A 71,576-nucleotide genomic window follows, 5' to 3' on the forward strand; every position below is an offset into this window, starting at 1 on the left:
AGGTGTGGCTCCATGGAGGATGAAATGCACATGCTATTCCTATGCCCTTTTTCGAAAGCAGCTTGGTTCTCTCATCCTTGGTATCTTAGAACTGAATGTCTTGCTACCGAGCATCACAATGTGGCAGATATGATACAAGCTTTACTTTGTTCTGACCATCCTCAAATTAATATTACAAGCTTATACACCTTTCTTTGGTGCTTATGGAAAGCAAGAAACGATTGTCTCTTTAATAGAAAGGGCATAAAACCTTCACATGTTTTTGCTATGTCTAATGCTATCATGCAGGGATACAAACTTGAGGACACAGTCAAGTCTAAAGAGCAATCTACTACACGTACAACAGCATTGCAGCATGCCTCGCCTCTTCAACTTTCAGTTCAAACCACTTCTATCAATGCAGGTGAAGTTGTGTTTTGCGATGCAGCTTGGAATCCAGATCCTAGCTCTCAGCAGGCTCATGCAGGCATCGGCATATTCATTCAGATGGGCAACGACAATCAACATTGCAGGCATCTTCATGTTGCGGCTCTGTCTCCTCCTGCGTCTTCACCTCTTCAAGCTGAAGCCTTCGGTCTTCTTCTTGCAACTAAGTTAGCTGAATTGCTTCGGCTTCAAGAACCCCAATTCTATACTGATTGTTTAGTATTGGCATCAGCAGCAGCTACTGAAGACATTACCAAGGCGCCGGGGCATTGGTCTATTAGGCCACTTCTAGCAGAAATTCAGAGAAGCAACTCCTTCCAGGCTAGCAGAACGCTACATATTCACAGGAGTTCTAATATTAAAGCACATCATCAAGCAAGATTGGCGCTGAAAATTCAGTCTAGGAGTCTTCTCATCAGATGTTTATGCTCATCATCAAGTCTCTGTCCAGCTAAGGACATCTCTATATTCAACGTGGCTCCGTTCACGTTGCTGTCTGTAAAATGTGCTTAAAGTAATAAAATTTCTGTTGTTCAAAAAAAAAAGAAAAAAAAAAAAAAAAGGAGGCGGCCGGCAGCTGGCCAGGCTTGTTTCATTCGTACGAATAATCGAGCCATGCACGTTCCAGTGGACCTATTCGTGGGTCGATCGAACACGCGATCCAGTATTTTCCGTTATCTCTTGGTCCACAGCTTGTTTTCATGTAGTACTGAAAATATGTGCACAACGGGAATATATACAGAGAGCTAGACTGGAGTTGCTGGGAAATTAAAGGCCTCATGTGGGTGAGCTTGACGCTGCATGTGGCGAGATGAGATCGCGCGCATCGCCGGCCACTTGTGATTCGCTCTTTGTAAGGACGGTGTCGGAATGATGACGAGGCTCTGACCCATCAAGTGTACACCTACTATCTATGTCCGTCGTCTTTATTAATTTGTACGTGAGCTCTTTGTATTCCTTTCTGAAAATTTTGGGAGCCGAACATGTCCATCTTAGCTAGAGTTGCAAGTGGATCAATATTTGGGCACCATCTACACGTTCTTTAGTGTAAAAAAATTAAAGTAAGTTGATTGTATCATCAACAAAATTAGAATATTCGATGTTCCCGTCGATAGCGAGGCGCCTGTGGTGACTTCGTCAATTTCAAGATCCAATCCGCCGGCTCGGTCTTCCGGAGGTGCTCATAGGGGTAGGATGTGCGTGTGTGCGTTCATATGGGTGAGTGTATGCGCGTGTATATGAGCGTCTGCGTTTGTACTGTGTTTCTCAAAAAAAATAGTTTAATTTGTTGAGCTAAAAGAGGGTAGAGGGTATCTAACGGTGACCTAGTGACATCTATACCCCAGCCCCTCCGCGCGACCTTTTTCTGAAGTTGCCACGCTAAATCTCATGTGGATCCGAGCAACTTATGTTTTTTACAATCATTTTGTGAATTTGCATCTACCGTTGGTTACTTATTCTTTTGCTTTACCTACCCTATCAATTAGAGGAGGTCTGAAGTTAGAAGAGAGCAGATGAAGCCTCTCGCTGTCTCAAAACAATACAGAGGAATAGTAGGACAAGTGTTGAGCCGAATCTTTTATAAGCCGTGGGCAACCCATATATGATTGCTTAACCCTGCATCAATAATGTGGGCAATTGCGGTCGCCCCCGGTGAGGGCTATGTTGCTGCCCCATATACGCACATGCAATCATTAAAGAAAATGATATCGCCGAACCTCAAAACTAGGGGGAGTGGGAGTGCAACCCTGGTGTCCTCATCTTGTTTGGCAACGGCTGCACCGCTAGTAGCATCAATCAGTACCTCATGTCATCATCTGGTATCTCCTCGTGCATCCTCGTGGACCTTGTTATAAAAGCGACAAGCAAATAACGAAGAACGATAAAGGTAAACGCAATGGAGACACAAGATTTAACGTGGAAAACCCCTTCCAACACAGAAGGGGAAAAACCACGGGTGCCAGCCAGCAAAATTTCGTTATATCGGGGAGTGTTTACAAACGCCGTGAGTTATCTTATAATCTGATAAACCCTAGTCGGCGGCTTACAAGATGTATATATAGGCGGTACCAACGATCTGTACCGTACCGCGGGGGGCTGCCGCACCCCCCTTCGCAGGCGTCCCTGCAGGGCACGACGTATGGGCTAACTTCAGACTCCGCTACGCTTCGTCCCAAGCCTACCGGCGACGGGCCTCGCTCCGCTTCTTAGAAGTTAGCCTCCCTTTCGTAAATGAATTTGGATCACAATATAACAGACCTATTGCCTATGTATGCTCATCAACTATGTTGCCGCCAATGTAGAATGAAATATGGCAACGGCGACAAGACTAGGTTGGAGAGAAGCATGGTGGCAAAACAGTCGGTCCGTCTGGGCGCGAAGAGGAATGGGTCGCTGACGAAGAGGGATGGGATGGAATCACATCAGAGCTATTTGATCCGGTCTTCCCGTCGCTCAGGAGTTAGGGTGCCATAGAGTTGTGTCATTGTGTGCTCGTGATCTGAGATGTTCGGAGCACACGAGCCAAAGGACATCGATGTAGAGCAGGGGATTGCGGGTTGCTGTCACCGGTGGAGTTGGAAGAGACCATTACTGCCGCGGAGTCTAGCTGATGCTGCATATGGCGACGTTGTAGCCTAATAGCCTATGATATATGTCGATGACAATCTAGCGACCGACGCCTAGCGGCTTGGTGTACAAAGCCGTGAAATTTAGCAGCGACCATGGCGGAGCTAGCGGGGCGGAGTGTTAGACTGTATTATACATAGCTTCTGTATATGTTGTATATTGTATTGTACACCTTTGTGTACCCCTATATATATATATGAGATAGCCACACCCCATTGGGTGTTGAGCAGTTCCCCTCAATTACGTTTTACATGGTATCAATCTAGGTTACGATGTCGTCTTCCGCTGCCCTAGCCGCCGCCGCCTCTGTGCAGCCGCCACCGGCTCCTGTCCCACCTGCCGCCGCCGCCTCTGTGCAGCCGCCGCCGGCGTCTGTCCCGCCTGCCGCCGCTCCTATGTTGCCGCCGGCGCCTTTGTCCTTCCGCCGGTGCTCGCCGCCTCTGAACGGCGGCACGCTTCGATGTTGCGGCGTCTCCGTTCGCCCCGCTCTCCACTCTAACCGCGGGTGCGATGTTCTCGGGCCAGATCGCCCCTGTGCCGGGCTTCGTCTTGCCGCCGATCGTGTCCACGGTGCCTGCGCCTACGTCGCTCGCTCCTCCGACCACGGCGGTTCCCTCGCTGCCTCCGGCTCCACTGCCTACACCGACCGCCCCTCCTCCATCGACGGTCGCTGCTGCCGCTCCGCCCGGGTTCTACTTCAACCCTACCCCGGAGCACTTCAACGCCCTGGCGCTCTACCAGGGGCTTCTGCAGGCCGGCTCCTCGTCGATGCCGTCGTCCTCGTTCGCGCCATCGGTCTCCCAGGGTGGGCTCGCCTCTGATCCCTATGGGTATGGTGGTGCATATGGTGGAGCGTCCCATCTAGGGCTTCTCCAGGCTCCCGCCGCTACGCCTGCTGCTGCTCCGCCTGGCCCGCCATATGGTGCGGCTCCGCCGCCTGGCGTGCCCTCACCTGCTGCCTATGCCATGGCCGGCGCACCTGCGGGCGGCGTGGCGCCCTTCTACATCGCCCACCTTATCCCGGTGAAGCTATCGCCGGATAACTACCTGGCATGGCGTGCCCAGGTGCTCCCTCTGCTTCGGAGCCGTCACCTCGAGGGCTTCATCGATGGCTCCCTACTGTGCCCTCCGTCGTATCATCCGGCCTATCATCAGTGGGTGGCGCAGGATCAAGCCATCCTTTCTGGGATTCAATCTTCCTTGACTGATAGTGTCTCTGGACTGGTGCTCTTTGCCACTACGTCGCGTGAGGCGTGGGCTGCTCTTGACACTAGCTACTCCACGCAGTCCATTGCTCGGTCCATGGCCATCCGCACTCAGCTTGGTGAACTGAAGAAGAATGACCTTACAGTTACCCTCTACTTCAACAAGATCTCCGCGTTGGCTGACACTTTGGCATCTATTGGCCAGCCCCTGCGTCCCGAGGAATTCATATCCTATGTGGTTAATGGCCTTGACGATGACTATGAATCTCTTGTTGAAAATATTACAGGTCGGACCATCCCTATTCAGCCACGGGAACTCTATGCACGCATGCTGGCCACGGAGCAGCGCATAGCGAGTCGCCGCTCGAGCCCCTCCTATGCTGCTGCCAACGCGGCGACTCGTGGAGGCAAGCCCTCCAAGCAGCCGTACCTGCCCAAGTCGGCAAACCCGCCTGGTGACACTGCCGCGCCGACTCCTGGCTCCCGCCCCGTCATCACCAGCCAGAACGGCCGGCCCCGTGCTTGCTGCGCCACCTGTGGCGCGTTTGCCGCATGTCAGCTATGTGGCATTGATGGCCACGTCGCCTCCAAGTGTCATCGACGATTCAAGGCGGAATTCCTTGGCCTTGGCAACAATGGCAAAGGGAATGATAAGCAGGCTGCTCTTGCTACACATGGACATACTCAGTCCTACTCGGTTGATGCTCCATGGTACATGGATACTGGAGCTACCAACCATCTGACGAGCGAGATGGCGAAGCTCAATACCCATGAGCCCTATCAGGGGCATGATCACGTTCGCACCGCCAACGGCGCAGGTATGCACATATCACATGTTGGTCAGGCCTCTCTCCTTACTTCTAAATCCAAACACTTGCGTCTTCTCAACGTCCTTCATGTTCCTTCTGTCACCCGTAGTCTGTTGTCTGTTCCACAACTTACTCGTGATAATGATGTTTTTGTTGAGTTTCACCGGTTTCATTTTTTTGTTAAGGACAGGGCCACGAGGGACGTTCTTCTTAGAGGTCGCTGCCGCCATGGTCTCTATGAGCTTGCTTCGCCAGTCTCCCAGGTGTTCAGCGGTGTTCGTGTTTCTCCATCACATTGGCACGCTCGCCTGGGTCATCCCGCCACTCCTGTTGTTCGTCATGTCCTTGACACGCGTACAGCACGCGACCGTTGGGAACCCCAAGTGGAAGGTGTGATGCGTATAGCAGTAAGTTTCCCTCAGTTAGAAACCAAGGTTTATCGAACCAGTAGGAGTCAAGAAGCACGTTGAAGGTTGATGGCGGCGAGATGTAGTGCGGCGCAACACCAGGGATTCCGGCGCCAACGTGGAACCTGCACAACACAAACCAAGTACTTTGCCCCAACGAAACAGTGAGGTTGTCAATCTCACCGGCTTGCTGTAACAAAGGATTAGATGTATAGTGTGGATGATGATTGTTTGCAGAAAACAGTAGAACAATTGCAGTAGATTGTATTTCAGATGTAAAGAATGGACCGGGGTCCACAGTTCACTAGAGGTGTCTCTCCCATAAGATAAATAGCATGTTGGGTGAACAAATTACAGTTGGGCAATTGACAAATAGAGAGGGCATGACCATGCACATACATGATATGATGAGTATTGTGAGATTTAATTGGGCATTACGACAAAGTACATAGACCGCTATCCAGCATGCATCTATGCCTAAAAAGTCCACCTTCAGGTTATCATTTGAACCCCTTCCAGTATTAAGTTGCAAACAACAGACAATTGCATTAAGTATGGTGTGTAATGTAATCAATAACTACATCCTCGGACATAGCATCAATGTTTTATCCCTAGTGGCAACATCACATCCGTAATCTTAGAGGTTTCTCTCACTCCCCCAGATTCACGGAGACATGAACCCACTATCGAGCATAAATACTCCCTCTTGGAGTTACTAGCATCAATTTGGCCAGAGCCTCTACTAATAACGGAGAGCATGCAAGATCATAAACAACACATAGGTATAAATTGATAATCAACATAACATAGTATTCTCTATCCATCGGATCCCAACAAACATAACATATAGCATTACAGATAGATGATCTTGATCATGTTAGGCAGCTCACAAGATCCGACAATGAAGCATAATGAGGAGAAGACAACCATCTAGCTACTGCTATGGACCCATAGTCCAGGGGTGAACTACTCACTCATCACTCCGGAGGCGACCATGGCGGTGTAGAGTCCTCCGGGAGATGATTCCCCTCTCCGGCAGGGTGTCGGAGGCGATCTCCTGAATCCCCCGAGATGGGATTGGCGGCGGCGTCTCTGGAAGGTTTTCCGTATCGTGGCTCTCGATATTGGGGGTTTCGCGATGAAGGCTATTTGTAGGCGGAAGGGCAGGTCAGGGGGCGTCACGAGGGGCCCAGGAGACAGGGTGGCGCGGCCAAGACCTGGGCCGCGCCGCCCTATCATCTGGCCGCCTCGTGGCCCCACTTCGTTGACTCTTCGGTCTTCTGGAAGCTTCGTGTGAAAATAGGCCCCTGGGCGTTGATTTCGTCCAATTCCGAGAATATTTCCTTACTAGGATTTCTGAAACCAAAAACAGCAGAAAACAGCAACTGGCTCTTCGGCATCTCGTTAATAGGTTAGTTCCATAAAATGCATAAATATGACATAAAGTATGCATAAAACATGTAGATATCATCAATAATGTGGCATGGAACATAAGAAATTATCGATACGTCGGAGACGTATCAGCATCCCCAAGCTTAGTTTCTGCTCGTCCCGAGCAGGTAAACGATAACAAAGATAATTTCTGGAGTGACATGCCATCATAAGCTTGATCATACTATTGTAAGCATATGTAATGAATGCAGCGATCAAAACAATGTAAATGACATGAGTAAACAACTGAATCATATAGCAATGACTTTTCATGAATAGTACTTCAAGACAAGCATCAATAAGTCTTGCATAAGAGTTAACTCATAAAGCAATAATTCAAAGTAAAGGTATTGAAGCAACACAAAGGAAGATGAAGTTTCAGCGGTTGCTTTCAACTTATAACATGTATATCTCATGGATAGTTGTCAATGTAAAGTAATATAACAAGTGCAATATGCAAGTATGTAGACAACATAGACAACAGATAATGGACTCCTCTTTTATGCATAAGCATGTAGCAACAATTAATTTTCTCATATGAGATTGAGGATATTTTTCCAAAACTGAAACTTCCACCATGGATCATGGCTTTAGTTAGCGGCCCAATGTTTTTCTCTAACATTATGCAATGCTCTAACCATTCTAGCGGTAAATCTCCCTTACTTCAGACAAGACGAACATGCATAGCAACTCACATGATATTCAACAAAGAGTAGTTGATGGCGTCCCCAGGAACATGGTTATCGCACAACAAGCAACTTAATAAGAGATAAAGTGCATAATTACATATTCAATACCACAATAGTTTTTAGGCTATTTGTCCCATGAGCTATATATTGTAAAGGTAGAGGATAGAAATTTTAAAGGTAGCACTCAAGCAATTTACTTTGGAATGGTGGAGAAATACCATGTAGTAGGTAGGTATGGTGGACACAAATGGCATAGTGGTTGGCTCAAGGATTTTGGATGCATGAGAAGTATTCCCTCTCGATACAAGGTTTTAGGCTAGCAAGGCTATTTGAAACAAACACAAGGATGAAGCGGTGCAGCAAAACTCACATAAAAGACATATTGTAAACATTATAAGACTCTACACCGTCTTCCTTGTTGTTCAAACTCAATACTAGAAATTATCTAGACTTTAGAGAGACCAAATATGCAAACCAAATTTTAGCAAGCTCTATGTATTTCTTCATTAATAGGTGCAAAGTACATGATGCAAGAGCTTAAACATGAGCACAACAATTGCCAAGTATCACATTATCCAAGACATTATAGCAAATTACTACATGTATCATTTTCCAATTCCAACCATATAACAATTTAACGAAGAAGAAACTTTCGCCATGAATACTATGAGTAAAGCCTAAGGACATACTTGTCCATATGCAACAGAGGAGCGTGTCTCTCTCCCACACAATGAATGCTAGGATCCATTTTATTCAAACAAAACAAAAACAAAAACAAACCGACGCTCCAAGCAAAGCACATAAGATGTGACGGAATAAAAATATAGTTTCAGGGGAGAAACCTGATAATGTTGTCGATGAAGAAGGGGATGCCTTGGGCATCCCCAAGCTTAGGCGCTTGAGTCTTCTTGATATATGCAGGGGTGAACCACCGGGGCATCCCCAAGCTTAGAGCTTTCACTCTCCTTGATCATGTTGTATCATCTCCCTCTCCTGATCCTTGAAAACTTCCTCCACACCAAACTCAAAACAACTCATTAGAGGGTTAGTGCACAATCAAAATATTCATGTTCAGAGGTGACATAATCATTCTTAACACTTCTGGGCATTGCACAAAGCTACTGAAAGTCAATGGAATCGAAAAATCCATCGAACATATCAAAACAGGCAATGCGAAATAAAAGGCAGAATCTGTCAAAATAGAACAGTTCGTAAAGACGAATTTTATTGAGGCACCAGACTTGCTCAAATGAAAATGCTCAAATTGAATGAAAGTTGCGTACATATCTGAGGATCACTCACGTAAATTGGCATAATTTTCTGAGTTACCTACAGAGAATTTTGCCCAGATTCGTGACAGCAAAGAAATCTGTTTCTGCGCAGTAATCCAAATCTAGTATGAACCTTACTATCAACAACTTTACTTGGCACAACAATGCACAAAACTAAGATAAGGAGAGGTTGCTACAGTAGTAAACAACTTCCAAGACACAAAATAAAAATAAAGGTACTGTAGTAAAAACATGGGTTGTCTCCCATAAGCGCTTTTCTTTAACGCCTTTCAGCTAGGCGCAGAAAGTGTGTATCAAATATTATCGAGAGACGAAGTGTCAACATCATAATTTGTTCTAATAATAGAATCAAAAGGTAACTTCATTCTCTTTCTAGGGAAGTGTTCCATACCTTTCTTGAGAGGAAATTGATATTTAATATTACCTTCCTTCATATCAATGATAGCACCAACAATAAGAAAAGGTCTTCCCAATATGATGGGACAAGATGCATTGCATTCAATATCCAAGACAACAAAATCAACGGGGACAAGGTTATTGTTAACGGTAATGCGAACATTATCAACTTTCCCCAAAGGTTTCTTTGTAGAATGATCAGCAAGATTTACATCCAAATAACAATTTTTCAATGGTGGCAAGTCAAGCATATTATAAATTTTCTTAGGCATAACAGGAATACTTGCACCAAGATCACATAAAGCATTACAATCAAAGTCATTGACCTTCATCTTAATAATGGGCCCCAACCATCCTCTAGCTTCCTAGGAATAGAAGCTTCGCGTTCTAGTTTCTCTTCTCTAGCTTTTATGAGAGCATTTGTAATATGTTTTGTGAAAGTCAAGTTTATAGCACTAGCATTAGGAATCTTAGCAAGTTTTTGTAAGAACTTTATAACTTCAGAGATGTGGCAATCATCAAAATTCAAACCATTATAATCTAAAGCAATGGGATCATCATCCCCAATGTTGGAAAAAAATTCAGTAGTTTTATCACAGGCAGTTTCAGCAGTTTTAGCAGTTTCGGGCAGTTTCTCGCGCTTTGAATTTGAAGTGGAAACATTGCTAACACCAATTCTTTTATTATTAATAGTAGGAGGTGCAGCAACTTGTGGAGCATTAGCATTGCTAGTAGTGGTAATAGTCCAAACTTTAGCTATATTATCTTCTTTTTCATTTTCTTCTCTTTCCCACCTAGCACGCAATTCGGCCATCAATCTTATATTCTCATTAATTCTAACTTGGATGGCATTTGCTGTAGTAACAATTTTATTATCAATATCCTCAGGTTTAGCAGCCATTTTATTAATTAAAGAAGATTGTGACGCAGACATGTATGAGATTCGGTTTTCAGCATTTGCAAGTTTAGTTTGCAACCCAGAGATCTCCATATTCAAATTTTCAAGTTGATTTCCTATATTCTTCAACAAGGTAGATTGTTCATTCATAGTTTTAGTAAACAATTTATTTTGCTCATATTGGGATTGCATAAAGCTCTTAGTGGATCTTTCAATTTCTAACATCTTTTCTTCATTAGGTGAAACATATCTACCGTAAGAGTTACCATTAGCAGGATATGGCATAGAGTTACTGTAATTGTTATTCTTAATGAAATTCACATCAACATATTCTTTTTGAGCAGCCAACGAAGCTAACGGAACATTATTAGGATCAACATTAGTCCTACCATTCACAAGCATAGACATAATAGCATCAATCTTATCACTCAAGGAAGAGGTTTCTTTGACAGAATTTACCTTCTTACCTTGTGGAGCTCTTTCCGTGTGCCATTCAGAGTAATTAATCATCATATTATCAAGAAGCTTTGTTGCCTCGCCAAGAGTGATGGACATAAAGGTACCTCCAGCAGCTGAATCCAATAGGTTCCGCGAAGAAAAATTCAGTCCTGCATAAAAGGTTTGGATGATCATCCAAGTAGTCAGTCCATGGGTTGAGCAATTTTTAACCAAAGATTTCATTCTTTCCCATGCTTGTGCAACATGCTCATTATCCAATTGTTTAAAATTCATTATGCTACTCCTCAAAGATATAATTTTAGCAGGGGGATAATATCTACCAATAAAAGCATCCTTGCATTTAGTCCATGAATCTATACTATTCTTAGGCAGAGATAGCAACCAATCTTTAGCTCTTCCTCTTAATGAGAAAGGGAACAATTTTAATTTTATAATGTCACCATCTACATCTTTATACTTTTGCATTTCACAAAGTTCAATAAAGTTATTGAGATGGGCAGCAGCATCATCAGAACTAACACCAGAAAATTGCTCTCACATAACAAGATTCAGTAAAGCAGGTTTAATTTCAAAGAATTCTGATGTAGTAGCAGGTGGAGCAATAGGTGTGCATAAGAAATCATTATTATTTGTGGTTGTGAAGTCACACAACTTAGTATTTTCAGGAGTACCCATTTTAGAAACAGTAAATAAAGCAAACTAGATAAAGTAAATGCAAGTAACTAATTTTTTGGATTTTTAATATAGTAAACAAGATAGCAAATAAAGTAAAACTAGCAACTATTTTTTTTGTGTTTTGTTTTAGTGCAACAAACAAAGTAGTAAATAAAATAAAGCAAGACAAAAACAAAGTAAAGAGATTGGGATGTGGAGACTCCCCTTGCAGCGTGTCTTGATCTCCCCGGCAACGGCGCCAGAAATTTACTTGCTGGCGTGTAGTTGACGTGGGAGTTAGAAATCTTTGTGGTGTAACTTTTCTTCAGATCCCCGGCAACGGCGCCAGAAATTTAGCTTGACACGCGTACATCACGCGACCATTGGGAACCCCAAGTGGAAGGTGTGATGCGTATAGCATTAAGTTTCCCTCAGTTAGAAACCAAGGTTTATCGAACCAGTAGGAGTCAAGAAGCACGTTGAAGATTGATGGCGGCGAGATGTAGTGCGGCGCAACACCAGGGATTCCGGCGCCAACGTGGAACCTGCACAACACAAACCAAGTACTTTACCCCAACGAAACAGTGAGGTTGTCAATCTCACCGGCTTGCTGTAACAAAGGATTAGATGTATAGTGTGGATGATGATTGTTTGCAGAAAACAGTAGAACAATTGCAGTAGATTGTATTTCAGATGTAAAGAATGGACCGGGGTCCACAGTTCACTAGAGGTGTCTCTCCCATAAGATAAATAGCATGTTGGGTGAACAAATTACAGTTGGGCAATTGACAAATAGAGAGGGCATGACCATGCACATACATGATATGATGAGTATTGTGAGATTTAATTGGGCATTACGACAAAGTACATAGACCGCTATCCAGCATGCATCTATGCCTAAAAAGTCCACCTTCAGGTTATCATCCGAACCCCTTCCAGTATTAAGTTGCAAACAACAGACAATTACATTAAGTATGGTGCGTAATGTAATCAATAACTACATCCTCGGACATAGCATCAATGTTTTATCCCTAGTGGCAACATCACATCCATAATCTTAGAGGTTTCTCTCACTCCCCCAGATTCACGGAGACATGAACCCACTATCGAGCATAAATACTCCCTCTTGGAGTTACTAGCATCAACTTGGCCAGAGCCTCTACTAATAACGGAGAGCATGCAAGATCATAAACAACACATAGGTATAAATTGATAATCAACATAACATAGTATTCTCTATCCATCGGATCCCAACAAAGACAGCATATAGCATTACAGATAGATGATCTTGATCATGTTAGGCAGCTCATAAGATCCGACAATGAAGCATAATGAGGAGAAGACAACCATCTAGCTACTGCTATGGACCCATAGTCCAGGGGTGAACTACTCACTCATCACTCCGGAGGCGACCATGGCGGTGTAGAGTCCTCCGGGAGATGATTCCCCTCTCCGGCAGGGTGTCGGAGGCGATCTCCTGAATCCCCCGAGATGGGATTGGCGGCGGCGGCGTCTCTGGAAGGTTTTCCGTATCGTGGCTCTCGGTACTGGGGGTTTCGCGACGAAGGCTATTTGTAGGCGGAAGGGCAGGTGTGGGGCGTCACGAGGGGCCCAGAGACAGGTGGCGCGGCCAAGACCTGGGCCGCGCCGCCCTATCATCTGGCCGCCTCGTGGCCCCACTTCGTTGACTCTTCGGTCTTCTGGAAGCTTCGTGTGAAAATAGGCCCCTGGGCGTTGATTTCGTCCAATTCCGAGAATATTTCCTTACTAGGATTTCTGAAACCAAAAACAGCAGAAAACAGCAACTGGCTCTTCGGCATCTCGTTAATAGGTTAGTTCCAGAAAATGCATAAATATGACATAAAGTATGCATAAACATGTAGATATCATCAATAATGTGGCATGGAACATAAGAAATTATCGATACGTCGGAGACGTATCGGTCCTCCACCGCCATGAGCTTCCAGTTGGGTCTAGTAATAAAGTAGAAACAGTGTGTGATGCCTGTCAGCAGGGCAAGAGTCATCAGCTTCCTTTTTCAGAGTCCACTCGTGTAGTCAAAACTCCACTTGAGCTTATTTTTTCAGATGTATGGGGCCCTGCCCAAACCTCTGTTAGTGGACATTCATACTATGTCAGTTTTATTGATGCTTATAGTCGCTTTACCTGGCTTTATCTTATTAAACGCAAATCTGATGTGTTTGATGTGTTTATTCGTTTTCAAGCTCATGTTGAACGCCTTCTCAAGCACAAAATTGTGCATGTCCAATCCGACTGGGGTGGTGAGTATCATCACCTCAATGAGTTTTTTCAGAAGCTTGGGATCACTCACCGTGTCTCCTGTCCTCATACACATCAGCAGAATGGTACCGCTGAACATAAGCATCACCACATAGTTGAGACTGGCCTCACACTTTTAGCTCATGCATCTCTACCGTTTCGGTTTTGGAGTGATGCTTTTTCCACAGCCTGTTTTCTCATAAACCGGCTTCCTACACATCTACTACACATGAAATCTCCTCTTGAACTCCTGCTGAATGAGCTCCCGGACTACACCTTCTTCAAGGTGTTTGGTTGTGCTTGTTGGCCTCACCTGCGTCCGTATAATAGTCGTAAGTTGGAGTTTCGGTCTAAGAAGTGCGTCTTTCTTGGGTATAGTTCTCTCCATAAAGGGTACAAATGCCTTCACGTCCCATCTAACCGTGTCTACTTCTCTAGGGATGTCGTGTTCGATGAGAATGTGTTTCTGTTTTCTGCACTTCCCACCACCGATTCCTCCTCCCCACCACTGTCACAGTCCTCTCCGCCTTTACCTGACCAATTTGTTGATATTGCATATGCCCCGAGCTTGTTGTCTGATCATGGTGCAGGTACTGGTCGAGGCGCCCGTGTGCAACTGCTGGACGCCCCTGCTCCTCCGTCCGCTGACCCCTCGTCGCCGGACGTCGATCATGGCCCCTGCATGGGCCATGCAACCCCAGTTGCTTCTCCCGAGGCTGCCCCGCCGTCCTCGCCACGGCCTCTGTTGGTCGGCCCACTGGGCGACCCCCCATCGTCGCCCCGCGCGTCGGCGTCCTCGCCACCGCCCGCCTCGCCTCAGCCTACCTCGCCCTCGCCCTGCGCATTGTCGACGCCGCCATCGCCATCCTCGCCTGCGACGTCTGGACCCGTGGCGCCTGCTATGATGCCCTGTGCGTCTCCTGCCTCCTCTCCATCAGCTACATCTGGGTCATCCACCATCACGTCGGCTGCCCCTGTGGTGTCTACCTCACCACCTGCTGCTCCGCCATTGCTGGGTCCTCACACTCGAAGCAAAAGCGGCATTGTTCGGCCGCGACAGCGCACTGATGCCACTGTGGCATGGATAGCTGCATGTGTGGCTCAGTCTACTCTTGACCCTACTGCTGAACCTCGTCATTTTCAAGCTGCTCTGGGTATTCCTCACTGGCGTGCTGTTATGGAGTTGGAGATACAGGCACTGCATAAAAAATGACACTTGGCAGCTTGTTCCGTCTCGTTCTGGTGTTAATGTTATTGACTCGAAGTGGGTGTTTAAAGTCAAGAAGCATGCTGATGGCACTATTGAGCGATACAAGGCGCGTCTTGTTGCCAAAGGGTTTAAGCAACGGTATGGTCTAGATTATGAGGATACGTTCAGTCCGGTGGTCAAACCAGCGATGATTCGCATTCTGCTCTCCCTTGCTGTCACCCGTGGTTGGTCCTTGCGCCAACTTGATGTTCAGAACGCCTTTCTTCATGGTGTTCTTGAGGAAGAGGTATACATGAGGCAACCTCCTGGTTTTGTTGATCCTGCTCGTCCTAATCACTTGTGTCGACTTGTCAAGGCGATCTATGGGTTGAAGCAGGCTCCTCGTGTTTGGCATGCACGTCTCGCAGCTGTTCTTCGGGCTCTTGGTTTTGTTCCCTCTACTGCTGATACGTCACTCTTCTTGCTTCAGCGGCCTGAAGTGACCATGTATCTCTTGGTCTATGTCGGTGACATTATTCTTGTCAGTTCTTCAGTTACTGCTGCTGATCGCCTGGTGACTGCTATGAGCTCCGATTTTGCTGTCAAGGATCTTGGGAGATTACACTATTTTCTTGGCCTGGAGGTTCACTTTTCTGCTGATGGACTAATTCTTACTCAGCAGAAATACTCCCAGGATCTGTTGCGTCGTGCTGGTATGCTTCAGTGCAATCCCGTTGCTACACCCATGTCTGCCACTGATCGCCTGTCTGCGTTTGATGGTGATCCCCTCTCGGCTGAGGATGCTACTGCCTATCGGAGTCTGGTTGGTGGTCTTCAGTACTTGACTATCACTCGCCCTGATATCTCATATGCCGTTAATCGGGTGTGCCAGTTTCTCCATGCTCCCACTGTTTCTCATTGGTCTGCTGTGAAACGCATTCTTCGGTATGTGCGTCACACTTCTGCCTATGGCATGGCTGTGCGTCCTACAGCGTTCTGTGTTCTCTCCGCGTTCTCTGATGCTGACTGGGCTGGTAGTCCTGATGATAGGCGATCCACGGGGGGATATGCAGTGTTTCTTGGTTCTAATCTGATCGCCTGGCGTGCTCGTAAACAAGCTACAGTATCTCGCAGTAAAACTGAAGCTGAGTATAAGGCGGTTGCAGATGCCACGGCAGAGATTATATGGCTACAGTCACTGTTGAGGGAGTTGCGGATTTCTCAGCGCATATCTCCTGTCCTTTGGTGTGACAATATTGGAGCGACATACTTGTCATCTAATCCAGTGTTTCATGCCCGAACAAAACACATTGAAGTTGACTATCATTTTGTGAGGGAACGTGTTGCTCGGAAGCTACTTTGTATCAAGTTTATCTCCTCGAAGGATCAACTTGCTGACATCTTCACAAAGCCACTACCTCAGCCCTTGTTTGATGGTTGTAGGCGCAATCTTAACTTGCTTAGTATCTCTGGCCATAGTTAAGATTGAGGGAGGGTGTTAGACTGTAGGGATTTCTATTTTCGTGCCCTCGGGTCCTTAGTTGTGCTCAGTTTTCCCCAGCTCCTTAGTTTTTCCTCAGTTTTACCCAAGCGTTTGTCTGAAACCATCACACGTGATGTAACGCCCGGTTGCCCGACGGTTGACCGTTATCTTCTGACTAGTGGGGCCACGTAGAGCCTGCAAAGACACGTTAGACCATCCATCTTTGTTTGACCGTAAGCATCGCTGTATCCCTGACCAAAACGCGAACGAGTGGGGCTTCGCTATATCAAATGACAAGTGGGGCCATGGCGCTGATACAAGGGGCAATACACGGGTAGGATTAGATTTTTAAACGGAGCTCTACAGCGATGGCACGGAGGAGGTGGCCTGCGGAGTGCCGAGATGAGATCGACGTCCACAAAGAACTGCATGAGGCGAGACCAGACGCATTAGATAGATATGAACTAGACGCGTTTAACCATGCAAAGAAGAGAAGAAATGGTCAACGACATCGACGACTACCTCAAAACTTTGACTGACCGTGTCCGACACGAACGCGAGCAATGTAGAGAAAACTAGTGTCTCTCCTTTCTGGCGTGTATAGATGGGTGCTAGAAGAGTGTGGTGGCGAAGGGAAAGACCTCGCGGTGGTCTGTGGCGTCCAACATAGCGGGGCGGCGTGGCCGTGCCCACATCGGCGTGGATGCATGTTCGGCATTGGCATCAGCATGTACGTTCGGCATTGGCCTCGGTGGTATCTCTGGTGTGTCAGTGATCGAATGAGGGGACGGGATTGAGGGTGCATATCCCGACGGTGACCTAGCAGTGGCGTCGAGCATAGCCGTTCTGACCATGCCGATATCGGCATCGGCAAAGTTTGGAGGCTGTGGTGCTCGAATCAAGGAGGGATTTGTTTCTTGTACGCCAAAAGTGATTTGAAACAAGTTTCGTGTTGAAGGTTAGGTAACGAAAGTTTGTAAGTAAGCCCAAAATTAGACTAGCGCCATGGTGAGGTTCTTTTTGATAGAGCTATACGGTTGGGCAAACTTTTTTGACACTTTTTAGATAGGGTTCCTTGTTGTTACACGTATGGCATCATGTATGGCAAATTTGGGATCATTTGGAGATGTTCGAAAAAATCACTTTGCTTAAACGCATGCCGTTTCGTCTCATGAAACCAGCTTTTCTAAAAAGGAGATATATTCTACCTCCTCTAAATGACCTCAAATTTCATACAGCTGATCTTATATACATAGATAGATAGATTGTTTCGTTTTATATTTTTTGAACTTTTTATTTCCCTTTATAATATCCAATTGATTTTCAGGTCAAAACCTCGAAAAACAAGATCATGTATGGCATCATTTTCGCCATAAATTTCAAATTTTGTGAAACTTTCCCTTTTAGATATTCCTTGTTGTTATAGATATGGCATAATGTATGCCAAATTTGGTTAGGTCTCACCTTGAAACCAGCTTTTGTAACAAGTTAGGTTTTTTCGACCTTCTCAAAAGGGATTTTTTCTACCTTCTCTAAATGACCTCAAAAATCATACAGCACGATCTTCTATACAAAGATAGGTAGATTGTTTCGTTTTACATTTTTTGAACTTTTATTTCCCTTTATAATACCCATTTGTTTTCAGATCAAAACCTCGAAAGTTAACATAACTAGATGGTGAACCCTTCCAAACTTCAAATACGAGAGATAGATAGATTGGTTCGTTTATCATTTTTACCGTGAATAGTAATGGCTACAAGAAATCGGTGATGGTCTATCATTTTTTGCGTGAAAAGTAATGGCTACAACAAATCGGTGATGGTTTATCATTTGGGATTTTCGTGAAAATTAATGGCTACAACAAATCGGTGACGGTTTATCATTTTTTGCGTGAAAATTTATGGCTACAACAAATCGGTGATGGTTTATCATTTTTTGCGTGAAAAGTAATGCCTAAAAGAGTTTATAATTTTTAGCGCGTGAAAATAAATACAGAAAACCGCCATTTAGCAAACTTAGAGAGTGGAAGGTAACCGCCGACAGAGAGAGGGAGGGGTTATCCTGCCCGTTAGATCATACGATCAACGGTCGGCGGGCACGATCCGCGTGACATGGGCTAGACCAATCAGGGCAATGTTGCACGTGTGAGAGAATTTGTGGAGGGAGAGGGCAAAACCGAGTAGTATCAAGAAACCAAGGGCACCTATGTAATAAACAGACTAAGGGATTCAAATATGAGATTTAAAAAATGAAAAATGCGTGTTTTGTAGAATAAAACCCATCTTGGCCTATCTCAAACTATTTGCAATACAAATATACATGAGTGTGAGAATTGTGGCCTCATTTAGACAAAGTATGTTTTGGGGAAAGCTGTTTTGGGAAGGGCTTATTGTGGAAAACCATGCACCTTCATAGCTACTAGGTGATTTGAGAAGGCCTTTGAGAAGTGGCAATTTGTGGTAAAACTTGATTTATCTATGACTTATCTATGTTTTGAGAACTGGAAATTTGTGGTAAAGACTCCATGAGTATGTGCCACTATTTTTCGGAATTTTTGCACATTAAATGACTCATTTAACTAGTTAATCCCATTTGTTGACCTGTCATTGACCAGCTACTTGAGGGTAAAATCGAGCATATTGCACTAGCCGGTACTAGCACTCAAGGGGAAAACCGAGCACACAAAAAATGCTAGTATAATGCTCGAGGTTATAACTGAGTATATCTAAATTTTCAGGGTTAGACTCGAGGACGCGTGTTGCGGTGCGAGAAATGAAAGACGTGCAATATTTGACGCGTAGACGCCGGTCGCGGTGCGAAGTCGAAGACGTGCAATCGTGGACGCGTGGCGCATTGCGAAGTCCAAGACGTGCGGACGTGCGGCGGTGGACGCGTAGGACGCGGGTCGCATTAACCACCACTAGCCTTTATAGACGCCTCCTCCCACTATCTCTCACTCACTCGCCTACGCAACGCCGCCTCTCTCACGTCCCATCATCTTCTCCAAAGCAAAAAACCCTCTCCCTCTCCCTCTCCTCTGCCGGCGAGATGGACAAGGAGAATGCCAATCCCATCGTCCACGGCGCCGTCGGCTCCAAGCGCGACGCCTCCCTCTTCGACGCCGTCCCCTCAACGGACGTCGCCGCCGTCCCCTCAACGGACGTCGCCGCCGCCTCCGCCGGTGCATCGGAGGCTGCTGCCGCCGGTCGCGGTCAGATCCCACCGGATGGGACCCCTACGAGCCGGTGCCGTACGTCCCGCCCCGAACCGCTACGACACCTCCATAGAGGACCCATGGAACGAGGTAATAACTACGGTTTGCTTCCTTTTTGTTCCCCATTCCTTTTTGAACCCTATTTGTGCTTTGGTGTAGATGGATCTGTGGATGGATGAGTATTGGGCTAATATTTGCGCCGATTTTATTCCATTTTGCTTTGATCCCTCCTTGATTTCGTTCAAGATTTGGGTTTCGGCCGTTCGGTTAATTTATGCAAGTAATAATGGGATCTCAATCAGTTAATTTATGCAAGTAATCATAGGATCTCAATCGGTTATTTTATGCACGAATCAAAAGATATCAACCGTTTAATTTTGCAAATAATCCGGAATGTGTTCAAGTTCGGATCTGGAATCTGTTTCTTTGCCTATGATGAATCGGTGGGCACAGATTTTTACAGGAGGGTTCAGCGAACCATTTACGTGTACAAATCTGTTGTGCATGAGCTTTGGTTCGCTTACACCGTCCTGTAGACATATAATCGTGTCCACTCTAACCGAGGCTGCCTCTGTTTTCCTAACTTTGTTATCATGCACGTTTGCAACTCATTCACTAATAAATTCCCGTTTGATATGGATCAGCTGTGCAGCAGCGACGTCGGCAAGCGACGACGAGCACCATGACGTCAAGACTCGCCAGTGCTGCGGAGGCTGCAGGTCGGCCAAGATGTCTCCTACCTCGACGTCGCCAAGGGTGTCTACAGTGCCCCTTCGCACTAGGAGGCTCGGCGACCGACTTCAAGCTGCGTCCTCACGCATGCCGAGAACATCGGCCACACCAACCCCAAGGTCGGCGCGTCGGTGAACCCCAACTCCTTCCGCGCCAAGCACTTGGCGCTCGGCATGCACCTCCGCAGCATCCAGCGGGTGGAGATCTCCGGCGGGCGCATGCCTCCGCTCAAGCCCAAGGCTCCCAAGGGGAGCAACAAGTGGAGGCAGAGGCAGATGGGGTAGGCGGAGTCTGGACGTGTCTTCTGCTTGCCTCCTCCATTTTGTTGTTGGGATCCCTTTGTTGTTAGTTAGGGATCCCTCGTTGTTATGTTGTTAGTATGATGGTGCTTTGTCGCTGTGAAGAACCTCGAACCCTACTATGTTTGGCTGCTGAATGCAGCTTATTATCTATATTATCTATCCCTATTCTACTATATGACCTTGTGAATTTATCGTACATTCCCTGTAGATTTGCTTCTAGATTTAACTACATACATATGGACCAGATGGAGTACTAGATTGGGCTCCCTACTAGATTTGCTGCCATATTGGGAAAACAACCAGGGCCAAAAGGCACAAATAATAATTGAAGAAAGACAGAAATGCAAGCTTCTCTAGATTTGATACTAATTATGTGAAAAAAGGCAGAGAGAAGGAGGCAGAAAAGGTACTCTTAAAAGGGAAATGCCAATGGCCGAGAGAGACAAAACCCAGCTCCTGCTCACGTGCAACCAAACGCAATCTCGTCCTGTCCCACGCGGTCCCTTTCTACCAGCCCCACGCGACGCGGGCCCACACGACGCGGCCCCACACGTCAGAACGGAGCGGTCAACTTAACGGGAATCCTGCCGTCTGAGCTGCCTTCTGCGGGTTTCAAACAAGGACTTGGGGAAAAGTGAGGAAAAACTAAGGGGCTGGGGAAAACTGAGTACAACTAAGGAACCGAGGGCACGAAAATAGAAATCCCTAGACTGTATTATACATAGCTTCTGTATATGTTGTATATTGTATTGTACACCTTTGTGTACCCCTATATATATATGAGATAGCCACACCCCATTAGGTGTTGAGCAGTTCCCTTCAATTACGTTTTACACGGAGACCCTGCTGCCTATCGCCTTATCATCGCGGGCGATCGTGCCACACAGTTTACCTAATGCGGGACGAAATGATTCTCATGGGAGATCCCACTTAGCCCACATAATTTCAATGGTTGCTTGTGGGCGCCCACTTAAATGGTGCCACGGGTTGCCCGCTTCCACTTACACCCTTACTAAAATGGTCTCGCCACGCCATGCATAAGGACGTGGTGTCGATGGTGACGGTCACGGCAACTCGATCGCGAACAAGGAGGCGGCAGAGCCAGGCTTTTGTTTCATTCCAAGTTTCCAAGCAATCACTCACCCGAGTGCATGATCAGGACACCTACTCGACCAGGCTCGCAGTTCATTATCGCACCGTATGTTCTTTGGCACCATGTGAGGAGCTGATCGCACCGTAACATGCAGATGACGGGGCTGTGTAATTTGATGAAGATGGCCCTAACGTGGGACTCGCATGTGGCGACATGAGATGGCACGAGACGAGATCACCACTCGGCCGGACACTTGTGATGTGTTTGTTCTATGGACGGTTGCCGGCCAGAACGATGACACGGATCTGCTTCGTGCTGTAATCTGGTTGTTAATTTGCACAGTACCGTACGTGTGCACGTGCAAAGACGTGGCCGGGCTTGGAAGCAGAATGAGATGAGTCATACATATTTCCAAAAATAAAGATAAGCAATCACACATCCCTCTAAGCATCGACGTTAAATTTTGTCGAGGGGTTCCTGTAACAGTCGTTAATTCTTTTTTTTTTGAAACAACAGTCGTTAAATCTTAAAGCTCCTACGAAAACAGCCTGCCTTGTTTTCCTGCCAACGACGCGTACTAGACGTTGCATACAATAAATGGGCCGTCGCGACGGGAGCCCACTACACCCCGACCGAACTCCACCAGGAAACAGGCCCATGGCGCAGCACCCCACGCCCGCGACTCCGCGTCCGCAGCGCTCTCGTTTAGTCCCACCTCGCCAAGCGAGGATGAAAGCGCTTGGACGGGAGGCTATATAATGAGACCCTTGGCCAACCTTGCAACATACTTACCTGGACGGGGTCGACGGCCGATCAAGAAGGGCCGTGGCCTAGATCAATGGGTCACATTGCACTTGGTGATCGCGTTGGTCTACCATCTCCCCAAGTGGGAGAGTGGACGTCGTAATTTGTGGTAGAGGGGGTACGCGTCCGCGCGGCCCCTGCTAATTCCTGAAAATTAAAATTTGGTCCTTGTAATCTCCAGGCCTAGTCATGAAAATTACTTTTCAGTCCCTAGTTTGAGGGAAGTTTTGTCCTTTGCTGACTGTCGGCGGTAATATAGCTCGTCTGCATCACTGACCAGTTTAAACGCCTTTCTCTACATTGTTTCATTTGTACTTGCATATCCCGTGAGGAATTAAGCTACGAAGAGAATGCTTTTGCTAATCAAGTTTCAAACTGTTGTGTGCAGAAAATATTTTGTCAATCCAAGTTTCAAACTGGTGTGCAGATCATATATGTGCAAATCTTTCTATTACTCTCTCTTCATAACATGCACAATATACTCCGCAATAGCCTATAGTACACCGCTGGAGTTTGTTTCTTTACAGACTCAAAACAGTACAGACTATGGCTTCACCTGTTAGAATCTCTTTGAAGCTCTAGCAGTAGGTTTAATCAGCACCCTGTGCGGTGGCACCAAGAATGTTACAAACACAAATACTACATCTCAATTTACAGCGGAACGACCACCAGATACCTATAACTTAAACTGTCAAGCCGCTCTAAGTCAGGTGCTTTTAGGTATGTCACATTGGAGTATATTGCTCCGTCCATGTCCACAAAATTGCAAACCAAGTTAAATAATATCTGCATATACAATATATTTATTATCATGTAGCACCGCACCGGGTATTGAACTAGTCATTTTAAAGATACGTGAACATTGACATTGCACTTTGTAAATAGTAGTAATTTGATTTTATTTAACTATTATACCACATTTTTTTTTATTCTTTTGAATATATGAATTTCTTTCAATGACCATGGCCATTTATTTGGAGCACATGAATATTTAATTTCAAATAAGAGAACCTTTATTTCGACACACATGAAGAATTATTTTCTTTAACACATGCCTTCTTCCTTCTTATTAAAATAGTTTTTAGAATTAATGAATTATTGGATTCTTCTATATTTTTTTACATATTTCCAAAATGCAGTCACGCAATTAGAAATTATGAGCTATTCCTGTCAAAAAAAAAAAAAATTATGAGCTACGCTTTGCTGGAGACTTTCTAAACATGGGCGGAGGGAGCATTGGTTAAAGAGCCACGACAAATGTCTGACCATGAAAACAAATGCAGAACAATGGGTCAAAGATCCAAATGGCTTCTTGGTGAATACACAAAACCAGAGTACTTGCTGCAAATCGTGATGTCAAACTTGTGTTATCAATTGGTTTAGATGTTTGCTTGCTGAGATGCAGTTATGCAGAAAACAACCATCCAAAATCGGAAGAATTCAGTAAAATGGCACCCGCGAGTTACTTCTTCCTGATCCATATATGCTCTCAAAAGCCATCACCAACACGATACACATTACATATAAATATATCAGGAAAATCAAATATAACTCTACAAACTTGGCTGAAAATTTTACTTGCTGGAGTAATCAGTTCTTTAATTCATGCAGTGATTCACGATAGTGCCACAATTGCTTTCAACTGATTTCAATTGTACAAGGTGTTGCAGTTGCAAAAACAGATCAAACAAGAAAACCTGGCACAAGTCGTACCTTACGATCATTTGCCCACTGATATAGAAAAAAAAATATTCCAACTAACTTTTCAGGCACACAAAGAATTTCGGTGATGAGAAAACTACAGTATCCTTGCATTATGATCAGCCCTCATTCTGCAAGGGCTCAGGAAGTGAATAACGGCAAGTGACATGACGCACAGCGTCATTCGATTCTTTAACAAACACCTGTGCTTCTTTGTCCGCGGAAACCTTTTCGACTTCACGTCTTCGCACTTTCTACATGGCACTCTATCATACAGGTACACATCCTTCAGATTCACCGCTGCTTCCAAGACACGCCTGACATGGCGCACCATGTGGTCATCAGACTGAAAGCAGAACATGATGAGGTTTGTAAGACTGTGGTGCTTGAAATTTGATGTAGTTGATTTCCACTCTACACCCTTCTTCTCGCTGTACAAAGCTTCCCTCCTCTTCTCCTTATCCATCTGCATTGCACAATGATGATCCATTACCTGCATTTGCATGCCACCCACAAAACATTGGTCAATGGCATAGGTTAATTTTGCCGCAAAGACATCTGTACTCCAAGTGAAAGCACGTGCGCAGAAATAATAGAGCAACCGCTCAAACCGAAAAGACTCGAACAAGCTTTAGGTGTGAACATACCGTCATGTAGAGCTCCTCCAGGGATGGCGCACCTTCCAGAATGAACATTGTCCAGGTGAGATCACAGCCTTCAGGAATTTCGACTAGATTGACAATCCTTAATTGGTGGAACACATACGCCAGCTGTCTGGTCCAACACTCTGGTTGAACCCAAATCTGCAATAATAAACACATTATGGGATTGGTAGATAACAAGCGAAGACAGAACAAAGCAATCACCGTGACTTACCTTTTCGCATCTAAACCCCAATCTCAGGTCTCGTACAGAGGTCTCAAAGAGTAACGTACTTAACTTGACCATTTTGTGCGAACTAATAGCAATATTTGAAAGACTCACAACCTCGAGCAATGGGACATGACCAAATGACAGTGGTGGTTCAGCGAAATTTATCCAATACTCAAAGTTTGCTCGAGCGAGTTTTGGAAGCCACTTGAGTTCAACCTCGTCAAATTGGCAATCGAAGATACTGAGCTCACTGAGTTGTTCATGTTAGGCCTAATACTTCAAGAGTAACACCAGATCGTGAACAATAGCCACTAGAACACCTAATGATCATAATCAGAGAGGTTTAGGGATGCATTACGCATTGCAGGAGTTGCCATCGTCGCCTGCTCGTTGCAGGCGTGAAGCAGAGAGGTCGTTGATGATCTGGGGATCCTCCTGATCCCCTCAGGTCTCCAGCGGCACTGCCCTGGCACCGCCGGGGTGTAGGCTGGTCTTCCCGTCGTTCTGCGCCTCCCTAGATCGGTAGGGCTTTAGGAGTTGTGGGGAAAGCAGCGATCTGATCGTCAAAACTAGCGTGATCGATAGCAGCCAGGCTTCCCCCCTTTTATATGGCGCAGGCGACAGGGGACCAAACCATCGAGTTGGTTTTGGTGCCCCCGATCAGGGCGCGTGAGATGCAAACGAGTTGGTCACGAACGTTGGTTCGTGGGCCTCCTCCTTAACGTTATTTGACTAGAACGTTTTTGTCAATGTTTATCTCTAAACCTGACGTTATTTGACTAGAACGTTTTTGTCTCTTAAACCTGACAGGTCAACCAACATTCTCCCCCTTGATCGTTAGGTTTAACATCATTTGCCCATTCTCCATAGTAATAATAAACCAAAGTGAGGTGTTACAACAACCAATGAAATGCTATTGAACCTCAACACTTATGGCATACCAGCCTATCTTGAAATGGATAACATAATACTTATTGGGAGTGGTTCTTATTATGGTCCCTTTATTCCAGAATCATAAGGCTTCCAGTAATCCCATGCCGGCAACATGCTCACGAAAGATTCTGGGTGGTAAGCCTTTCGTTAGCGGATCCGCAAGCATACGAGTCGTACTTATATGCTTAACCTTAGTTGTTTGATCCTGGATCCTATGCATCACAACATGATACTTAATGTCAATGTGTTTGGCAGCATCACTTGACTTGTTGTTATTCGCATAGAAAACTGCGGGTTCATTATCGCAGTACAATAGAAGTGGTTTTGAAATGCTGTCGACCACTTTAAGTCCGGGAATGAAATTCTTTAGCCATACAGCCTGCCCAGTGGCCTCGTAACATGCTATAAACTCTGCTTGCATCGTAGATGAAGCAACTATAGTTTGTTTGGAGCTTTTCCACGATATAGCTCCTCCGGCAAGTGTGAATACATAACCTGACGTGGATTTCTTACTATCCACACAACCGGCATGATCAGAATCTGAATAACCAACAACTTGTAGGTTATCAGACCTTCTGTACGTAAGCATGTACCCTTTTGTCTCTTGCATATAACGCAAGACTTTCTTTGCGGCCTTCCAGTGGTCTAGTCCTGGATTTGATTGGAATCTGCCAAGCATCCCGGTTATAAAAGCCAAATCAGGGCGTGTACAAACTTGTGCATACATGATGCTTCCGACAACTGAAGCATAAGGAACCGACTTCATCTGATCAGTTTCAATTTGGTTCCTCGGACATTGAAATGTCCCAAACTTATCGCCCTTGACTACTGGGGCAGGTGAGCCAGAGCACTTATGCATATTGAATTTCTTTAGTACTCGCTCAAAGTATGCCTTTTGTGATAGTCCCAACACACCTTTAGACCTATCTCGATGAATCTCAATGCCGAGGACATATGAAGCTTCACCGAGATCTTTCATATCAAAATTGGAAGACAGAAAATTCTTGGTCTCGTGCAGCATATCCTTATCACTGCATGCCAATAATATGTCATCCACATACAGGACTAATATTGTGAACCTATTGCCCTTAAACTTAACATAAATGCAGTTGTCCTTAACATTTTCAGTAAAACCAAAAGTTCTAATAATCTTATCGAACTTGAGGTACCACTGTCTTGAAGCTTGCTTCAAGCCATAGATGGATTTCTTCAGACGACATGCTAAATGTTCCTTTCCTTCCACAACAAAACCTTCCGGTTGAGTCATGTACACGTCTTCATCAAGGTCGCCATTTAGAAATGCCGTCTTAACGTCCATTTGATGCAATTCTAGGTCGAAATGAGCTACCAGAGCCATGACGATCCTAAAAGAATCTTTAGATGACACAGGAGAGAAAGTCTCATTATAATCGATTCCTTCTCTCTGTGTGAAACCTTTTGCCACAAGTCTAGCTTTGAACCTTTCGATGTTCCCTTTGGGGTCGTACTTAGTTTTGTAGATCCATTTGGAGCCTACTCTTTTGGCGTCATTAGGAACTTCTACTAGGCCCCAAACATCATTTGAGCTCATAGATTTCAACTCGTCTTCCATGGCGATTTGTCACTTAGACGAATTCAAACTCTTAATGGCCTCCTTGTATGAGGTTGGATCCTCCACCTTTCCTATATCATCTACATCCTCACTCATGTAGGTGATATAATCATCTGAGATGGCTTTTCTTCTTTCTCGATGTGATCTTCTCACAGGCGATGGTGGTGGAGGGGCATTATTATTATGAGGATCTTCTTCATTATCCGACTGGTGATTTTCTTCACCTTCTGGATTTGCGTTATCATTAGTTTCAGGATCACCATCAGGTTGAGGACCAGAACTGTGAGGTTCGGTCTCAACATTAGAAGTGATTCTCCTCTGCATTGGTAGAACGACCTTTTGGATAATCGGGGATGGAGCACACACCCGCTTTTCCTCAAGATCGATCTTCCTTATTTTATTAACTTCATTATCCTCAAAAAATACCGCTTGCCGGGTCTCCACGTACTTAGTGGTATGACCGGGGCAATATAAACGATATCCCTTTCCCCTGTGCGGGTATCCGACGAAGAAACAACTAACCGTTTTTGGGTCTAACTTCTTAAGTTGTGGATTGAAAATTCTAGCTTCAGCAGGACAGCCCCACACACGTAAATAGTTCAAGCTCGGTTTCTTTCCCGTCCACATCTCGTGAGGTGTGTTCGGTGCTGACTTAGTGGGAGCAAGATTTAAAATATGTGCAGCCGTCTTCAATGCCTCCATCCATAGGCTTACCGGCAAACTTGCATGACTGAGCATGCTACGCACCATATCCAAAAGCGTGCGATTGCGGCGCTCAGCCACACCATTTTGTTGAGGTTCACCAGGCATTGAATAATGGGCAACAATTCCATTCTCAGCTAGGAACTTAGCAAAAGGTCCTGGAATTTGCCCATAAGGAGCGTGCCTACCGTAATACTCTCCCCCGCGATCAGATCGTACAACTTTAATTTTTGCATTCAGTTGGTTCTCAACTTCGGCTTTCAACACTTTAAATTTGTCCAAAGCTTCCGATCGATCACGTATAGGGTAAATGTACCCATAACGGGAAAAGTCGTCTGTGAAGGTGATGAACGAATCAAAACCATCTATAGACTTAACATTAAGAGGTCCGCATATGTCAGTATGTATGAGTTCGAGGACACTCGTGGCTCTTACCGCTCCTTTCTTAATTGTTTTTGCATATTTACCTTTGATGCAATCAACACATTTGTCCGCATCAGAGAAGTCTAATGGGAGGAGTACATCATTTTTAATAAGTCTTTCCATTCTCCCCCTCGAAATGTGGCCTAAACGACAGTGCCACAATTTCGAAGAAGTGCTAGTACCCTTCCATTTCTTCTCAACATTTGAAACATTACTCACATGCAAAACATAATCATTCATAGATAACATATATAGTTTGCCTCGTCTGACACCGAGGCCAACATCTTTATTACAATAATTTAAAAAAATTTGTTTGTTACCAAACTTGCACTCAAACATGTTATCATCGAGACAAGAAACTGAAATCAAATTCCTACTTAAAGTAGGTACATAAAGAACATTATTTAAATGAAGGTGAAAGCCGGTGTGGAGCTCCAAGGTGAGTGACCCAACAGCTTCAACATCAACTTCAACTCCATTTGCAACTCTAAGTCGTCTTGCCCCGCTTGTTACGGTTTGGATCAAATTTAATCCCTGCATAGAATTAACAACGTGAGCAGTTGCACCTGAATCAATCCACCATGATGTACAAGAGAAATCAGTATATAACATTTCATCAACAAAAGTGATTTCATCTGTACCTTTCTTCATCATCCACTTGAGGTATTCATGACAGTCCTTTCTGTAATGGCCTTCCTTCTTACAAAAGAAACACACATTATCAGTAGGCTCTGAAGACTGTCCATTATCCTTTTCCTTTTCCTTTCCTTTAAACTTTGGCATTTCCTTCTTGAAGGTTTTCTTTGGCGACTTTGAAGGGCCTGACCCGTCATGCTTTCTCTTTGAGGAGCCAACATGAAAAGCCTGATCCTTGTTCTGCCTCATCATTCTTTCTTCTTCCTGGACAATCCGAGGGGATATCTCAGCAAGTGTCCACTTCTCCTTCATGGAATTGTAGTTGATCTTGAACTGATCGAACTCTTCAGGGAGGGACTCCAAGATCATGATGATAAGGAGGTTGTCACTGAGCTCACACTTTAGGTGCTTCAGTTTATTTGAAGCATTTATCATTCTCAGTATGTGTCCCCTAACATCACCATCATTTTTATACTTGCCAAGTAGCTTGTGAAAAAGCTCATGAGCATAAACCTTTTCAGAGCCTTTGAATTGCTCCTCCAAGGCTTCCATAAATTCCTTAGCAGTATCTTTCTTGGGGAGAGCCCCAATAATCTCAGGTGAAATGGAAGAATTCATCACGAGCATTGCAACGTGATTGGATTTGTCCCACTTCTCCATCTTGGAGTCATAAGTTTTCTTTAGTTCATCATACCCCGTGGCACCAGCAACTGGCGCCACGGGCTTATCCTCCCTTAAGGCATAATCAAACTCGTTGAAAGCCAAACATAGCTCAATAGAGTTCTTCCAACGAGGAAAGTTGCTGCCGGTCAACTGCTCGACAGCATCATAACGCATCGCAGCGGAAGCTGAAATTTGACATGGACATTCATTAGTAAAATTGCATGCATATAAAACAAACATGCCATAAATTTCTCATTCTATGTCAAACACCGTTGGGCAGAAATGACATGAATTAGAACAACATTAGGGGGTTGACTTGCAGAAATAATACAACGTTGGTCAGAATTATTTTGCAGCCATAACATTCTCAAAATAAACATCAACTTTAGATCATTTAAGGAACAACATATTTGATGTTTAATTTGATTATTCAACATTAAAAACATATTAAATATTCTAGACAAGAAAATCTCGTTGGTTTATTTCTTTCCAGAACAATAACATGTTTTCTGATCATATTTTATAGGTAATTATTTTCTGTTTTTTACAGTGCATAAAACATTAGTTAACTAACATAAAAGGGCACTGAAAAGAAAAACAGAAAACATAAGTAAAACAGAGAAAATTCGCCAGCCCAGAAAATTCTGGACCGTCGACAACCTGGGCCGAAGCCCAGTCTCTGATTCAGCCCAGAAGGGCCCCGGCCTGTCAACCTTCCCCGCGTCGATCCGGACCGTCCATGCGATCGGACGGCCGAGATTGATCGCGGCCAGAACAAAAACAGCCGAGGGCGACGGAAACCCTAACCCTAAAAAAACTGTCTCCCCCAAAATTCCCGCACCCGACGGAGACGCGGCCACGCCTGGCGGCGCGAGGCGACCAAGCCCGGCGGCGCGCGGGGCGACCACGCCCGACGGCGCGCGCGGCGACCACGCCCGAGGCGCCCAAAACCGGCGGCGCGAGGCGCGCGTTGTGGCCAGGGGGTCTGCGCGCGAGGCGTGCGAGCCTCGCCTTCATCATCCCGGCGCGGTGGCTGCGCTCGCCGGAGCAGCGTGCGACGGACTATGTCCGGCGCGCTCCTCCGTCGAGCGTGGCTACTGGCGCCGTTTGCTTGCGCGTCTGTGAGTGGGGGTGCTCACCGGCGAGGCCGGTAGCCGTTAGGCGACGACAGAGGCTGGCGGCGCGATGGCCACCGGCGGGTTCGTCCATTCCGCGCGTTACCGCGCGTCAACCCGCACACTCCTCCGTCGGGAGGAACGGCGGCGCGGGATCTCTGCCCTCGCCGGAGCAGCAGCTGCTCCGACGGCCCCCGGAGGGATAGGCAGTGACCCGGCGGCATTAGGTGAGATTTTATTCTCCGAATCTTGCAATTTCTTTCTCAGAAATTGGGGAACAACAAATTAGGGTTCATACATCATCTAATCATGCAACATAAAAGGGATTCGTTCTAATCTGAGGCTTAATCATGAACATAAACTGCCTAAAAACATGATCTTTATACAAAAAACGTGATCTTAGATCACTACTAGGGTTCTAGTGCTAGCAGTACTAGGCATCTGATACCATTGTTAGGCCTAATACTTCAAGAGTAACACCAGATCGTGAACAATAGCCACTAGAACACCTAATGATCATAATCAGAGAGGTTTAGGGATGCATTACGCATTGCAGGAGTTGCCATCGTCGCCTGCTCGTTGCAGGCGTGAAGCAGAGAGGTCGTTGATGATCTAGGGATCCTCCTGATCCCCTCAGGTCTCCAGCGGCACTGCCCTGGCACCGCCGGGGTGTAGGCTGGTCTTCCCGTCGTTCTGCGCCTCCCTAGATCGGTAGGGCTTTAGGAGTTGTGGGGAAAGCAGCGATCTGATCGTCAAAACTAGCGTGATCGATAGCAGCCAGGCTTCCCCCCTTTTATATGGCGCATGCGACAGGGGACCAAACCATCGAGTTGGTTTTGGTGCCCCCGATCAGGGCGCGTGAGATGCGAACGAGTTGGTCACGAACGTTGGTTCGTGGGCCTCCTCCTTAACGTTATTTGACTAGAACGTTTTTGTCAATGTTTATCTCTAAACCTGACGTTATTTGACTAGAACGTTTTTGTCTCTTAAACCTGACAGGTCAACCAACAGTTCATGTTCAACTTGGAGCGTTATCCAATCCTCTGTGTCGCAACTGATAAAACTTAAACATTTTAACTGCTTGCAAGTGCCGAGGATGTTCGATACGAAGTCAGATTCAGAAAATCTCAATTTCTCCAGGTGGAGGCGTGTCAGACCAGCAAATGCATTGGGACACTCGTTAAAAAATGACACAAACTGTCTCCCATAGTTGAGCATATCATCAATAGGGAACTCTACGCTTAGCTTCTCTGTTAAAACTGTGAATTCGGCTTTCTCAATCTCATGTGTAGCCATGGCATTGCCAACGGCACGCCCAACAGATATTGGGGTATCATCTCTCAAGAAGAATGTCGTGCTCAAGAGGCGGATGGTGCATCCACCCGGATCCCGGCGTGCCAATATGCTCTTTGTCGCTTCAGCCACGGCTGCATTGATCCGACGCAACTCATCATCAGACATGCTAGTTCTTGGGCGGCAAAAGTCCTGAGCGGTTATTGTAAGCTGCGACATCGTGGCAGGAAGCTGGATCCACCGTCTGGATAGGACACTGGTCCTTGCGGCGTCGCGGACATTGAGCCGGTCAAGAATGTTGACCAGAATGTCATTGGGCAAGTTGCTGAGACGATCATCTACATTGCCTCTCTGCATTTGGCATGGGAAACGAATCAGAGTTGATTATCTTTTCTCAAGATGCAATACTGATAGTCTCAAAGGTAGATGCAATTTGTCTAGTGCCACAGTGCTGATACTAAGATTTTTCTGCTGCGACAAAGTTGCAGCTTTGATTTAGTTCAAGACGGTACAAATTTTCTACCGTCAGTAAGATGCAGCTACTTCTATTCTATCTCGTTTTATTTCACCAAAAAGTAAACTTTGGTGGACTCGAAGAACCATTTTTTGTTTCAGTCTGAATGAAGGATTGAATTTTCATCACTGGTTTCGTACTGAGGGTATCTACTATCTAGAGGGAGTAATTGTCTTGGAGAAAAAGACATTCAGAGGAAGGAAGGAGAGGGCAAGGAACTCACCTCCATGGATCGCACGTAGCTCTGCCAATGCACGTAGAGGGAGATGCACTTGATGACTCGTGGGTTCGGCAGATATTCAGAGCCTTTGATGGCAACCTGGGAACTCAAAACGACAAGGACTCCTTTTTTTTTGAGATGAACGAGGACTCCTGAAATCCCTTCGGCCAGCCTGCGGAAAACAACTGGGCCGTACCAAAGGGAGGCCATCAGGACTCCGAAGTCCACCGGGGAATAGGCCCACGAACGAGCGCAGCACCCGCGGCTCCTGCAGCAACGAGCGCTCTGGTTTGTTTAGTACCACCTCGCCAACGGAAGAGGTAGCAGGGGTGGGTGCTCGCTATATAATGAGACCCTTGGCCAACCTTGCAACATACTTACCTGGACGGGGTCAACAGCCGATCATGAAGGGTTGTGGCCTAGATCAATGGATCACATTGCACTTGGTGATCGCGTTGGTCTACCATCTCCCCAAGTGGGAGAGTGGACGTCATAATTTGTGGTAGAGGGGGTACGCGTTCGCGCGGGCCCTGCCAATCCTCAAAAATTAAATTTTGGTCCTGGAAAGCTCCTGGCCTAATCCTGAAAATTAAGTTTCAGTCCATAGTTTGAGAATCGTTTGCGGACTGAACGCGGATATGCTCCTCTGTCTGTTCCTGCATCCGTAGATGTCGCTCCTGAACCCGTTTAAACACGTTTCCTACATTGTTTTTAAATGTAGCTGTAGTTCCAATATCCCCCGAGGAATTATTAGCTACGTAGATACTTTTTTTGCTAATCAAGTTTCAAACTTGTGTGCGGAAAATATTTTGTCAATCCAAATTTCAAACTGGTGTGCATGCTCTCAGTAACTAATCTATTACTCTCTATCCATAACATGCACAATGTACTCCGCAATACAAACCAACGCGCAATGATACGTATGCTAGTGGACTTGACCCCAAAGTACATGACTGGAGTTGAACAAAATAGCAACCCTCATGCTTTACAGACTCAAAACAGTACAGGCTATGGCTTCAATTGTTAGAATCTCTTTGAAGCTCTAGAAGTAACCATTCAAAAAAAGCTCTACCAGTAAAGTTTAATGGGCGCCCTGTTCAATGGCACCAAGAATGTTACAAACACAGATACTACATCTGAATTTACAACGGAACGACCACCAAATATCTATAACTTAAAACTGTCAAGCCTCTCTGTCAGGTGCTTTTAGGTATGTCACATTGGAGTATATCGCTGCGTCGATGTCCACAAAATTGCAAACCAAGTTAAATAATATCTGCATATACAATATATTTATTATCATGTAGCACTGCACCGGGTATTGAACATTGCCATTACGCTTTGTTATAGCATTTTGATTTTATTTAAGTATTATACACATTTTTTTCATTCTTTAGAATATATGAATTTCTTTCTATGACCATGGACATTTATTTGGAGCACATGAATATTTAATTTTAAATAAGAGAACCTTAATTTCGACACACATGAAGAATCCTTTTCTTTAACACATGCCTTCTTTCTTCTTATTAAAATATTTTTTTAGAGTTACCGAATTACTGGATTCATGACTTGTTTGTACTATTTCTTTTACATATTTCCAAAATGCAGTCACCCAGTTAGCGTAAAATTATGAGCTCCGCTTCGCTGGAGATTTTCTAAACATGGGCGGAGGGAGCATCGGTTATTGAGCCACGACAAATGTCGACAAATGAGCGTGGTGGTACTTTTCCAGAGGGCGCAGCGGTTGCGAGTTGTCTTCGTGTTCGTCGTTCAGCCGTAGTTGGCATTTGTTTCTCTTATCTTTCTTTGTGTTTTTTGATTGGGCTTGGTTGTGCTGCGGTCCCAGCAAATTTGTTGTATCTTGGTTGCTACATTAATATAGCGGGGCGAAAGCCTATTTCGAGGACAAATGTCAACCATGGAAAAAAATACAGAACAATGGGTCAAAGATCCAGGTGGCTTCTTGGTGAGTACACAAAACCAGACTACTTGCTGAAAATCGTGATGTAAAACTTGTTTTATCAATTGGTTTAGATGTTTGCTTGCTGAGACGCAGTTATGCAGAAAACAACCATTCAGAACGGGAAAAATTCAGTAAAAATGACACCCGAGTTTCTTCATCTTCCTGATTGTTGAATATATTGTGTACGTGTATATTGTACTCGGCCCACCTCCTAGTTCCTTGTATAGTTGAGGTAGAGGCCCGCATCATGTAACCATATATACGTGCCAAGGTGCACCGATCGATGTATTCCGCTTGCACCAAAAACCCTAGTCTTCTACATGGTATCAGATTCCTCCCATGATTCCTAACCTAGCCGCCGCCGCCGCCTCCCCTCGAGTCACCGCCCCGCCGCGCGCCTCTCCACCTCGACACTGCCATGCAGTCCCCGGCCTCCTCCCTCTCCTCCGGCAGCAACCCCTTTGCCGGCCCGGACATGGCCCTCATCCGCGACCTCAACATCGCCGATCGCGTCCCGGTGACCCTCAGCGAGACCACCGCGTCCTACTCTCCTTGGAAGCGGTACTTCTCCCTCGTGTTTCGCGAGTTCCTTCTTCACAGCCACGTCGACGGCTCCGTGGACTCCCGTCTCATGGTCAACGACGAGGAGTGGATGATCATCGACGCCACCATCATCCGTTGGTTCTACCTTACCATCTCCACTGACCTCTTCCACACGGTGGTGGCCAACGAGGACGACGCCCGCGTCGTCTGGACCAAGCTCAACAGTCTCTTAACCGACAACAAACTTCAGCGCAAGGTCCTCCTTCATGGCGAGTTCTACGGGTGCCACCAGCTCGACTCCTCCATCGACGAATACTGCATGCGCCTCAAAAAGATTGCGGACGAGCTCCGCGATCTCGGCGAGCCCATCGGCGACGAGCTGCTCATCACCACCTTCACCGCCGGCCTGCACGAGGACTACGGGAACGCCGCCTCCAACCTCACCCTCCTCCCGGACCCCACCTTCCCCAAGTTCGTGGCGTACCTCAAGCTCGAGGAGCGCCGGCTGCGGATGGTGCGGGCTCGCGCGACGCACACCGCCCTCACCACCGGCACCCGAGCCGGACCGGCGCCCCTCGTCGCTCGCCCTCCGCCAGGTTTCCCCCACCCGCCGGCCTACCAGCAGGCGCCGCCACCGGCCCAACCCGCCAACACCAACAACCGTCGCCGCGGGGGTCGTCGCCGTGGGGGTCAGCAACAGCAGCAGCAGCCCCAGGCGCAGCAGCCGCCTACGCGTGGTCCGCACTCTTAATGACTGTGTTCGCACGCTCCTCTTTCATGCCCACATGCCTCCCCGTTTTTGGCCTGACGCGCTCTCTACAACCTCTCTTCTTCTTAACATTCGCCCGTGTCGCACCCGCGGCAACTTTGCTCCTCATCATCTTCTCTTCAGTGCACCACCTTCTTATGACGAGCTTCGCATCTTCGGCTGTCTCTGCTATCCTAGCATCGCCGCTACCGCGCCTCATAAGCTTGCACCTCGCTAGCCTGTGTCTTCCTCGGCTACCCACCCAACACCAAAGGATATCGCTGTTATGATCTCGTCTCCCATCGCGTCTTCACGTCGCGACACGTTTACTTTGATGAGATGCAGTTTCCTTTTCAGCAGGTACCCGCCGCCATTACTTCACCGCCGGTACTCGCCTCGCCGTCCAGCATGGACGGCTCTCGGACCTAGCCCGCCGGCTGGTCCAGCCTTGGACCGCCCCTGGCTTTGGCGCCGCATGCGCCTCGGGACGCGCTGCGACCCTCTCTGGTCGCGCCCCCTCGCCGCCAGGCCACCTGGAGTCCAACTCCGACTCCGACTCGGAGTCCGACATGCTGCCCGCTGCGACGCCTTCACCGACTGCGGCGTCGCCCGCCCCCTCGGTCCCTGGCGTGGCCGGGGCTCCTGCTACGTCGGCACCGGCCGTCGCTCCTACGACGCGGTCTCGGACCGGCGTCCATCGCCCGAGTCTGAGATACTCCAGCGCCGAGTATCTCCTCGCGGCATCCATGTCCGCGCCCTCTCCGATTCCTGCCTCCGTACGGGCGGCTCTTCGGGATCCTCACTGGCTCGCCGCGATGCAGGATGAGTTCGTCGCCCTACAGTGGAACCGCACTTGGACACTGGTTCCTCGGCCACCGCGCGCCAATGTCATCAGTGACAAGTGGGTCTTTCGGCACAAGACTCACTACGATGGCACCCTTGAGCGCTACAAGGCTCGATGGGTGGTCCGTGGTTTTCGTCAGCGCGCTGGCGTCGACTTCACCGAGACCTTTGCGCCGGTTGTTAAACCGGGCATGATTCGCACCGTTCTGCAGCTCGCAGTCTCTCGTGGCTAGCCAGTTCATCAGATGGATGTCTCTAATGCGTTTCTTCATGGTCACCTTACTGAGCAGGCCTATTGTGAGCAACCCGCTGGCTTTGTCGACGCTTCTCATCCTAGACATGTGTGCTTGCTATCTCGGTCGCTCTACGGCCTCAAGCAAGCCCCTCGCGCCTGGTACCGGTGGATCATCAGCTTTCTGCAGACCATGGGCTTCTGTGTCACTCGCTCGGATGCTTCGCTGTTCATCTATCACCATGGCGACATGACTGCCTACTTGCTCCTGTATGTCGACGACATCATCCTCACAGCTTCCTCTATAGCTCTCTTTCAGCAGCTTACTCTCCGGCTCCGTGACGAGTTTGCCATCAAGGATCTGGGAGCTCTTCATTACTTCCTTGGCATTGAGGTCACACGGCGCCCTGATGGCTTCTTTCTTCATCAGCAGAAGTATGCTCATGAGTTACTTGAGCGTGTCGGTATGCTCAACTGTCACCTTGTCGCTACTCCTATGGACACGATGGCCAAGGTTTCGGCTCTAGACGGTTCCCCAGCTTCTGATGCTCCGTTCTACAGGTCTATAGTTGGCGCTCTTCAGTACCTGACGCTCACTCGCCCATACTTGTAGTATGTTGTTCAGCAGGTGTGTCTCCATATGCACGCTCCTCGTGATTCCCATTGAACGCTCGTCAAACGGATTCTCCGCTATATCCGTGGCGACGCACCTTGGACTCACCCTCACAGCGTCCCCCTCTATGGAGATGGTGGCCTATTCGGATGCTGACGGGGCTGGATGCCCCGACACCCGGCGCTCTACTTCTGACTACTGCGTCTACCTCGGTCCCTCACTCGTTTCGTGGTCGTCGAAACGACAGCCTACCGTGTCGCGCTCTAGCGCGGAGGCTGAGTACCGAGCTGTGGCCAACGCAGTTGCCTAGTGCACATGGCTCCGACAGCTGCTTCAGGAGTTGCATCACGGTGTGTCCCGCGCTACGGTTGTCTACTGTGACAACGTTTCGGCTGTATATCTCTCCGCCAACCCCGTTCATCATCGCCGGACAAAGCACATTGAGCTTGACATTCACTTCGTAGGCGAACAGGTTGCTCTCGAACGGACTAGGGTTCTTCATGTTCCGACTGCGCAACAGTTTGCCGATGTGATGACTAAGGGATTGCCGACTTCTACATTTGAGGAGTTTCGTTCCAGTCTCTGTGTCTCTGGCGACGCTTCGACTGCGGAGGGGGGGGGGGGGGGTCTTGAATATATTGTGTACGTGTATATTGTGTACTCGGCCCACCTCCTAGTTCCTTTATAGTTGAGGTAGAGGCCCGCATCATGTAACCATATATACGTGCCAAGGTGCACTGATCAATGTATTCCGCTTGCACCCAAAACCCTAATCTTCTACACTGATCCATATATGCTCCCAAAGAGCCATCACCAACACGATACACATTACATATAAATATATCAGGAAAATCAAATATATCTCTACAAACTTGGCTGAAAATTTTACTTGCTGGAGTAATCAGTTCTTGAATTCATGCAGTGATTCACGAATCACGATAGTGCCACAATTGCTTTCAACTGTTTTCAATTGTACAAGAGGTGTTGCAGTTGCAAAAACAGATCGAACAAGAAAACCTGGCACAAGTCGTAGCTTATGATCATTTGCCCACTGATATAGAAAAAAGTATTCCAACTAACTTTTCAGGCACACAAACAAGAAAACCTGGCACAAGTCGTAGCTTATGATCATTTGCCCACTGATATAGAAAAAAGTATTCCAACTAACTTTTCAGGCACACAAAGAATTAGAAAACTGCAGTGTCCTTGCACTATGATCAGGCCTCATTCTGCAAGGGCTCAGGAAGTGAATAACGGCAAGTGACATGATGCACAGCGTCATTCGATTCTTTAACAAACACCTATGCTTCTTTGTCCGCGGAAACCTTTTCGACTTCACGTCTACGCACTTTCTACATGGCACTCTATCATACAGGTACACATCCTTCAGATTCACCGCTGCTTCCAAGACACGCCTGACATGGCGCACCATGTGGTCATCAGACTGAAAGCAGAACATGATGAGGTTGGTAAGACTGTGGTGCTTGAAATTTGATGTAGTTGATTTCCACTCTACACCCTTCTTCTCGCTGTACAAGCCTTCCCTCCTCTTCTCCTTATCCATCTGCATTTCACAATGATGATCCATTACCTGCATTTGCATTCCACCCACAAAACATTGGTCAATGACATAGGTTAATTTTGCCGCAAAGACATCTGTACTCCAAGTGAAAGCACGTGCGCAGAAATAATAGAGCAACCTCTCAAACCGAAAAGACTCAAACAAGCTTTAGGTGTGAACATACCGTCATGTAGAGCTCCTCCAGGAATGGCGCACCTTCCAGAATGAACATTGTCCAGGTGAGATCATAGCCTTCAGGAATCTCGACTAGATTGACAATCCTTAATTGGTGGAACACATATGCCAGCTGTCTGGTCCAACACTCTGGTTGAACCCAAATCTGCAATAATAAACACATTATGGGATTAGTAGATAACAAGCGAAGACAGAACAAAGCAATCATCGCGACTTACCTTTTCGCATCTAAACCCCAATCTCAGGTCTCGTACAGAGGTCTCAAAGAGTAACGTACTTAACTTGACCATTTTGTGCGAACTAACAGCAATATTTGAAAGACTCACAACCTCGAGCAATGGGACATGACCAAATGACAGTGGTGGTTCAGCGAAATTTATCCAATACTCAAAGTTTGCTCGAGTGAGTTTTGGAAGCCACTTGAGTTCAACCTCGTCAAATTGGCAATCGAAGATACTGAGCTCACTGAGTTGTTCATGTTCAACTTGGAGCGTTATCCAATCCTCTGTGTCGCAACTGACAAAACTTAAACATTTTAACTGCTTGCAAGTGCCGAGGATGTTCAATACGAAGTCAGATTCAGAAAATCTCAAATTCTCCAGGTGGAGGCGTGTCAGACCAGCAAATGCATTGGGGCACTCGTTAAAAAATGACACAAACTGTATTCCATAATTGAGCTTATCTTCAATAGGGAAATCTATGCTTTGGTTCTCTGTTAAAACTGTGAATTCGGCTTTCTCAATCTCATGTGTAGCCATGGCATTGCCAACGGAACGCCCAACGGATATTGGGGTATCATCTCTCAAGAAGAATGTCGTGCTCAAGAGGCGGATGGTGCATCCACCCGGATCCCGGCGTGCCAATATGCTCTTTGTCGCTTCAGCCACGGCTGCATTGATCCGACGCAACTCATCATCAGACATGCTAGTTCTTGGGCGGCAAAAGTCCTGAGCGGTTATTGTAAGCTGCGACATCGTGGCAGGAAGCTGGATCCACCGTCTGGATAGGACACTGGTCCTTGCGGCCTCGCGGACATTGAGCCGGTCAAGAATGTTGACCAGAATGTCATTGGGCAAGTTACTGAGGCGATCATCTACATTGCGTTTCTGCATTTGGCACGGGAAACGAATCAGAGTTGATTACCTTTTCTCAAGATGCAATACTGATAGTCTCAAAGGTAGATGCAATTTGTCTAGTGCCACAATACTGATACTAAGAAGACAAAGTTGCAGCTTTGATTTAGTTCAAGACGGTACAATTTTTCTACCGTCAGAAAGATGCAGCTTTGATTAAGTTAGAGATACTTCTATGTCGTTTTACTTCACCAAAAAGTAAATTTTGGTGGACTCGAAGAACCAGTTTTTGTTTCAGTCTGAATGAAGGATTGAATTTTCATCACTGGTTTCGTACTGAGGGTATCTACTATCTAGAGGGAGTAATTGTCTCGGAGAAAAAGACATTCAGAGGAAGGAAGGAGAGGGCAAGGAACTGACCTCCATGGATCGCACGTAGATCTGCCAATGCACAGAGGGAGATGCACTTGATGACTCGTGGGTTGCTGCTCTCCTCCGAATTCTGAGACTGCCTGGGCTGGGCAGATATTCAGCGCCTTTGATGGACTCCTTTTTTTTTGAGATGAACGAGGACTCCTGAAATCCCTTCGGCCAGCCTGCGGAAAACAACTGGGCTGTAGCAAAAGGGAGCCCACCAGGACTCCGAAGCCCACCAGGGAATAGGCCCACGAGCGGTCGCAGCACCCGCGGCTCCTGCAGCAACGAGCGCTCTGGTTTGTTTAGTACCACCTCGCCAAGGGAAGAGGTAGCGGGGGTGGGTGCTCGCTATATAATGAGACCCCTGGGCAACCTTGGAACATACTTACCTGGACGGGGTCAACAGCCGATCATGAAGGGTTGTGGCCTAGATCAATGGCTCACATTGCACTTGGTGAGTGCGTTGGTCTACCATCTCCCCAAGTGGGAGAGTGGACGTCATAATTTGTGGTAGAGGGGGTACGTGTCCGCGCGGCCCCTGCCAATTCTTAAAATTAAATTTTGGTCCTTGGGAAGCTCCCTGGCTAGAGATGTTCTAAGTAGAAATTGTAATCTCCTCCTTAAGTTTTTTGTATTGCCGTATCTTCTCAGCTGCTGGCTAAATCTTTCCTCAGATGGCTGTGCCGTACTGCCATGGCACATTACCGACCAACATGTGGAAGTTCCTCGGCTAAACTAAACAGAGTGCAAAAAACAAGGATCCTAATGTTGAAGTGGATTGGCCACACGTAAATTATGTACTCCCTCCTTTGTACCAAATTATATTATAGTACATACATGATAGGAGCTGAACAAAATAGCAACCCTCTTGCTCTGGAGTCCAAAGTGTAACGGAGCTACCAGAATGTTACATACACAAGTATATCTAAATGTACAACGAAGCGCCACTAAATATCTACGTACCTTAAACCGTCAAAGCCTTTCTTAGCCAGGTGCCTCACCATGCTTACGGATTCAGTGTTAATTAGCGTTCTCGCATCAAAGATTGAGGACCATTACCTCAGTCATAAGGTTCAGCTGAGAAGTCTGGCTCATCCGGCTTCTTCAGTGTAGGCAGCTCCTTAATGGCATGAAGCCCTTTCCTGTTCCCAGCCATAATTTTCCCGGCCATCATTTTCAGAGAGACATTCTTCTTCGGCAGAGGATCCTCCTCTTCACCATCGGAGTCGTCTGATCTCATTGAGGGGAATGACTCCCTCATGCTCAGGTCCTTGGCCATCTTCCTCCGCCTGTACCGCCGCCAAGCAGCCTGGATGAAGCACGCGCCCCACGTTCTCCAATGGTGCGAGTAGTAACGGAAAGTGTGCTGCAATTTCTTGCTGTGCAGCCGTCTAAATTGGCTGGCCACAAACTTGAGATCCTCAGCCTGAAGCGAAAAGGCCTCCACTTCTACGAGCGCCTTTACCGTGCGAGTGGATGATGGCAAACTGGCGGTAGGCTTTGGGACGAGAGCCCATCCAAGAAGTTCCTCGCCGCAGAAGTCACCAGGTTTCAGGGTAGTTGAATTGAAGAAGCCTGTGCGGCCACCGTTTGTTGTGGAGCTCTCTAGTTTTCCACGAATTATGAAGAGCATCTCAATCACCGGATCACCCTCACGGACAATGTATGTGCCCTTTGTGCACAGTGATGATACAAGACGCTCACATATAGCATCTAGAAGCTGGTCATCCATCTGGGAGAAAAATGGAACCTGAAACATCACAATAGAACAAGAGATTAGTGCATGATAATTCACAATTATAGAGGAAGTCCAGTAAATACTAAATGCAACAAGTTGTGGCATTACTATTAGCCTAAAAGGCGAATCTTGAAATCCCAAACATGCGGGTCGTTAGGTATTTCTACAAAAGCATGTCAAAGTATATTTACCCGGCGAACAAGACCCAAGCAGAGGTGGCGTTTAATGTCACGTCGTAGATCAGCTGGTAGAACCTGCAATATAGACTCTTCATTCACACCTCGAGTTGCAAGCCACTTGTACTGGATAAATCGTCTAACTCTTTCCCGTAGTTCACGAGGAAGTTGACGATGTCTCATCCACTCCTCTGTGTCTCTTTGCTTTAACCTCCATTCCTCAACCCTTGCGGTGATAGATTGCAGATAGGTCTGGAATAATAGTAAAAAATTATGACAGTATGTTCTAATAAAATCAGTTTACACTGATACATCATGATTTAAATGAGAAATGCATGCTTATGAATAAAGAACTTCTAAAATATAGAGCACATAATTAAGTATGTAGAATGTACCTGCACATTTCCAATTAAATGCGCAAACAAGACAAGACCCAGTACTGCCAAGAATATACAGTACAAAGTCTCACCAATGTAGGTGCTCACAGAAAGAGTTTGGCCATAGCAACTGTTCAGAAAATGAAAGGACGATGTACCTTGTTAGAGAACCACTTATTCATCCTGACAACTGATAAGTGAATAATGATCAAATTAAAGAAATACGCTGAACTTCCAAGGTAATTTCGCAAAGTACATGCAATCAAAACTAAAAGAGTAAGATTCTGAAATTTGTACATAAATCTATGGTTCTCAGCAAAGCTTTCAAGTTACATAAGTAAATACAGTATCAAAGAGCCACCGTTTTGTAAAGGAAATTGCAACGTAAGTTCTCAGTTCTTACTTAGAACTCTACTTTGATACTAAGATGTCCACTACAGAAGTACCTGAGATTCTGCAAACCCCACCAAAGGGAATAGAAGAACTTTATCAAGAAACCCTGAGCAGGGGCTAGATTTGATAACGCAGGCAGGAACATGCCATAGTCGAAGTCGATGCTGGTATCACTAGCATTACAGCTACTGAAGACACCAGTTGTACTAACCCATTGCTGATTTGGTGTGACCTCGCAATCTAGATACCTAATATCACACCTAGTTTCATTCTTGCAACTCATTTTCCAGCAGGCTGTTTGGCGATCAACAGATAACAAGTAATATAGTGCACCTAGTACCTGCAACAAGAGGAACGGGTGATCCTAAGAATTTTCTACATACTAAGAGACAATTGATGAGCTACCTAAAAAAGAAATGAAAGATTGAGCAATACAACTCATAACATGATGAAAGGTTGCATATGAGAGCATACAGATACCGTACATGACTAGCTATCATGTAGAGTAGCAGGTTGTATACAGCCCCTAGCCAGGCAGTCTTTGCAACAACTCCAGTAGCTTTGACAATTTCATAAGTTAAAGGGAATATCAGATATAATCTTGGGAGATACTGAGCAAGAACTATAAGCACCAGCATGTTATTGTTGTGCTCAGAGGTGGAATATTTGATAGCTGGTATCACATACCAGACTATGATCTGCACATTAAGTAAATACACATAAGTAGAATAAGTACATGAGAAAAAAATATGGTGTGCTTCTAGGCCACACAGAACAATACATATACCCATACATAAGATGGACAATTCACAATGATTGTATTTAAAAAAAAATGAAGTTCGGTGATTATCTTGTAAGGTCTACGATTTCTGCATTATAATCTCCAATGTTTTTTTTAAAAAAAATCACCGAGGTTGAACTAGAAAGTCACATACTTAAATATGAAGTGTGGTTGCAGGTTGATGCACCTCAACGTTTTCAAAATTAAGAAAAACATTGTTCATAGAATCCACTCTACTGAATTGCAAAATTTAATGATTTACTGGAATGCCTTCTTTTCAGATAATCTTAAGGGCTAGTCAATTGAGAGAAATCATCATAACCAGAGTAGCACTAACATCAGCTCAAAAAAAAAAAAGAGTAGCACTAACACAGAACTATATCAACTATGGTTTACAAAATATGATTGCTATTTCAGTGAGCAAAATTATTTGAGTCCATCCACCTTACAATTGCACACTTAATGTATCATATTTTTCTTAGAGAAGAGCAAACACTGCGATTACTAACAATCATGACAAAAGTCCCAACATCAGGGACCATTAGTATTATTTATATTCCACATACTTACAACAGAAAAAAGTTTATTAAATTACCTGTGGCAAAGGCAATGCAGCCACCACATCGACTGCAAAGTCAGATCTCAAATATTTCCATGCAATCTCTTTAGGATCGGTGACAAGATCCCCTGTTCCAAATACCCTCATAGTTGAGCCCCGATTAACAAATGCAGTTCTGAACTTCATTATAATGTGAATCACATATAGCAGATCCGCAATCGATCGCAAGAATGTAATGATGACGGTTAAATGTCTGTCAGTCCCGACACAGGAATAGGCGGTGCCATAGACGATTTTCGGGACATAGAAGTACAGGGGGTCTACGAACAGAGCGAGGAAGCAGGAACAGAGGAAAATGCGGTTCCACATCAAGATGAAGTCACTCGATGGATCGAAGATCTTGTGGTGCTGCGCATCTCCTGCCATGAAAACCTTGTTCTTGCCCGGGCTCGCGACGCCGAGTTTAGTGGCAGCGGATGCCGCCTGTTTCTGGTGAATAGGCATCGCTGGCTTTCCCCTCTCCTCATGAAACCTGCGAATGGCAGCAGCACAAAAATTGGTTGGACACTAGTATTAGATATTTAGAATTCCCCAACATTTGAGCCCTTCAGGAATCAGGACACTAGATAAATGGAAAGAACGTCTCACATGAATGCAAAATCTGACCCAGATTCTGCAACTTAGACTAGAGTTCCTTACTAACAATATGGATAATAAAATTTTATAATTCAGAAGAAATATTCTTCATTCTGCATCAAGTAAGCAGATGACTATTGTACTTCATAACGAATTTAGTTCCACATCATCAGTGTTGGTTCAAGTGATGATGCTTTTTTAAAAACTTTTTACCCACTAAACGGTAATCCGGACTGTCAGATTCAACAAAAAGGGAGAAGACCTCCATGCTATTGCTTAACAGCTCAAATTTGAAGTCACTCACCTACTGCTAGACCTGCATGCTCTAATAGACTAACAAGAAAGATCAAAGTCCAACTGATCCTGCTCTAATAGACCGGCCACAAAGGTCGCACCGAGGCACAGTCCTCCTCCCGGAGCCGAAATGCCGGATTCCCTTGCCAAAAAACAACAGATCAGGAAGCTAGCCGCGGCAGCTCACCTCACGGTCCTCTGCCTGCCGAGCGCCATCTCACCCTCCACCTTCCTCGGCGCGACCATGGCGGTTAGCAGTTAGCTAAGCCGGGCAGGAACCCCGCAGCCGGCGCGCCATCCAGTACTAGGAGACCACCCGAAGCAAGCGCGCAGGCGCGAAGCCTTCAGAGGCTCACCAGCGGCCGGTCAGCCCGTCTCATCCGCGTACGCGCGGGGATGGGATCGGCTCCGGGAGAGAGGGATTGGGGAGCCGGCGGCGAGGAGCTCGAGGGAGGGAGGCGACGAGGTGGGGACCTGGAGAAGAAGAAGCGGAAAACTGCCTGCCTGACAGTGGTTAAGAGCATCTCCACTCGTCCCCCCGACGAGGCCCCCGAGCGACGTTTTTTCCATCCGGACGGCGAAATTCGGCCCAGTCGCGCCCCCGGTTCCTCATTTTCGTCTGGATTTGACCCTTCATCCATCCGGCGAGCCCACGCCATCCCCGGCCCCCCGGGGCGCGCTCGGGGACTCCGGACGAAGCTAAACCAACCGCCCACGCCCACGTGTCTCCTCTTTCGTCCGGATTCCCCGAGCCATCCTCTTTTTCCCCGAGAAACGCCGCTTGGGGAGCACACGACTGGGAAACTACTGCCCCCCACGCCAAATCTTCCTCCAATCCGGACGAAAAATTCGCCGGATTTGGGCGTGGAGAGCGCCAACGAGTGGGGATGCTCTAATTGCTTTGTTTAGCTGCCGCTAATGCGATGGGTTTGGGTTAAAAGCTTTGGGAGTTTAGGTTAGTGGCGCGCTAGTTACCGCGGGTAAAAATGGTAGGCCAAGTGGTGGTAAAGCGGGGTGCGTGTTGTTCCTCGGAGAAGAAATTTCCCGCTACATTTCCCATATTTTTTTAGAAAAATTATTTGAATTCCAATATTTGAAGTGGTAACCATATGCCTATATGGAATATTGCTTCATTCCTGTATAAAGTGTCCTTTTCTTTTCTTTTTTTTGTTATTATTTTCACTTTACTGATTTTTTTTTGACTACATGCATATTTCATCATAACATCAAGGTGGTTTGTAGACTCTGATATCAAGCTTTCCGCATGATATAAAGTGACCTTTTCATCCCCGCAAAAGAAACAAAGCCACCTTTCCACAAGACACGCGATGCAGCCTCACTAGAATTGGTAGCGATTCTCATATGGTAACCATTCTAGTTTGAGCCAAAACGCAAGCTCGATCTCTCTGTCGAGCAAACAATACGCAGTTCCTTTGCACCGTGGTAATCAAGTTAAGATGCTCCATATTGCAGCGCCAAATTCGAGTCACCGGCCGTAGCGGACCGATCGAACTAGGCGAGAATGTCTCATCAAGGAGCAAAACAACGAAAATGGGTGGAGACGGCCGGAGAGAAATGCAATATAATGTCATTCTTGTTCTAGCTATAACAGCATCTCGAGTCGAGTCCTCCAAAACGTCATCCAAAGTAATTTGAGCGCACCGGACCAAAAAAAGATTCCAGCCACGTCCCCCAAAGCGGAATTTTGTCCGGCGCCCCGATACGGTGTCCGGCGCCCCGAGCCCGTCCCCGCCCCATAGAGGACGCACCGGGCACGCCGGACAGAACGAAAAGCGAGACGAACCGACGCGGGGCCGACGCGTTAGCGGCTCAGAGAAAATTCGTCTCCCACTCCCGCCCCTCCCGCCACATCGTGCCTATCCGGCTGTCCCGCCGCGCATTTCTGGCCTCCCAACACATATCCCGCCGCTGATTCATTTCTCCTATCCCGCCGATTTGTTTCTCCCTCGTCCACCGCCGCCGCTACCCTCTCCCCATTCCATGGCGCCGTCGACAGGCCCCAAAAAGATGGCCAGAAAAGTGGCCAAAAAGCCGACGGGCAATGCGACGAAAGGGGCGAAAGCGCCGTTCGTGAAGCCGCGGAACGCGCCGAATCCAAAGAAGAAGCCGGAAGGATGGACCGAAGATCAATGGCGGGAAGATTGTCTGCGCCGGAGGATGGCGACGGCGGAGCGGAAAGGCCGGAGGACGGTGGAGCAGGAGAAGAAGGCTCTGGCGGCGCACCAGCACCAGCACATAATGGTCGGGTGTCTCGCCGCCACCAAAGCGAGCCCATGGAGTATGTCTGTGCCGGTGTACGTTCCGGGAGTGATCTCTCCGTCATCATCCGTCTTTTACAACGACGGCCCCTCCGGCACTCCCGGGTGCGTGACGCCTAACTTGTCGCCCCACTACCAGGATGCGCTGCCGCATGGCGGCTTCAACCCCAACAACCTCTACTCCCCGGCGTACGAGCAGCGCGAGCCAGGACCCGGTCTGGACGGCGACCCTTTCACTGGCCGCAGGGGGCCGCTCGAATTCGATGGCGCCGGTGGTAAGGAGGAGGACGGGGGTGAGGACGAGGAAGAGGAGGGGTGGAGGACGATGATGACAACGACAAGGAGGATGAAGAGGGCGGCGAGGGCGACAAGGAAGAGAACAAGTGTGGTGACCCTGCATACCACTGCATGTTGTAGTATGCCAGTCGTTGATATAACATTCACGAAGTACCATTCCGCAAATATTACATCCCTCAGAGTAGTACAACAGAACATAGCAGGTTCATAACTCATTCATTTAATATTACAAACATGATACACATATTGTCTCGGAGCTCCTCTTGGGTCCTAAGAGGAATACTCCTGGGTTCGAGGCGAACCCAACTTAGCTTACAATATAGAAGTCTAATTAAGTTATACATTTATTCTCTCGAGCAGCTAGTATTAAGAGTTCGGGCTGCTCGGCTACTACTACTACTAGATGATTCTAGGCTTGATCTCCTCCGGAAGCCTCCCCGGTTCCGTAGACTATGAGGTAGTCTACGCCTTCAATACCTCCAGAGAGGTCTGGTTCTTCATAGCCGATGATCTCGGCTCCTTCAGGGTTGTCGTAGTCCTCCTCCAGACGATTCAGACAATCTAAGCAAGGGATTTAAGAGTGGGATGAGTACGAGCGTACTCAACAAGTTCATTATTGATAAGGGGTGTTTAATGCACTAGCTACGATATTAGACCAGAAGTCTAATACCAATGCAGGTTTTGATAAACATTTCTTCAAGAGATTGCTTTTATTTCAAAGAGCTATGTCCGTCAGCCTTCACCGGTTTACTAGAACTTCATGGAGCTCCTTTCCGGCCGCGTTCGCAGTTCCATATCCCGGAACAGGGAGTGACAGGTCACGGTTCTTTACACTCTGCAGAGGTGTGTTGCTTTACCCATAAGAGATCTTAACATTGGTTCCAACCGGGCAGCTTTCCCGTCCACACTTCCTTCGGTGTGAGGCCCGGTATAAGGTCTAGCCAATCATGTTCCTCCGCTACCTCGAACACCCACCCTTTGTTGCATGCCCCGACCCTGGGTCCTCGCCGGTCCCATTATTCCCATATATTTCAGGGTGGACCCCGACCACGACGACAGTCTGGGATCGAACCAAACTCCTTCGCCGGTAGCTGCAACCCATCATAGACCGCAATACCGTGGGGACTTAGGACTCCCCAGCCTCACCATCTTGCTCCTTCGGGCGACAAGTGTACTACGGACAATGCCGTGGGGACTTAGGACTCCCCAGCCTCACCAGCTTGCCCCCTTGGATTACAAGTGTACTACAGTAAAGCGCATCCGTTGATGAACGAGAGGTGGAAACACTTTTGACTACTCCGTCCCACTCCGGATCTTATGGTTAACACGGGTATTACGGCACAAGAATCACTGGCGACATTTGTTGTTTAATCTTAGATGGATATAACCCTTGCAATGGAACCTCCACCATATCAACACAATCCATGGTTCCATTGCCAACCACATAGTCATATTCATAGTTATGAAAATAGTGGTTTTGGTTTTTATGCGATAGTGATAACCATAGTACTTTGCAAGTAATTTGATAGAAATACACAAATGACATGAGCAAGTGATGAACTTGCCTGAACACTGCAAAGTTTTGCAGTTGGATGGTGTGGACTGACCCTTGTCCTCTGTCTCTGAAAAATAGCATCATTGTCCGATAAGGGCAATGGTTAAAGAAGCAATTATGCATGATTCCAGTTTTAGGGTTCGTTCCCCCCTTCCGATGACCTTATTATTTCATGTAAGAGGTTAATACTAAGATATATTTGAAGATACTCTATTTAAAGTAAAAGTACAACCTTGAAATGTTGTCAAGGTGTTTTTAAAGTCCAATTGCATTAATGTACTTATTTTCTTTTTTGAAAATAATATGTGTGATTTAAATCATTATTTAAATCATAAAATTAAGATTTATTCTTAATTGTCTTCAAAAATTCTCTTTGATATTTTATTTGGATAGAGAATTTTATGCTGATCAATTTTCATATTTTTTATTATTTTTTTAGAGCTCTTATCAATTTTCTATTTAATTTCCAAGTTTCTGGTTTTAAATGAAATTGTGAAATGTCTGTTTTGCCCCTGGGCCCACCTGTCAGGGTGGCCCAGCGGGTTAACCCTAACCCGAGCCACTTGGGCTCGGTCGGTCGCACCGACCCCTTTCTTCCCCACGCGCTCGCTAACCCTAACCCTTTGAGCTCTGGCGATTTTCTCGTCGCCGCCCCCTTCTCGGAATTTCTCCGGCCGACTCAGGCCGTCGCCGCCAGCGAGATTAGGTGGATCTAATCCGCCTCTCGGCGGCGGACATGGTGGTCCGCGTCGATCTGGGTTTCGTCCTCGCCACCGCGCGGCCTCAACTCGCCTGCGACCCTGGCCGTGGGGATCCAGGGCGATTCGCCGCCGTCGACGATCCAGGGCGATTCGCCGCCGTCGACGATCCTGGCGCCGCGGCGGTGCTGGAGCGCCCTTGCTCGGCGACGCCAGGCCAGGCGCGGCTTGGCGCTGCCGTGGGTGGCCTGTGCCGCCGTGCCGCCATGGCACGCCGGGTGCTCCGCTCCAGGTACACGCCTTCATTATTCCCCTTCTCTCTCTCTTTCTTGCCTGCTCTTCTTCTTCTTCCTCTAGCTCTGGCCGCGGCTGCTCCTCCTCATGGAGATGCCTGCCGTGCTGGTGCTCTGCTGCGCCTAGCTAGTTGTGTATGCGTATGCTTCTTTGTGATGACCCACAAGTATAGAGGGTGTATCGTAGTATTTTCGATAAGTAAGAATGTCGATCCCAACGAGGAGCAGAAGGTGTTGACAAGCAGTTTCGATGAAGGATTCACTGTAAATGCTCATAGACAAGTATTCAGGGGGTTTTGATGTAACAGTTGAATAAAGTACGAGTAAGTAAAGTGCGAGAGTAACAATTGCAGCGAGTGGCCCAATCCTTTTTAGCGCAAAGGACAAGCCGGTTTGTTTACTTATAATGACCAAACGTTCTCGAGGACCACGGGATTTTAGTCTAGTGCTTTCGCTACATACAGCTGATTAATCTTCATTGTTTTGATAAGTGTTGTGTGGGTGAACCTATGCTAATGTACCGCCCTTCCTAGGACTAATACATACTTGTGATTATACCCCTTGCAAGCATCCGCAACTACAAGAAAGTAATTAAGAATAAATCTAACCACAGCCTTAAACTCTGAGATCCTGCTATCCCTCCTGCATCGATATACCAACGGGGGTTTAGGTTTCTGTCACTCCGGCAACCCCGCAATCGGCAAACGAGTACAAGATGCATTCCCCTAGGCCCATAAAGGTGAAGTGTCGTGTAGTCGACGTTCACACGACACCACTAGAAGAATGACACCACAACTTAAATATCATAACATTGAATACTACTCAACCATAATTCACTACTAACATTTAGACTTCACCCATGTCCTCAAGAACTAAACGAACTACTCACGAGACATCATATGGAACATGATCAGAGGTGATATGATGATGAATAACAATCTGAACATAAACTTGGTTCAATGGTTTCACTCAATAGCATCAACAACAAGTAGAAATCGATACCGGGAGAGTTTCCCCTATCAAACAATCAAGATCAAACCCAAATTGCTACGGCGGTGACGGTGTCCAGCGGTGGAGACGGCGGTGACGATGGTGGAGATGATGATGATGGTGATGGAGATGATGTCCAGCTCGATGACGGTGACGATGGCGTCGATTTCCCCCTCCGGGAGGGAATTTCCCCGGCGGATTCCTGCCCGCCGGAGAGCTCTTTTCTCTCTGGTGTTCTCCGCCCCGCAGAGGCAGCTGTAACTCTTCGCGAGGTACCCTCTGTGGCTTAGGTTTTCGGGACGAAGGGTTTCGCGAAGAAAAGGAGGCGAAAGGGGCTGTGGGGCCCCCACACCACAAGGTGGCGCGGCCAGGCCATGGGCCGCGCCGGCCTGTGGTCTGGCCCCACCTTGGGCCTTCTCAGCCTCCTCCTTCCGGCTTCCTTCGTCATCTTGAAAAATAGGATTTTTGGTATAATTTCCTTACACAGATGATCTTCAGAAATATAGCGTTCAGACGGTGCTTTTTCCAAAGAATCTCGGCTCCGGTGCTTGATCCTCCAATAATGATGAAACATGCAAAATAGATGAAATAACATAAGTATTGTGTCCAAATATGAAATATATCAATGAATAACAGCAAATTATGATATAAAATAGTGATGCAAATTGGACGTATCAACTCCCCCCAAGCTTAGACTTCGCTTGTCCCCAAGCGAAACTGAGCTCAAGAACGAGGACCACATGTTTATGGAGTGAAGAGTCGATAAATAGAATACGGACAAGAAGCATCATATTCATTCACACAAGACATTCTAGTAAACAACTTCCTCATATAACTCAACTTGAAACAAGTATAAAGTAATCACAAATAAAGGTGCATAAGAAATCATAGTTGGTGATGGCAAACTTCGTTCTTGGTCAGAGAACAATTAACAGATTATACTTATCTCATTGAGCAGCGCTCTCATGTTAAAGTTTATATGGCACAACTTGCATACTCAATCATAATGGTCTCCTCATGATCATTGATAACTTGCAAAGCTATATTCATTCAGGTAAAACTTGTACTAAACAAGGAAGAATAAAAGACATGATGAAGCAAATCACAATATAATGGTTTGATCACAACTACTCAAATGCTTGCTTGAGATGGAGGGAAATAGGTTTACTGACTCAACATAAAGTAAAAGACAGGCCCTTCGCAGAGGGAAGCAGTGATTAAATCATGTGCTAGAGCTTTTTCAGTTTTGAAATCATATAGAGATAATAAAGGTAACATTTTGAGAAGTGTTTGTTGTTGTCAACGACTGGTAGCGGGTACTCTAACCCCCTTGCCAGACAACCTTCAAAGAGCGGCTCCCATATTATTTTCATTTTGTGTGGCACTCCTTCCAACCTTTCTTTCACAAACCATGGCTAACCGAATCCTCGGGTGCCTGCCAACAATCTCATACCATGAAGGAGTGCCTTTTTATTTTAGTTTTATTATGATGATGACACTCCCCCCAACCTTTGCTTACACAAGCCATGGCTAACCGAATCCTTCGGGTGCCATCCATCAATCACATACCATGGAGGAGTGTCTAATTAATTTAATTAGTTTGGGACTGGGAATCCCATTGCCAGCTCTTTTTGCAAAATTATTGGATAAGCGGATGAAGCCACTAGTCCATTGGTGAAAGTTGCCCAACAAGATTGAAAGATAAAACACCACATACTTCCTCATGAGCTATAAAACATTGACACAAATAAGAGATACTAAGTTTTGAATCGTTTATAGGTAGCACATGAAGTATTTACTTGGAATGGCAGAAAATACCATGTAGTAGGTAGGTATGGTGGACACAAATGACATAGGTTTGGGCTAATGTTTGGACGCACGAGAAGTATTCCCTCTCAGTACAAGTCTTTGGCTAGCAAGGCTAATTAGCAAGCATAAGAGTTGAAGGAAACAAACAAATATACATGTGATAGAAACAATCATGCATCTCCCTTGTAAGCACAAAAATTTTTAACTTCAGAATAATAAGCTATGAGCTAACAAGAAAGAAAGACAATGAAATAACTACATGTATTTCTCTTTTCTACTTAAACCTCAAAGTGTTGTTGCTATTGACCAATGCTAAGTTTGCCAAAACCAAATAGATTTATTCAATGCTCCCAAAGTGATACCAATACTAACAACAAGGTAAATCATATAGTAGAGATTGCAAACTAAAATAAGATGTGCAATATGTAAATGATAAGACTTCTCATTAATATTCCATAACGATAACTCACACCAAGGGATACATAGATAACCAACTAAAGGAGAGATACTTCCAAACTGCAACCCATCTTATATGATAACTTCCCTACTCATGATATGACACTACTTGACAATAAAAAAGTAAAAGGTAGTGATAATGTGATACCGCGGCACTCCCCCAAGCTTGGAACAAACCAAGGGGATGCCAATACCGATGATGAATTACTCCTTCGGCGATGGTGGTGATGAATTCCTGACAAGCTTCTCAATAAGCTCCTGAAGTTCATCAATCTTGTATGTGAGATTGCGAATCATCTCCGAATTGTGCTCGACGCGGTTAAGAAGTCTGTCCGACGGCGAGTCCCAACTCTTGGAGTTATTTCCCCACTCTTCACCCTCAGGCTTCCTCCTTCCTGCAGTGTTAGAGCGATCTATATCCCAATTGCTAGGCAATGCTGTCTTGGGAGTCCCTTCAATTTGATTATTGAAAATTAGATTGTGGAAGGGATGGTGAATGCCTGATAGAGATGTTTTCGGAGCTAGGTAATGACGTGGAACCGCTCCTCCAGTGCGAATTCTTGCGCTCTTGTTTGCACTAAAAGGGTTGTCCACCACCTTGATGCTTGCGAGGGTAGCACGCGGGTGTGCGCGCGAATCTTCCTCCACCTCTTCTTCATCCAAGATCTCGATTATCTTCATCCGGAAACTCCTTGCCCTTGTTCTTGGAGACCATGGTGCTTCTAAACTGAAAACAGATCCTGGCAGAAACAGCTCGAAACAAAACACGTCGAGAAAACGATACACGGACTTCCAGGGGTCTGGGGGATTATATAGCAAAAATTTTCACGACATAAGAAAAGTACCAGATCGAACCAGAGTCGGAAAGGGGCGACGAGGCGGCCAGACCATAGGGCGGCACGGGCCCAGGTTAGGCCGCGCCGGCCTATGGTGGCACGCCCTCGTGCGTCTTTTCCACTCCGTTTCGAACTCGTAATTTTTCATATTTTCCAAAAACAGCAAAAATATTGTTCGGAAAGTAAATTGCGAACTTTTCATTACCGATCGTTACCTATTCAAAGTCGAGTTCTGGCGGACTGTCAATTTGTCCTTTGATGAAAGCCTCCGGTGTTTCCACTCGAATAATATCAACATCAACATTATAAGAATCACCTGAGATATAATGCTTGAGTCTTTGTCCATTCACCACTTGTGTGGCATTGCCCTGGAGAGAGCTAATTTTGATTGCTCCTGAACGATACACCTCCTCAACAACATATGGTCCTTCCCATTTCGAGAGTAATTTTCCTGCAAAGAATCTGAGACGAGACCGATACAATAGGACTTTATCCCCAATATTAAATTCTCTTTTGATAATCCTTCTATCATGCCATTTTTTAACTTTCTCTTTAAAGAGTTTAGCATTTTCATAAGCTTCACTTCTCCATTCATCTAGAGAACTCAATTGCAACAACCTCTTATTACCGGCAAGTTTAGGATCTTTATTTAATTCTCTAACAGCCCAATAAGCTTTGTGCTCTAGTTCTAAAGGTAAATGACAAGCTTTCCCATAAACCATTTTATAAGGTGACATTCCCATGGGATTTTTATAAGCAGTTCTATAAGCCCATAGTGCATCCTTCAATTTACTAGCCCAATTCTTTCTAGTTTTATTAACAGTCTTTTGCAAGATAGATTTAATCTCTCTATTTGATAATTCTACTTGCCCACTAGTTTGAGGATGATAAGCGGAAGCAATTCTATGATTAATACCATACCTAGCAAGAGTTTTTCTAAAACCTCCATGAATAAAATGAGAACCTCCATCAGTCATAATATATCTAGGCACTCCAAATCTAGGAAAAATAATGTCTAAAAGCATTCTTAAAGAGGTCTCACCATCAAGATTTTTTGTAGGTATGGCTTCCACCCATTTAGTAACATAATCAACAAGAACAAGTATATGAGTGTTACCTTCTGAAGACGGAAAAGGTCCCATGAAGTCAAATCCCCAACAATCAAATGGTTCAATAACAAGAGTATAATTCATAGGCATTTCATTACGTCTGGAGATATTACCAACCCTTTGGCATTCATCACAAGATAAAATAAACTTTCTCGCATCTTTGAAGAGAGTTGGCCAATAAAAACCTGATTGTAGAACCTTTTGCGCGGTTCTTTCTCCGGCGTGATGTCCTCCATAAGCACTACCATGACATTTACTCAATATCTCCTGTTGTTCATATTCGGGAACACATCTTCGCATAATACCATCCACTCCTTCTTTATATAAGTGTGGGTCATCCCAGAAATAATGCCTCAAGTCATAAAAGAATTTCCTCCTTTGCTGAGCTGAAAAGGTTGGAGGCAAGTACTTGGAAACAATAAAGTTAGCATAATCAGCATACCAAGGACTGCCTCATGAGCTCACCTTTATTACAGCCAATTGTTCATTTGGAAAACTATCATTAACAGAACAGGATCATAAGCAATATTTTCCAATCTAGACAAATTATCAAAGCAACGGGATTATCAGCACCTTTCCTATCTACAATATGTAAATCGAATTCTTGCAAAAGAAGTACCCATCTAATAAGCCTCGGCTTAGCATCTTTCTTTGTCATAAGGTATCTAATTGCAGCATGATCAGTATGAATCGTAACTTTTGAATCAACGATATAAGGTCTAAATTTATCACAAGCAAAGACTACAGCTAATAATTCTTTTTCAGTTGTAGCATAATTTCTTTGAGCAGCATCAAGAGTTTTACTAGCATAATGAATAACATTCAGTTTTTTATCTACTCGCTGTCCAAGAACAGCGCCTACAAGAAAATCACTAGCATCACACATAATTTCAAAAGGCAAATTCCAATCGGGAGGTTCAACTACAGAGCGGTTGTTAAGGCTTTCTTTAGAGTTTCAAAGCTTCCTTACAATCATCATCAAAAACAAAAGGTACGTCTTTTTGAAGAAGATTAGTAAGAGGCTTTGAAATCTTGGAGAAATCTTTAATAAATCTCCTATAAAACCCAAAGATGACCAAGAACACTACGAATACCTTTAACATCCCTCGGATAGGGCATCTTCTCAATTGCTTCAACTTTAGCTCTATCAACTTCAATACCTCTCTCGGAAATTTTATGTCCCAATATAATTCCTTCATTAACCATAAAGTGGCATTTCTCCCAATTAAGAACAAGGTTAGTTTCTTCACATCTCTGCAAAACTTTATCAAGGTTTCGCAAGCAACTATCAAAAGAATTCCCATAGACGGAAAAATCATCCATGAATACTTCCACAATACTCTCACAAAAGCCATGAAAAATAGCCGACATGCATCTTTGAAAAGTAGCAGGAGCAGTACATAAACCAAAAGGCATACGCCGATAAGCATATGTTCCATCGGGACAAGTAGAAGTTGTTTTCTCTTGATCTTTAGTTTTAACAAAGCAATTTGTGAAAACCTTAATAACCATCAAGAAAGCAAAAATGAGTATTTTTAGACAATCTTTCTAGCATTTGATCAATAAATGGTAAAGGGTAATGATCTTTCTTAGTAACTTTATTAACTTTTCGAAAATCAATGCACATTCTATACCCTACAACTACTCTTTGAGGGATGAGCTCATCATTATCATTAGGCACAACAGTCATTCCTCCTTTCTTGGGAACGCAATGCACAGGACTAACCCATCTACTATCAGCAATAGGATATATAATACCAGCTTCAAGAAGTTTTAATACCTCATTCCTTACCACCTCCTTCATCTTCGGAATTAGACGACGCCGATGTTCAACAACGAGCTTTGCATCATCTTCCATATTAATAGCATGTTGGCAAATAGAAGGAGAAATCCCCTTTAAATCATCAAGAGTGTAGCCAATAGCTCCTCGGTGTTTCTTCAATATTTCCAATAACCTTTCTTCCTCAATCTCTGAAAGCTTAGAACTAATAATAACAGGATATATTTTCTTATCATCAATATGAGCATATTTAAGATTATCAGGCAAAGGCTTTAATTCAAAAACAGGATCTTCCTTTGGTGGCGGTGTTGTACCCAAATCTTCCACCGGTAAATCATGCTTGAGAATAGGTTGGCGGAGAAAAATTTCCTCAAGCTCATCTCTTTCTTTCCTAAAAACTTCACTCTTGCTATTCTCCAAATGTTGCTGCAAAGGATTATTAGGAACAAGAACAATAGATGCACACTGCTCCATTTTAAAATCATCACTAGGCAAATCAGCTTTATAAGGAGTTTTGGTAAATTTAGAGAAGTTAAACTCATAAGATTCACCAGCAAATTTAGTCAAAATTTTCTCTTTCTTGCAATCTATAATAGCTCCACAAGTATTTAGAAAAGGTCTACCAAAAATAATAGGACAATAATCACTAGCAGCAGAACCAAGTACCAAAAAGTCAGCAGGATATTTAATCTTACCACATAGAACTTCTACATCTCGAACAATACCAATTGGAGAAATAATTTCTCTATTAGCCAGCTGAATAACCACATCAATATCTTCAAGTTCACAAGAATCAATTTCGTGCATAATCTCCGTGTAAAGCTCATAAGGAATAGCACTAACACTTGCACCAATATCACATAAACCATAATAGCAATGATCACCAATTCTAACAGATATCATAGGAACACTAACTTGTTTGGGTTTATTAGGATGTGAAACAATATTAGAAGCATCTTCACAGAAAATAATATGACCATCCTCCACATTTTCAGTCACAAGATCTTTAACTATTGCAACAAAGAGTTCAACTTTTATTTGTTCTTCGGGTTCTACTGTGTTTCTTTTCACTTTTATGAACCGCACTATTTATAATAGAGTACTCCTTCATTTTAGCAGGGAAAGGAGTTTTTTCAATATAAGCTTCAGGAATAACATGATCAGCAGTTTCAACTACAACGCATTTATTAATAGATGAATCAATTTTATCTTTATACGGTTCATGATACTTATCAAAATTCTTCTTAGGCAATTCATAATGAGAGGCAAAAGCTTTATAAAGTTTTGCAGCAACTTGAGAATCAAGACCATATGTAGCACTCACATTACGAAATTTATCAGTATCCATAAAAGCTTCAATGCATTTATAATCATAAATTATACCTGATTCTCTATCCTTGTCATTCTCCCAACCTTCAGTATTTTCTTGGATCCGATCAAGAAGGTCCCTTTTAAACTCTTCTTTGTTGCGTGTAAATGATCCAGAACAAGAAGTATCCAGCAAGGTCTTGTCTTGAAAAGAAAGTCTTGCATAGAAGTTATCAATAATAACATTACCAGGAAGCTCATGAATGGGGCATTTGAGCATTAAAGACTTCAATCTCCCCCAAGCTTGGGAAATACTCTCTCCATCATGAGGCCAAAAATTATATATGCGATTCCGATCCTTGTGAATTTCACTTGGAGGATAGAACTTAGAATAAAACCGGGGCACAATATCATTCCATTCAAGAGAATCCCCATTATCCAGTAATTTATACCAATGAGTCGCCTTACCAGACAGCGATATAGAGAATAGTTTCTTCCTCACTTCATCCATAGCAATACCTGCACACTTGAATAAACCGCATAATTCATGCAAGAACAATAAATGATCTCCAGGGTGGACAGTTCCATCCCCTTCATAGCGGTTATCCATAACACGTTCAATAATTTTCATAGGTATTTTATATGGTATCACTTCCTCACCTGGCGCCTCATCCACTACCGTTGCAGTAGTAGTAGATTTCCCAAATAGAAATTGAAGAGAAGATCTCTCCATAATGACTTATAGCAGCAGGCAGAAATAAAATCAGCACAAACAGTAAAGGTTTTCCTTACCAATTCCACTTACCAATTCCACTTACCAATAGCGCTTCACTCCCCGGCAACGGCGCCAGAAAATAGTCTTGATGACCCACAAGTATAGGGGGTGTATCGTAGTATTTTCGATAAGTAAGAATGTCGATCCCAACGAGGAGCAGAAGGTGTTGACAAGCAGTTTCGATGAAGGATTCACTGTAAATGCTCACAGACAAGTATTCAGGGGGTTTTGATGTAACAGTTGAATAAAGTACGAGTAAGTAAAGTGCGAGAGTAACAATTGCAGCGAGTGGCCCAATCCTTTTTAGCGCAAAGGACAAGCCGGTTTGTTTACTTATAATGACCAAACGTTCTCGAGGACACACGGGATTTTAGTCTAGTGCTTTCGCTACATACAGCTGATTAATCTTCATTGTTTTGATAAGTGTTGTGTGGGTGAACCTATGCTAATGTACCGCCCTTCCTAGGACTAATACATACTTGTGATTATACCCCTTGCAAGCATCCGCAACTACAAGAAAGTAATTAAGAATAAATCTAACCACAGCCTTAAACTCTGAGATCCCGCTATCCCTCCTGCATCGATATACCAACGGGGGTTTAGGTTTCTGTCACTCCGGCAACCCCGCAATCGGCAAACGAGTACAAGATGCATTCCCCTAGGCCCATAAAGGTGAAGTGTCGTGTAGTCGACGTTCACACGACACCACTAGAAGAATGACACCACAACTTAAATATCATAACATTGAATACTGATACGTCCAAAACGTATCTACTTTCCCGAACACTTTTGTTATTGTTTTGCCTCTAATTTGTGTATTTTGGATGCAACTAACACGGACTAACGCTGTTTTCAGCAGAACTGCTCTGGTGTCTCGTTTTTGTGCAGAAATCCAACTTTCGGGAAAATCCTCGGAATTTATGCAGAAGGCCCTATTTTCCAAGAATAATGACGGAGCCAGAAGGTCAAGTAAGGTGGAGGCCCGAGGGCCCCACACCATAGGGCGGCGCGGCCCAGGGGGGACCCGTGCGGCCCTGTGGTGTGGCCCCCTCGGCCGGCCTCCGACGCCCTCCTTCGGACTATTTATCGGCCTCGACCTAAAAATGCACGAAGAGAAGTCGAAGTCGCCAGAAACCCTCCAGAACGCCGCCACATCGCGAAACTCCGTCGCGGGAGCCAGAAGTCTCCGTTCTGGCACTCCGCCGGGACGGGGAATTGGAGGAGATCATCGCCGCCATCATCGCCAACGCCTCTACATCAACCAGCCATGTTTCCCCCATCCATGTGTGAGTAATTCCCCCGCTGTAGGCCAAAGGGGATGGTAGGGATTGGATGAGATTGGTCATGTAATATCATAAGATTGTTAGGGCATAGTGCCTAGTGTCCGTAATTGGTACTTTGATGATATTGTTGCAACTTGTTATGCTTAATGCTTGTCACTAGGGCCCGAGTGCCATGATCTCAGATCTGAACATGTTATTGTTTCATCATGATATTCGTTGTTTATGGTCTTACCTATAAGTTGTATACACATGTCGCTGTCCGGAACCAATGGCCCCGAAGTGACAAGAATTGGGACAACCGGAGGGGATGGTAGCGATGTGAGGATCACATGTGTTCACGGAGTGTTAATGCTTTGCTCCGGTACTTTATTAAAAGGAGTACCTTAATATCCAGTAGTTTCCCTTGAGGCCCGGCTGCCACCGGCTGGTAGGACAAAAGATGTTGTGCAAGTTTCTCATTGCGAGCACGCACGACTATATATGGAACACATGCCTATTGATTGCTTTGTACTTGGATACCGTTTTATTATTATCTGCAAATGCCCTGCTATGATTGTTACATGAGTTTCTCTCATCCATGCAATGCCCATCATCCGTCCCCGTGCCTACAGTATTTTAATCCTGCTGTTTACTAAAATCACTACTGCTGTCTCTGTTACTCTGCTGCTGTTATTTCACTATCACATCGCTATAAAACTGTTACTACTGATAAACTCTTGCGAGCAAGTCTGTTTCCAGGTGCAGCTGAATTGACAACTCCGCTGTTAAGACTTCCAAGTGTTCTTTGTCTCCCCTTGTGTCGAATCAATAAATTGGGTTTTACTTCCCTCGAAGACTGTTGCGATCCCCTATACTTGTGGGTCATCAAGACTATTTTCTGGCGCCGTTGTCGGGGAGCATAGCTTTATTTGGAAGTTCACTTGGATTAATATTGTTCGCTGCAAATTCTCCATCATGGGTAAACCTCGCGATACTAAGATCGCCATATTACCATCCACTACAAGAAAAGGTACAATTCTGAATACCTCTGCTGCTCTTGATTCACCATCTGTGATTGATAAACTTGTTTCACCGCCGCATGCTTCACATGCGGGTACTTCTGCTGAATCTGAAAACTCTCATAATATTGATAATGTTTCTGCTGTGCTTGATGATAGTGGTTCATTGGGATCCTTTCTAGATGCTACAATTGCTAGGTCTAGACAAATTGAAAATACTGAAACTCCTAATGCTACTACACCTGTTAGTTCACCTGAACTTGATTATTTTAGTGATGATCCTGAGGAAGATTATGTGGAGCTTAATGATGATTTTATTGAAAAATGCAATGCTACTACTGATGCAAGAAAAATTAAAAAGTTGCTTGCAGAACATGCTGTTAGATATAAACTGTCTCCGATCCTAAATTTGCCACATCTCCTATAAACATTAGGGATAAAGATTATGATTTTTCTCTTGATCTATCTCATATAGCTATTGTTGAGAAAACACCCTTTTGTGGTACCGAAAAAGAAAGTGTCGTTGAACACATGACTGAGTTATCTACTCTAAGTAGCTTGTTTTCTGATGATGTCAAGATGCGTACTTACTTTGTTGCTAAAATATTTCCATTCTCATTAAAGGATGACGCTAAAACTTGGTATAATAATTTGCCACCTAATTCTATTAAAAGTCCGAAAGAATTGCTTGATGTTTTCTTCCGCAAATACTTTCCTGCTAGTGCTCAACATATTGCTTTGCAGAGAATTTATAATTTTGACCAGGGAGATGAAGAGAAATTGCCTGAGGCTTGGGTGAGATTTTGCTCTCTTATTAGAGCTCAGCCTGACCATGATTTGGAAAAGCATGATTTACTTGATATATTTTATAGTGGACTAACCATTGAGTCTAGGGCATACCTGGATAGTTGTGCTGGTTGTGTTTTCAGGAAAAGAACTCCGGATGACGCTGAAGAATTATTGGCTAAAATAAGCCGGAATCATGATGATTGGACTACGCCTGAACCAACTCCAACGCCAATATTGAAGAAGAGGGGTTTAATTAAATTGAATGATGAAGATATGAGGGAAGCCAAGAAGTCTCTCAAGGAGAAAGGTATTAAATCTAAAGATGTGAAGAATCTACCCCCTATAGAAGATATATGTGAGATAATTCCCCCTTCATCCATGATTGAGGTAAACTCCCTTCAACGCTTTACTAGGGAAGATATTCCGTATTCGAAACCTCCTGCACAATGCTTAGATGAGTTTGATAATTATATTGTTAAGCAAGAAAATTTTAATATGAGAGTAGAGAATCATTTAATGGAAAATTCTCGAGCTATTAGTGAATTGCATGATAATGTGGAGAGAACCTCCAATGATGTTAAGATGCTTGTTAAACATTTTCATATGATTCAAACTCAAATTGATCAACTCACTAAAGTGCAAAATGACTTGTTAGGGAATAATTCTAAAGAGAAACATGCTTATGAAGTAACAACTAGAGGTGGTGTCTCTACCCAGGATCCTCTATATCCTGAAGGGCATCCCAAAAGAATTGAACAAGATTCTCAACGCATTGAACCTAGTGCTCATTCTAGGAAGAAAAAGAAGAAGAAACATAAAAATGTTGTAGAATCCTCTGAACCTGTTAATGATCCTAATAGTATTTCTATTTCTGATGCTGAAACTGAAAGTGGTAATGAACATGATAATGATAATGATAATGATAAGAATGATACTCCTGATAAAGAAGAGATTGAAGAAGAACCTGAAAAGCATGCTAAAAATAAAAAGTATACTAAAGAAGACTTTATTGCTGAGAAACATGGTAATGAAAGAGAACCTTGGGTGCAAAAGCAAATGCCTTTTCCTGCTAAGAAATTAAAATCAAAGGAAGAAGAACACTATAATAAATTTTGTGATTGGATGAAACCTTTATTCTTGCAAATCCCTTTGACTGATGCTATTAAATTGCCTCCTTATTCAAAGTATATGAAAGATATTGTTACTAACAAAAGGAAAATCCCCAATGAGGAAATTTCCACTATGCTTGCTAATTACTCTTTCAATGGCAAAGTTCCAAAGAAGTTGGGCGACCCAGGTATACCTACTATTCCTTGTTCTATTAAGAATAATTATGTTAAAACTGCTCTATGTGATTTGGGAGCCGGTGTTAGTGTTATGCCTTTTTCTCTTTATAAGAGACTTTATTTAGATAAGTTGATACCTACTGATATATCTTTGCAAATAGCTGATAAATCTACTGCTATTCCTGTTGGTATATGTGAGAATGTTCCTGTTCAAGTTACTACTAACTGCTTGATATTAACTGATTTTGTTGTGTTGGAAATGCCTGAAGATGATAATATGTCTATTATTCTTGGGAGACCCTTTCTTAACACCGCAGGGGCTGTTATTGATTGCAATAAAGGAAAGGTTACTTTCAATGTTGATGATAGGGAGCATACCGTTTATTTTCCCAAGAGGATTGAGAAAGCGTGTGGAGTTAATACTATTTCTAATGTGAGAACTATCAAAGTTGGAACTATTGATTGTCCTATATATGAGCCTAAGGAAGAATATCAAACTCTTGTGATCGGATCCATATCAATACAATTCAAGGTAACATGATTGATTTGAGGTTTATTTCTTCTTATGCTATGTAAAAGTTATTTGGTGGCAAGACTTGATCAACCTTGTTAACAAATACTTTTTATATGCATAGAGGCGGTAAACAACATCTCTTTCTTCCTCCACTTGCTCTAGTTGCTGTAGCACTTTTAGTTTGCAAAGTTCCTTAGTTATTTGAAGATTTCAAAAAATTTCCTGGCCAGTAATAATAAACTAAATACCCAGAAATGTGCATTTTTCAAAGTTTTCAAAAATTCACAAAAATTATACCGTTGGTCCTATTTTTCGACGAGGCACCTGGGAGCACCAGAGGATGACCTGTGGGGCACCAGAGGGCGCCAAACCACAGGCCGGCGCGGCCAAGGAGGTGGCCGCGCCACCATGTGGTGTGGGCCCCCCTTTGCCCCACTTTGACATCTCTTTCTCCCAGCACCTTCTCTCTCCCGAAAAAACTCGTACCAAGTTCCTCTCTCTCGCATTTTTGCTCCAGAGCTCCAGATTTCTTGATCTCTTTGCTCAGCCCAGATTTCCTGCTGAAATTTGGCACATTTGCTCCTTGGTATGTGACTCCTCCACCCATCCAAGTAGAATTTTGTTTGGTTGAGTATATCTTGAATATTTTGCTGCTGTAGGTAACATGTTTAGTGAGCTTGCATGCTTGTTCTAAGTGGTAGAAATTAGTTTTGATGCATGATTAGTATTCTAGCAAGTTCCTATGGTAGTTTCCTTCAATTATATGTCACCAAATCAAATTTTTATATCACTTGTTAAAAATTTCAGAGAAGCTATGAAGAAGTTCAACTTTGGAGAGTTGTTCAAGAAAGGGACAACCAGCACCGGGAGGCCTTCTAGGGCCGCCACCCGGATTAGGCGATCATACAATGAAGACATCCTCGCGCCTAGCTTCACGCCCGAAGAGGACAACGGGGCTCCTAATGCTTCGTCTTTTCCATGCTATGATTTTCTTAGGAATGCAGGGATATTGGAGGATTTCTTCACCCTTGTCAACAGGGCAGGGTTAACCACCTATGTGGGCGATGAAAGGGAGCAATACTACATGCTCACCAAGATCTTCGTCGAGAGTTTCCAGTTCAACAACAAACAATATGAGCCGACGGTTGCATTCAGGATCTATGGTAATCCTGTTACTATGCAATTGGAGGATTTTTGTCGTGCATTGGATATTGTCCCTGTAGGTACATCAAGTAGGATTGATGACAACCCCCGGGACTTGTTGGAGCTCTACCGAGGGATCACCGATGATGATTGTCGCACCATTCAGCGGGGCAAGATAAGGAACATTCAACTCCCCGCCATTAAGTATTTTGCATACTATATTGCTACTATCATTCTTGGTAGGGAGAACACTAGCAACATTTCTAGTTACCATCTTGCTTTCTTGAATATTGCACTTACTGGTCAGACATCCTATCACCTTGGTGCTCTTATTGCTCGCCGCCTAACTACCAGGGGGCCTATTTTTGGAGGAACTATCGCACTGCGCGTTTTAACATATCTAAATCTTCCTATTGATCCTAATGATGTGCCATTGGCCCCTAGGAGACTCGATATTACTGCTATGAAGAGTCATCATTTTGTTACCACTGATTCTACTTTAGATAATATGGTTTATAGAATGTTGTTTTCTGACGGGGATGAGAAAGAAATTCCTTTTCCCCAACCAGGTTTGTTCAGTATTGACAGGCAATCATGGTCGTGCACTAAGGAGGAAGTGGATGAACATTTGAAGATAAAGGACTTTCACCAGCAACATGACTCCGAGGACGCCGGGGCCTCCTACGACCACACCGTCACGTATCCGGGTGCTTCTTCTAGCACATACCCGGAATACGATCCATCTTCGTCATACTACGGAGACACTACCTCATGGGATCGATGGGATTGAACTCCACTTAGGCCAAAAGCCTAAGCTTGGGGGGAGGTATACCGGCATCACTCATTCTTTGCATATTATGGTTGCTGGATACTTGTACATACTTGTTTTGTTCATTTGAGTTGTTTTCTAATGAGAGGGAGATGACATTTGGGGAAGTGCTGCCTGAAAACAGATTCTGGAACGTTACCGTAAAAATTCTCAAAAATAGCCAGAGCGTCATTTTGAGCTGCCAAATTTTGAGCAGGTTCCCCAGGTTGTTATCTAACTTTCATTAGTTGAACACTTTTCGATCTGAGCAACGTAAGATTTTTGTAAAAATCGATTTCTGTACTGCTGTCAGGTTTTGGCAGATTTCTGCCATCTCGCTTTTCTGTGTTTCTTCTAGTTTGCTATTTCTTGTTTTCGCTTTGTTTCTTTCCCAAAACACAAAAAGACCAAAAATATTTCTGTTGTTTCTCTTCACCATTTGTTTGCTTTGGTTTCTTGCATTTGTTTCACTTTATTTGCTATTGCTAGTTTGCTATAAGAAAACCCAAAAAGATTTTGCTTTGTTTGTTTGTTTCCTTTTGTTCTTGTTTCTAATTCGGAAACACCAAAAATATTTGCTGTTCTTCTTTGGTTTGTAAAGTTCTTTATGAGTTCAATGGTCTTTGGTGGCTGGAGCGTGGTTTTCATTTCATATTATCCAAGCTACACAAGTGAAAAGGCAATAATGACGATCTACGACAATCTGATTGTGGTGAGAGGCTGGTATGAACTCTATTTGTTTTCATTTTTGTACATATACTCATCCATGTGAGCATGCTTAGTTGGTTCATGTGAGGTATATGTTATTTGAGAAAGTCTAGTAGTTCATGGTCTCTCATGTTTAGCTCCAATTTATTAATATGAGTAGCATGTCATGGATGTTTGCTTGCATTGTTTTATTCATAAGTAAGTATGGCATTGTGGTATCCTCTTCTGAATAATTCATTCATATCGACTTGGCACATGCTCACGCATGCATATGACTGAACAAAAAGTCAATTAAGCCTCGATGATCTATATTGCTTCAGAGTTCTTGTATCACTTTTATGCCTCCGTTAATTTATTTTGCCGCAAGCATGATTATGATAGTTACTGCTCTCTTGATTTGTCGCTCCCTAGTCTATTGCTAGCCTTCACTTGTACTGAGCGGGAACGCTGCTCGTGCTTCCAAACACCTGAAAACCAAGTTGTTCCAAAAGTGTCCACCATAAAAACCTATGCATGGCATTTCAAACCATTCCAAGTAAATTCTCGTGCGCTACCTTTAAAACCTTCAAAATGCTTCTCAATTTGTGTTTATGTTTTATAGCTCATGAGGAAGTATGTGGTGTTTAGCTTTCAACCTTGTCATTTACTTTTGACGGATTCTCATATGGACTAGTGGCACATCCGCTTATCCAATAATTTTGCAAAAAGAGCTGGCAATGGGATTCCCAGTCCCGAATTAATTAACCTAAATAGACACTCCTCCATGGTTTGTGATTGTTGGACGGCACCCGAAGGATTCGGTTAGCCATGGCTTGTGTAAGCAAAGGTTGGGGGGAGTGTCATCATCATAATAAAACTAAAATAAAAAGGCACTCCTTCATGGTATGATATTGTTGGCAGGCACCCGAGGATTCGGTTAGCCATGGTTTGTGAAAGAAAGGTTGGAAGGAGTGCCAAATAAATATGCAATAATTCATGGGAGCCGCTCTTGAAAGTCCGGTTGGCGAGGTAGTTAGTGTACCCATTACCATTCGTTGACAACAACAAACACCTCTCAAAATAATTTTACTCCTGATTTATAAAAATGAAAAGCTCTAGCGCATGTTAATCCCTGCTTCCCTCTGCGAAGGGTCAATCTTTTACTTTTATGTTGTGTCTCCATTATTTCTTTGAGCACTATCTTGAGAGCACAACTGTCATTCTTAGTATAATATGCTTGTCTCAAAATATGATTAATTGTGGTATAACTTTGATGCTTTTATCTTTGACAATCACTACTTCTAGTCTTTCTATGAACTCCAGAGGTGCCCGGGCATTTATGTTTTGCCAATCAAATACAGGCAAGCGAGATACCACTTTATCATACTCTCTTATGAACATTGCAATCCTGCTTATATACATGATTCATGATGCTTATTATTAATTGTTGGTACCTCTCCATGATTGACATGGCTGTTAGATGATCTTATTTGCATGTATCTCATTATGAATTGCTTAAGTATTAGCCATAGCATGAGAATATATACATCATATGAGCAAATGTGTTCGTGAAAGTTCTTTTATCGCTCGCTTGTTAATCGAATTGCTTGAGGACAAGCAATAAGCTAAGCTTGGGGGGAGTTGATACGTCCAAAACGTATCTACTTTCCCGAACACTTTTGCTATTGTTTTGCCTCTAATTTGTGTATTTTGGATGCAACTAACACGGACTAACGCTGTTTTCAGCAGAATCGCTTCTGGTGTCTCGTTTTTGTGCAGAAATCCAACTTTCGGGAAAATCCTCGGAATTTATGCAGAAGGCCCTATTTTCCCAGAATAATGACGGAGCCAGAAGGTCAAGTAAGGTGGAGGCCCGAGGGCCCCACACCATAGGGCGGCGCGGCCCAGGGGGGGCCCACGCGGCCCTGTGGTGTGGCCCCCTCGGCCGGCCTCCGACGCCCTCCTTCGGACTATTTATCGGCCTCGACCTAAAAACGCACGAAGAGAAGTCGAAGTCGCCAGAAACCCTCCAGAACGCCGCCACATCGCGAAACTCCGTCGCGGGAGCCAGAAGTCTCCGTTCTGGCACTCCGCCGGGACGGGGAATTGGAGGAGATCATCGCCGCCATCATCGCCAACGCCTCTACATCAACCAGCCATGTTTCCCCCATCCATGTGTGAGTAATTCCCCCGCTGTAGGCCGAAGGGGATGGTAGGGATTGGATAAGATTGGTCATGTAATAGCATAAGATTGTTAGGGCATAGTGCCTAGTGTCCGTAATTGGTACTTTGATGATATTGTTGCAACTTATTATGCTTAATGCTTGTCACTAGGGCCCGAGTGCCATGATCTCAGATCTGAACATGTTATTGTTTCATCATGATATTCATTGTTTATGGTCTTACCTATAAGTTGTATACACATGTCGCTGTCCGGAACCAATGGCCCCGAAGTGACAAGAATTGGGACAACCGGAGGGGATGGTAGCGATGTGAGGATCACATGTGTTCACGGAGTGTTAATGCTTTGCTCCGGTACTTTATTAAAAGGAGTACCTTAATATCCAGTAGTTTCCCTTGAGGCCCGGCTGCCACCGGCTGGTAGGACAAAAGATGTTGTGCAAGTTTCTCATTGCGAGCACGCACGACTATATATGGAACACATGCCTATTGATTGCTTTGTACTTGGATACCGTTTTATTATTATCTGCAAATGCCCTGCTATGATTGTTACATGAGTTTCTCTCATCCATGCAACGCCCATCATCCGTCCCCGTGCCTACAGTATTTTAATCCTGCTGTTTACTAAAATCACTACTGCTGTCTCTGTTACTCTGCTGCTGTTATTTCACTACTGCTACTGCTATAAAACTGTTACTACTGATAAACTCTTGCGAGCAAGTCTGTTTCCAGGTGCAGCTGAATTGACAACTCCGCTGTTAAGACTTCCAAGTGTTCTTTGTCTCCCCTTGTGTCGAATCAATAAATTGGGTTTTACTTCCCTCGAAGACTGTTGCGATCCCCTATACTTGTGGGTCATCAAATACTACTCAACCATAATTCACTACTAACATTTAGACTTCACCCATGTCCTCAAGAACTAAACGAACTACTCACGAGACATCATATGGAACATGATCAGAGGTGATATGATGATGAATAACAATCTGAACATAAACTTGGTTCAATGGTTTCACTCAATAGCATCAACAACAAGTAGAAATCGATACCGGGAGAGTTTCCCCTATCAAACAATCAAGATCAAACCCAAATTGCTACGGCGGTGACGGTGTCCAGCGGTGGAGACGGCGGTGACGATGGTGGAGATGATGATGATGGTGATTGATACGTCTCCGACGTATCGATAATTTCTTATGTTCCATGCCACATTATTGATGTTATCTACATGTTTTATGCACACTTTATGTCGATACCGGGAGAGTTTCCCCTATCAAACAATCAAGATCAAACCCAAATTGCTACGGCGGTGACGGTGTCCAGCGGTGGAGACGGCGGTGACGATGGTGGAGATGATGATGATGGTGATTGATACGTCTCCGACGTATCGATAATTTCTTATGTTCCATGCCACATTATTGATGTTATCTACATGTTTTATGCACACTTTATGTCATATTCGTGCATTTTCTGGAACTAACCTATTAACAAGATGTCGAAGTGCC

At 44.9% G+C, this 71,576-nt stretch overlaps 4 protein-coding genes and 3 non-coding genes across 7 annotated transcripts; 3 read left to right on the top strand and 4 right to left on the bottom strand.

Moving 5' to 3' along the window:
* The first annotated feature begins 22,371 nt into the window (after positions 1 to 22,371).
* Positions 22,372 to 22,531, top strand: LOC127311062 (U1 spliceosomal RNA). Its single transcript, XR_007857553.1, has one exon. It is a non-coding gene; the product is annotated as a U1 spliceosomal RNA (small nuclear RNA).
* Positions 22,532 to 24,057: 1,526 nt separating this feature from the next.
* LOC127305632 (FBD-associated F-box protein At3g49020-like) lies at positions 24,058 to 32,678 on the bottom strand. Its single transcript, XM_051336137.2, has 4 exons — positions 32,045 to 32,678; positions 24,969 to 25,228; positions 24,740 to 24,895; positions 24,058 to 24,585 (listed from the first exon to the last, which is right to left on the bottom strand). The coding sequence occupies exons 1-4, from the start codon at positions 32,676 to 32,678 to the stop codon at positions 24,190 to 24,192; spliced, it is 1,446 nt and encodes a 481-aa protein (XP_051192097.1). The 3' UTR covers positions 24,058 to 24,189.
* LOC139832186 (uncharacterized) lies at positions 28,939 to 30,483 on the bottom strand. Its single transcript, XM_071821830.1, has 2 exons — positions 29,256 to 30,483; positions 28,939 to 29,148 (listed from the first exon to the last, which is right to left on the bottom strand). The coding sequence occupies exons 1-2, from the start codon at positions 30,151 to 30,153 to the stop codon at positions 29,102 to 29,104; spliced, it is 945 nt and encodes a 314-aa protein (XP_071677931.1). The 5' UTR covers positions 30,154 to 30,483; the 3' UTR covers positions 28,939 to 29,101.
* Positions 32,679 to 33,428: 750 nt separating the features above from the next.
* On the top strand, positions 33,429 to 33,589 carry LOC127311050 (U1 spliceosomal RNA). The gene has a single exon (XR_007857541.1). It is a non-coding gene; the product is annotated as a U1 spliceosomal RNA (small nuclear RNA).
* Positions 33,590 to 38,873: 5,284 nt separating this feature from the next.
* On the bottom strand, positions 38,874 to 41,883 carry LOC127305631 (FBD-associated F-box protein At5g38590). The gene is made up of 4 exons (XM_071822946.1): positions 41,250 to 41,883; positions 39,975 to 40,862; positions 39,746 to 39,901; positions 38,874 to 39,591 (listed from the first exon to the last, which is right to left on the bottom strand). Exons 1-4 carry the CDS (start codon positions 41,253 to 41,255, stop codon positions 39,172 to 39,174), a joined length of 1,470 nt encoding a protein of 489 aa, XP_071679047.1. The 5' UTR covers positions 41,256 to 41,883; the 3' UTR covers positions 38,874 to 39,171.
* LOC127311066 (U1 spliceosomal RNA) lies at positions 41,628 to 41,787 on the top strand. Its single transcript, XR_007857557.1, has one exon. It is a non-coding gene; the product is annotated as a U1 spliceosomal RNA (small nuclear RNA).
* A 131-nt stretch (positions 41,884 to 42,014) lies between the features above and the next one.
* LOC127305630 (cyclic nucleotide-gated ion channel 17) lies at positions 42,015 to 46,712 on the bottom strand. The gene is made up of 7 exons (XM_051336135.1): positions 46,388 to 46,712; positions 45,307 to 45,802; positions 44,416 to 44,628; positions 43,984 to 44,270; positions 43,556 to 43,667; positions 43,176 to 43,412; positions 42,015 to 42,996 (listed from the first exon to the last, which is right to left on the bottom strand). Exons 1-7 carry the CDS (start codon positions 46,444 to 46,446, stop codon positions 42,307 to 42,309), a joined length of 2,094 nt encoding a protein of 697 aa, XP_051192095.1. The 5' UTR covers positions 46,447 to 46,712; the 3' UTR covers positions 42,015 to 42,306.
* Between the last annotated feature and the right edge of the window lie 24,864 nt (positions 46,713 to 71,576).

This window comes from Lolium perenne, chromosome 6 (genome assembly GCF_019359855.2).
Source record: "Lolium perenne isolate Kyuss_39 chromosome 6, Kyuss_2.0, whole genome shotgun sequence".
NCBI lineage: Eukaryota > Viridiplantae > Streptophyta > Magnoliopsida > Poales > Poaceae > Lolium > Lolium perenne.

Coding starts and splice junctions, on each gene's coding strand:
- LOC139832186 (XM_071821830.1), bottom strand. CDS start 30,153: ATGTTTGTTTTATATGCATGCAATTTTACTAATGAATGTCCATGTCAA. Junction 29,149..29,255: donor CAAGTGGATGATGAAGAAAG/GTACAGATGAAA, acceptor AATTCTATGCAG/GGATTAAATTTGATCCAAAC.
- LOC127305632 (XM_051336137.2), bottom strand. CDS start 32,678: ATGCAGAGAGGCAATGTAGATGATCGTCTCAGCAACTTGCCCAATGAC. Junction 24,896..24,968: donor TGGGGTTTAGATGCGAAAAG/GTAAGTCACGGT, acceptor TTATTATTGCAG/ATTTGGGTTCAACCAGAGTG. Junction 24,586..24,739: donor TGGAGGAGCTCTACATGACG/GTATGTTCACAC, acceptor ATGCAAATGCAG/GTAATGGATCATCATTGTGC.
- LOC127305631 (XM_071822946.1), bottom strand. Junction 39,902..39,974: donor TGGGGTTTAGATGCGAAAAG/GTAAGTCGCGAT, acceptor TTATTATTGCAG/ATTTGGGTTCAACCAGAGTG. Junction 39,592..39,745: donor TGGAGGAGCTCTACATGACG/GTATGTTCACAC, acceptor ATGCAAATGCAG/GTAATGGATCATCATTGTGA.
- LOC127305630 (XM_051336135.1), bottom strand. CDS start 46,446: ATGGTCGCGCCGAGGAAGGTGGAGGGTGAGATGGCGCTCGGCAGGCAG. Junction 44,629..45,306: donor CTGCATTGCCTTTGCCACAG/GTAATTTAATAA, acceptor CTTAATGTGCAG/ATCATAGTCTGGTATGTGAT. Junction 44,271..44,415: donor TCTACATGATAGCTAGTCAT/GTACGGTATCTG, acceptor CTCTTGTTGCAG/GTACTAGGTGCACTATATTA.